We start from the raw sequence: 56,082 nt of genomic DNA on the forward strand, positions 1-56,082 counted from the left end.
AGACTAATGATTCATATGATTTTTAAATTGATCATTTAAAGCAGTGGTCATCAATCACGCACACTTGCACACAAGTTTTTCGAGACACTCTGAGGACCAGCAGCTCTCATGACACAAAATGAACATGGAAGACTGTTTCACATGTTTATTTTCTGCTTGGCTTCAGTATGATAAATATAGACATAACCTTGGTACACGTTTATCAAGGAACAAATGATAAGCTTTTCGTTAAAGTCGAGATGGCCTGCTTGGGCATGTGTAGGGGCCAGATGAAGGCTTTGAGGGGGACTGGTTCAACCCCTGGACCACCCATTGGCGATGACCGATTTAGCAACATCTTTTCATCAAAACCAACCAAACTTACTGTCCTTGTGAGACTGCCGAGTTTCCCCCCCTTGAAATGTGTGTATGTTGGTAATGGACTTCACATCAGTGCACTATATCATTTGGACATATACGCATTGTCGCTGAATGCGGTATATACTATGAGGTAGCGTGTTTCTCAGAGGGTTGAACGGGCGAACAGTTTGGGGGGCCTTTCCCATGGGCTGACCAAACAAAAGCCGGGCCAGGCCTTCGCTTCTGTATGACTGCACAGGAACAGAAACACAGGCATTTAACCAGTGTGAGCGCGGCTGCCGAGGAGGCCAGTCCATTTTCACTACGAGGGCGCAATGCAGTCAATTGTACTATAGAATGTGTGGGAAATTAATGATATGAAGATCTTTTTATTGCCATGATTGTAGGTTAGAATTAGACACATCTGATTGATCTTCATGGGGAACTGCTTGGTCACTAATGTCCACAATATAATAATAATCCAATAACACTAACACTTAGTGAATACAGAAAGAATGTCAAATACAAATACAGCATAATTGGCACCACCAGATTAGTCATTGAACAGCTACAATACAAAGTAATGAAGCGTGTCGATAGAGGCTAAATCTACACAAAGACAAATGCAAAAATGTTTTATCAAGCAGGCATAATGCATACAGATCCAGCACTTTGGGGTCTGGAAACAATACTTTTGAGACCAGCTCCCAACATGTAGTTAATGTAGCTTTAAAGATTCAGCCTCTCCATGATTTTCCTAAAACAATGTCAACCCAAGTGTTGTGTACAAACTCCACTGACCTTAGTATGGCTTTTGCCTGCATAATCTTTGGCTCCTATAGGCTCCACCGTGACAGACAGGTCACAGAAAAAAGCATAGTTCCACTGGGGAGATAACCTTCTTTGTGACTGATAAGGGCAGGCATGGGGGGGAATGATTCTGTTATACCCAGGTCCATGGGTCCTCAACAAGTAAATAGTGATATGTGCAACATAAATCATACAAAGAATGGATAGAGTTGACAGGAACAGTCTGTTCAGCTCCACCTTCCTGTATCATCTGTGGATTATAAATCCATAGAGCAGTCTCACTTATTAAACCTCAAAAAAACGTCTGGACACAGCCCATATACTCTTTTCCTGTGGTTCCTGTCCGTGATAGAAAAACAGTGCCGAACCACAGGCAGGCCACTGCCCGGTTAGACATGTGTGAACTTGCCTGGCCTGCCAAACGACATGCTTTTTCATAGATATTTCAAAGACATATAGTCTGGGAGTCTGGGAGCAAGCATGATCTCAACAATTTCCCAGTGGGCGTGATTGACAGACGGCATCAACCAATTAGAGCAATGCTACATACGTCACAGTAATGCAGGAAGCCTTTCCAAAAACGTCCTGTTTTACGAGGAACGCTTCAAACACTATTTCTTGCTCCCGTTTTAGGGATTTAATATTTTCCAAATGATTTGAAACAGATGAAAGAGCAGAAGACAACAGTGTATCGGTCGACGCGCCGCCATCTTTAATGTTTTGGAAGAGTGTGTGGTGGTGACAGGTGACGGCTCTTGGTGCGTGATTGGACCAATGTGGGTAAAATCGTGAAATGATTGGCTGCTTGCAGCCGCCCAGACGGTTCTTCTTTTGAACAGAAAGGAGGAGTGTCTGGCAGGCCAGGCAACTGTATATCCCTGTGGAAACACACTTTCTGAAATGAATGTGTGTTCATTATCAAAATGATAATCATGTCCAAGGATGTCGCCCAAGTTAATGCACTGCAATGTCAAGGGGTTTTGTAAAGTTCATAGTTGAAATGATCCATATCCATGTCCTGGCAAGTATTGTCTGAGTAACAGAGCCTTTTGACAAATAAGCGAAACACTCTCAGTAAAAAGTTACTGTGAGGAAAAAGTTTAAATATTAGACATTTTACATGGTTGCATTCAATTGCACAGGAAACCTTTTCTTTTGAGGCATTTTTTGGTCAGATAACACAAGTCAGACCTCAAATCAAAGTACAGTAGGTCACACTCTCACCTATATACTTGTAAGTGAACTAAAGTTTACATAGAATGGGTTGGGCAAGCATGTCACATGTTCTTGTACTGATTTGAACATGTATACAACTTGTTTTGCAAGCTACAGACATTAGGATTCTTAAAAAGTGAATTCATTATTTATTTTGCACACTTCCCATTTCACATTGTCCAACATTTTACTTTAATTGTATCATATTTACTGTAGCAGGATCCATAGTATGTTCTTGCTGATAACAGCATATTCCATATCCTTATCACAGCCCCCTTGTGCCCCTCTGTTACCACCCACAGCACACTGGCACCTGCTCCATTGGAATTCAGGTCAGCGGGGGATTCAGGGAAGATGCCCGTCCTCTCGCTGAACAATCTGTCTATTGTACAACCACAAAGCGTTCCTAATTAAAGCATATGAAGGGAATCACTCACAAACAAATGCAAGAGCTGCTCCGAACAATGGCTTCAAGACCCATCGTGACAGAAACATGATGGTGGTCCCATGAAGACTCTTATGACTCCTGCCACAGCAACGTATTAACAAAGATGTATGCAATTTCAAAAGGCAAATAATCATTTTAAAATTAAATGATAGAAGAGCACACATAAAACACAGCTACTCGCTTTCAGGCAGGGTTCCAGATATTAGCTTTAAATAATGAAACGCAGCGTAACCATGTTGAATCCTGACTCTGGGCCCAGCAGGAGACCACTCCCTGAGGTTTTCACAGTTTGAAACTTATGGCACACGTCAGAGATGTACTTCGGTGCTATGCCATAGAGAGACTTTTTGTCCCACAGGCAAGTTTCAAAAGCAAGTTGAGCAACAAGACAATAGAAATAGATGAATGAAGCACGGTAAGTGCTCGTGCTTCACAGCTATTAGGCTTGTCTGCGTAGGTTTCCTCCAGGTGCTTCGGTTTCCCCAACCACTAAAAAAATCCCGTACATTAGGGTGCATGTGTGTATAAGAGAGGAGTGAATGTAAAGAGCGTTGTGACCATGTCTGTGAAAGGCGCTGTACACATACAGTATTTTCCTTTCCTTCCTTAGTGTATGGTGCTGGAGAGTTTGAGGGAAGAGCTTAAAATACAGTGTGAACCACTACATGAACACAAGAATCACACATTTTGGAACATATTTGTAGAGATCTATAGGTTTAGCTTTCATACATACAACCACAGAGGCATTTCGTTATTTACAATGCCTTTATTATCTCCGATTTGCGAGATTGTCAGAAATTTGCCCCCTTGTCTCATCCACAATCAGCCATTAGTGCCATTAAAATCCAATTGTGATTAAACACTGAAGTGGCTATGCTAACTTTCCCCATGCGACTGCAATTACTTATTTATACTTGCGAAATGAATCCCATCCGTCAGCTGTCTGTCTATAGCTCCTGATTATCGTCTCGCAGCAGAGCTTTTATGGTTGCGGCATAATGATAATAATGGCGGCTCAGTCAGTAAGAGGATGAATAAAACATAAAGGATTTGATGAAGCCTAGAGTTTCCATATGGTTAGAAATGGGTTAATCTGAATTCTATTAGTCGACATGTGCGTAAGTGGTAGAAACGCATATATGCCTTGTTGAGAGTTGACAATAAACATTTAGAAAGTTTGAAAGTCCTTAAAGGCCTTATACGGAGTTTAAAAATGTTAAAATTACATATTTTCATCCCCCTACATGTTCCAGCAATGTCCTAATGTGTAGAATGCACATCCTGCCCTGTTGCTCAAAAAGGGGTTCATTCGGGTCCGAAGTCTCGTCATGCACGAGCTTAATATAGAAGGTGCAGTTACACACATAACCTGAGGTGGCAGTAGTGAGTATAAAATAGCAAACTTGCATCTAGCCCCTTTAAAGTACAATATGCATTATTCTAAAAATGTAAACACTCATTTTAGACCATAGGGATGAGATTTATACATGGGTCTCTGGGATCCATTTATTTCATCTATTTTTTTCATGACACCGCTGGCACACCTTTTGATTCAACTTTACAACAGGACTGATTTTTACCCTTTGAAATGCATTTGTATGTAAAACCTTGTGCCACGATTAATGAAAAGCCACAGTGTCTGCCAAATATTTTTTCAGAGCAACACTTGCGTTGACTTGAGCTGCTTCTTGTCCCAATGAAACTGTGTTAAAAAAAAAAAGAGCAGATTCCGTCGTGAACTTCACACCACCAGTCGACTTGTGGACAAAGACTTTCACGCTGTCATCTCACCTTCATCAGCAACTAATGATTATTTAGCACCAGGCTGTATTCATACCGGATTCAGCTAAATGATGATAAAAAATAATAATTATCAATACCTCAGTGCGAAAATCACTTAAAAATCATATTGTTGGCAGCAGAGTGTGCCTGGACTGTAGGGAGGCCGATTAAATTAGGCTAAATGCACCGTTTTTTAGCAATTAGCATGACATTCTTTGTTAAGCGAAAAGTGCTGTGTCTGTTTTCAAAATGAGACAAATGGACGTAATTTAGTTCGAAACAGTCAAGCCTAAACCTTTTCCTCAGTTTCGCCTCACAAACGTCCCGATTTCGCATGGGGATGAGTTTAGAAGCACATTTCGCCAGTTAGCGGGCTAGCTCGGCTCCCGCTGTCACGGTTTGAAAACAGGAACCGATCTGTCGAATAGAGCACTGAAATAATCAGATGGCAAATGAAAACACTGGAGAAGGGCACTTTCTGGAAAAGGAGTGCATCTAACCTCACGATCATCAGCTGCTTGAATAGTTTTTTTGAGTTCTCGATGAGCTGGATATTCAAGTGCGAATGAATAAAAGCATTATAATGGTAAAATAAAGTGAATTCAGTGCAGTGTGTTCTCTGTAAACAATTCCTTTGAACTCCCACCTTCCCAGCGCGCCGTCTTCCTTTTCCTTTTGAGTCCCCCCCTTTTTTTTTTGGTAACCATTCCACAAATCTTCCATTAAGTGCGTAATGGTTGTGTGAGGCGCTCTTTGTTCATCTCTGGGTCGGAATAGGCCGCTGTTAATGCCCCTCTTGAGCATGTAAATGGGCCGAGCTGTGGGAGCGCGGGGCTGAGCTGCCACTTGTCCGCTTAATCGTGGAGAGCTCCATCACTTTCGGACACTTTCGGGGGGCCGCCAGGGAAAGAGGCATGCATGAGAAAGACACATTAGAAGGGGTAACCCTAGTTGCATGCCGTTACCCCGAGTTCTTCCGGAATAAGCGTGCGCGCTACCCCTAGAACCCTCACAATGCCCTTTACCCTCGTGGCCTTAATACCTCCCCAGGTCCCGTATACCCTTCCATCTCCTCAGGACTTCGAGCTGATATGCCACACAGCGTCACTTTATTTACACGTACCTCGCCCACTTGTCTAGCGAACACACAACAATCCCCTTCATCGGTTGTTTGTCGTGGGCCCTTTTCAGAACGAAACACTAGAGGAAAAGGAGGGGGGAGTTACAAAGACAAAACAAAAACTTAGGAAACAATTAAAGCCCCCCCCCCCCTCCTCTCCATGAACCCTGCACTAGCGGGTTCCCAGCTCGAGATGCTGTGAACTCACTTGGAGGCCTGTACAGCGGACCATTATTCTTGTCAGGGTGGCGTGTTCCAAGAGCGGCTCCCCTCAATGGGCCCTGAACACAGAGAGGGGTTTGTTAGCGAGTTTTGGCTCACTGCGTTATGCACTGTTTAATTAGTATCTATCTATCTATCTATCTATCTATCTATCTATCTATCTATCTATCTATCTATCTATCTATCTATCTATCTATCTATCTATCTATCTATCTATCTATCTATCTATCTATCTATCTATCTATCTATCTATCTATCTATCTATCTATCTATCTATCTATCTATCTATCTATCTATCTATCTATCTATTTTTCTGGCATTTCAATTGGAAGGACATGGATTTTTACGTAGACTAAAGACTAAATCGTAAATCAGACATTTTACGCTCAAACAGTTACTCACCATACTCATTTTCCTCTTTTTTTTTCACTTTTCCTTAAGTAACTTGTTAACCTTAATAAATCCTTTCCGTTGTCCCTCTGGGGGTAATACAAGTGTTAATTGGATGATTGGGGGGCCTTTCATCTCCCCCTGGTGTCTCTGACCAGAAAACCACAATTGCAACTTTCCTGCCTCCGAGTCGGAGCCATATACCAATACACACTAATGGAATCATTAAAAAATGAGCTAACAGGCGAACGGGCAAAGCTAACTGTGTGCTAGCGCCACTTAAACAGTATTTACAGCCACGTTTGAGTGAAAAAAATGATCTCCATTGTGTAATTGGATGTACAATGTCATGTCAGTGTAGTATTTACTCTCACGGGCAATTAATGAGTAAAAAAAAAACGCAGCATGCTACGACACCTGCAGTGGCGCTTATGGCCTCTGGGGGCATGAGTTACGGTTCTTTGTTCTGCTTTGAGTCATTATTTTGGTCGCTTCTTTTTACCTCTACTTGAATAAACATTATTTCAAAGTAAAGTTAATTTTACTTGAGAAAATATTTTGGCGACTCTGCAAATAATGGAATGTTTTAATAAACTTTACCACCAAATCTCATTTTTTAAGTGGTTAATGGGTAATAGATTAGTGTTTCTGTTGATAAGATTAAGATTCTATCGGTCAAGAATATTCATTTCTGCATGTGGCTAGAAAAAGTCCATTCATTTATTTAGCCCTTGTGAGTATGAGTTAAGTTACTTCCACGCCTAATGCAGTAGGTCCATGAGCGTATGGTTTGCTTGCTGTGCAGATTCCTTTTGTGGGGACTACATTGTTACTGTGAATGTAATAGTGACTGATATCAACAGTACCCTTTTGTTTCTAGTTATTGGTCGGTTGATATTCCTCAAATAATTCATACTAGCGATGATATAATATTGCGCTGCTGACATTTCTGAAAAATGCCTGTTGTGCCACTTACCCAGGAGCCTATGTGAAACTGTCACAACAATAAAACAAATGTAGCCTAAATGTGTTTTCAGGCGTGTCCCTTGAGCTATGTTCCAGTTTTATGAGATCTACAAATTACTGCACAGTTGTGGTTATTCTCGCCTGCTTTATTTAGGGCATATGTGTGGGATTTTGATTGACAGGAATAATGGTTGCCTTTCAGCTCCATTGTTTATATTAATGTTTGATTAGAGAGGACATTTTCTCTCCATGGTGCTAATTTTGCTTTCATTTTCAGTCATGTACTGATTACTGCGCACGGTTTTGGCGAAACAAACTGACTGACTTCATGGCAGGGACTTTTTTTCTTCTAACCTTCAAATGTATAAAAGATCTTGCATAAATCGTTGAATAGTCCTTTAAAAGGGAAGAGGCCTAAAGGCTGAATCCACTGTAGTATTGAGGCTTTCACTGATCCCTTTTCTTTGACGATCATAGTAGACTTTAGCAAACCCGTTTCTCTTACAAATCCATTTTGACATAAGTGGGGATCCCCTTTGCTTCTGCAGCAACATAAAGCGGGATTTCAGGGAATTTGTGTCGTATGCGTCATGCGCCGTGCCTGTAAGGGTTTCTCAGAAGCTGTGAGCGAATATCCCCGAAGGGTTTGTCAAGGACTGGGTGCTGTTGAGCGATGTTTTTGCCCAGAGGTTGTGATGCAGACGTGATTGGCTGGGACTTACAGGCGTGCTGTCAAAAGCTTAAGCGAGCACATAAGCTCTCAATGGCATTCCACCGGTGCCAGACAGGGGAAATATTTACATAGTTTGACAAAGTGTGTAGTGTGTAATGATGGAGGAAGAAGAAAAACAAGTGGAAGTTTGGGGGAAACAGAGGTGCCCCCCAGTGATGTTTGGATACAAGCTGCAGACAGTAATAGGGTATGAAATGTTCATGCTTTGTAGCTTTTAAGTCAGATATGGGAAGAGGCATGATAGGGAAATGGGATGTTGTAGTAATTCAAAGATGTAAAAGCAAAGGCCCTTTTACCACATGTAAGTGTAAATAGTAAAATACTGCAAATACTCCTACTCCTAGTACTGTACATTGTTAGATTATTGTAGGGATGCACCGATCTGATAGTGGTATCAGATATCGGAGCCATTACTGGAAAAAATGCGATATCGGGTATTGGCTGCAAATATCCGATACTGAACCGATACTAGTTTTGGCTCTCAACCCCTTAAAAACACAACTTTTACCACCTAAATCTAAGCGAATATGGGCATGTTGTACATCATTGTAAAGCTAAGAACATGGAGAATTCAATCGCAAATGTATTTTTGATTTGCGCACAAAATTCTGCGGTTAGCAATAGCATGCTAAAGCTAGCGGGAGTATGCTAAAGATAGCAAAAACGAATGAAGGCTTGGTCAGAAACTATGAGAGAAATACCTAAAGTAGCCAGATAAAATAAAATCGGTCACAGTTGAAGCCGAGTGTTTGTATTTTAGTTAAAGAAATATCTGGAGATATTTGTAATGATCAGATCACTTAAAGCCTGTCAAGGATATTTAGTGTAGAAAAGACATTCTTGTTAAATGTTTATCCAAGAGTTTATCAATAGGTATAATTGATAATTGATCTGTAACATGACAATAAAATGACTTTATTGATCTTACAATGAAGAAGAGTCAATACAATTTTTCACTCGGAGAATGCACTTTTAAGAAAGTCTCTTGGTATCAGTAAATATCGTATATCGGCAGATACTCAAACCCCAGTATCGGTATCGGTAGCCTATCGGTAGCATTAAAGCTGGACTGGTGCATCTCTAAAATATTATAGGGGAACAACCGCTGGGACAAACTCTCACTACTTCTATTGCGATTGTTCTCATTGCTTGCTCGTTTTTATGGCTGTGCAATAATAATACTGCTGAAAAACAATACTCAAAACTACCACTACTACCACCATCACAAATATTTCTAGTCTAGTGCTTTCGTTCTATGATAATTGAGGATTATTTTTTCTTCTTCCCACTCACGTAATTGGAACTATTCTTGCATGTGTCTCCTGTTAAGTGCCATTGGTTGAAAATAAATGCATAAAATGAATACACTCACTTCTGTTACTTCCACCACATGCAGTAGCCTACCACTTTAATACAACTGTTAATAATAATAATGATGATGACACTATGCTACTACTCTGTTGCTGCTTCCACCCCTGCCACTGCGCATTTGTTACAACTGCATCTCAGCCACGCGTTCAGTAAAAGTTGTCACACCCCACCTCTAAAAGTAAGCGATTGCACAACCTCAAACGGTCTCTGCACAAAAGCATCAAGCTAAACAAGTCTCTATGGAATGTGTCCGTTAAACAGTTGGCGGAGAAACACAAGAGCAGCAGAGGAGGAGGAGGAGTGGAACGAGTCAAGATGCTTAAAATATCAGCCCCCTCGCAAAACACAAAACACGGGGACTGTTGGTACTGTCATGCTTCCATAGTTCTGCCGTCACCCTTCAGATGTTTGCTCTAGAAAAGGATGAGCGTAGAGAGAGGGAGAGAGAGGAGTCCAAATGGATAAAGAAGTGCTTCTTTGTGCAGTAGTTTGAGAACTAGCAGTGGATCATTGGGATTATTGGGACATTACTGTATGTGTAATTTACCACTTCATCCTGCATCCCTATATGTGCATTGTACTTCAGAGGTCTGGATCCTGGAAGTCAGTTGTGGACATATCATGAATTTATTCACTTTAACTGGAAGCGGTGTGTCATCGTCACGTTCCCAGAATATCCACAAGCTCCAGTAAAACACACAGTCTTTCCAGTTTAATTGTGCATATGTTTCCCTAATAGCGAGCCGCATGTGATGGAATGGCCTTGCCGTCAGCACTGAGGGGTGGTGTGAGGAGACTGGGTCATAGTCACTGCTGCTGGCTGAGTTGAGTTTCTTCCTTTAATTAGTTGGAGAGCATCAGTCATCTTATTGGACTACCCTTAGCAAGAAGCTCTCCTTTCCTTTGCTTTAGCTCGATTATGGACACAAACAGCTATGCATTTTCCATTGAAAAAGCTGTTCTGTAGAGTGTCACATTTCCTCTTTATGAAGTCGAATAACTCATGTTGTCTAAGAGCTAATTTGATGTTTGACGAACATTTAAAATTAAACCATCTAAGCTTTGAATAAGACTATTTTCCTCCTTTTAACAACCGCTCAGCTGGACATTTGTGTGTGCAAGAAACCTATGTTGTCTGCTCCGTGTTTATGTCTTGTGCGTGTGTTCTCGGTTTATCTGGATGCAATTGAATAACAAAACGGAAAGAAAAAGGTCGAGGCGTTTTTCCACAACTGAGATGTGCTTCAGGAAACCGTCTACCATCACGTCACTAGTGTTTGGTTATTTGGGCCACTATGAGGGGATGCACGATAGACCTATATTTGCGTTGGTGATTGTGGCAGGTGAGTCTAGCCATGTATGAAATGTGATTTGCTCAGTAATCCCATTTCCGGGCCCAGCAGCTGCCTCGACACAGATGTCAGCTTTTCATGTAGCCAATACCTGATAGTAAAGCCTTTATATAGTGTTTGCACATGCACCATCTCATCGCTTTGATCTGACCTTGCTCCTCTAGCGCCGCTATTATACCCACTGCTCACCATTCAAGAGCCCTTTGTCTTCATCCAATCTTTATTGGCCACACCTCACACCGTTTTTTACAGTTTGATGCCCTTCCCCCCTCAACCAATGTCACACATCTGTCTTTATGTAAGGTGCTGCACAACCCCTCCCATGCACCTTATCGGTGACTATCAGGCTTTCCCTGGCGCTGGGAGTACTATGAGGAAGTGATTGTAGTGGGGGGTGGGGTGGTCCTGCCTTACTGCCTGATTTAATGAGCTCCTGTGGGGATTGGACAGAAGTCATCAAAAGATGCATGCCGTTGGATCGGCGGCTCTGTTAAGCAGATGTGGTCGTAGCGGCACGTTACATCCATTAAAGATGGATAAAATGCAAAACACTGAACTGAGAATGGAGGTTTTGAAATCTGTGTTATTACTATGAGATAAGGGTTTTTGGTTCCTTTGCAGTACTTTAATGTATGTATTTATGTATCTAAATGTGGAAATGTTTGTTTAAAGTACATGAAAGTAAGACAAGCTTTAATTGGCACAGGTTAAACTCAGGTTTCCTTGTGTAACATCTTTCTGTTTAACTTCTATAGACATGTAGGTATCCAAACTTTTTGTTTTATATCTATTAAGGCAGGGCAGCATACTGACTTTACATATACTGTTTGTAAAGTATATAGTTCCAATATTACAGTTTGGACCAAGTCAGCAAGAAATTTGAGGGTCAACAAAAATCACTTGTTTTAATTGTTTTAATTTGGAGATTGGGTTGAATGGGCAAACAAACTGGTTGATCCTAAGATATGATCTTGTATTTAGAAGTGATCCAGTTGCAAACAGTGTAGTTACCTCAGCCTCAGTGTTGAAATACTACTCGCAGTGCTGCGGGTGGTTCCTGCACTCACACCAGTCACTGGTGACTGGATTCCATTCAGTTCAGCGCCATGTCAACAACTCCCTGGCATAATAGGCTGTTAGCACGCAATTACAGTGGGACTGGTCACATCTGAGAGACCTATGCAAACTACAGTAAAAGCCGAGGATTCCTCCCCTAATGACTGCCTCATTAAAGCACGAGCAGTTTTTCCTAACAATAGGACAGCCCTAGAGAATGCTGGGATAGGAGATAGGAATCTTGTATTGACATGATACAGGCAAACAATAGATGTACAACATAATAGGGATAATAGATGTAGCCTTGATAATCTGTGCTCACACTGGACAATCAACATGGGCAGCAATGATAATATATTGCTATGAATATGTCATATTTGTTTCTTAATAAATATATGTATGTGCCAGTGCTTTGTTGATTAATTTGTAATTAGATTGTGAATAACCAATGTAAATGATATGTTTGCAAGACACATACAAGGCACAACGGCTCAGCAAATGTAATTCTTACATCTGTAAGAAGAGTTTGTCTGATATAAAAGAGCACATAACAGTGAAGTAAGTAGACGACAAAATGAACAGGATTCTAGTGGTGGGTATAGAGCATTTGTAGACCAGGTGGCTTGAACTTTGCTGCCTGAATACTGTTATTCGTCCCTTTGTGCAAGACACTTCACTCACCTTGAATGTGTAAATGTGTTGGTTAATTCAAATAAGTCTGTGTCAAATGAGTGTTATTTAAGGCAATTCTGAGGCTACAGGTTTGGACGTCAATCATGCCAAGAAAGATGACCTTGGTGATGGTCTGTTCTTGAGTGTCTTTTTGACACGGAACACGAGCAGCAGGTCCTTACAATGAGCGGTTGTAGTGGTTTCCTCACTTCTGTAGGTGTAGTGTAGTGTAGTGTAGTAGAGAGAGAGAAAAAAAGGTCTAGACTGATAGTGCTGCTGCTACGGTGGTGTTACGTAAGTCTTGTGTGGGCCCCTTTGAGCTCAGATTTACAGTGCAGCTGGCGGAAATGTGGAAACAGTGGCACAAACTGAGGCCAGTGGCTGTGGCTCTGGCCGTGGTCCTGAAATATCCCTGAGCCAATACGCTGCTGCATACTTACTTTCCAGCACCCTATAGCGACGGATATTTGAAATGCAAACATAGATCACATTTGCTAGTACCTTTATCAGTTCTGCAGCTAGACCTGTTCCCGCGGGGGTAAATATTGTCAGTGTAGATTATATAATGAGGGTGTACGGAATGGGCCTGAGGGCTGGGACAAACTCTATCTTTCCACAAATTCAAAACATGTTGTAACATATGGGGAGCATTTCTTCAGGCCCTGATATCTCTTAAACTTAAACTAAAGAGTCCATATCCATAGTTCAAATTCAGGGTGACCACACAACCAGCATAAAGATTGCTTTCCTCCGCTGCCAGGCATTATTCTGTATAGATTTCCAATTACCTAAGTTTAATCAATCAAAATGTTATCGTTTCAAACAGACTTTATTTGCCCTTTGACTGACTGGTTAGTGCTCTTACCTCACAGCAAGAATGTCCTGTTCCTGGACAGCCTTTTGTGTGGCGCTTTCTTATTCTCCCTGTGTCTGGGTGGGTTTCCTCCTGGTGCTATGTTTCTCCCATCAAGCTGAGCTGGAGGACAACCGGCAGTAACTATGGTAACTGTGGTAACTGTTGAACTGCTGATTTTTTTTGTCTTAGTTTTTGGTTAATATCTCAGTCATTACTGGACGAATCCGCATGGAACAAAAAACGTTTCAAAGTTCACTGTCTCAGAACTCATGAACTAATTGTGGAGACAATATTCGAAAACATGAGTGTGATGCCGGCCAATAGGAAGGACTTTCAGACACATTAATAATATGTCAGGTTTGTGAATTCAATAACTGTCAAATACTGATGAGGAAAATCATTTGTTATTTTTCATTTTGGAGATTTCTTACAAAAACTGTATTTCTCCCATAGAGTCGTATTGGCCCCTGCCCTCCACCTGACATTATGACACAAAATTATGAACGCTATGTATTAGGTTATCCTCCAGGCAGGGTCAGCAATGTCCTCAGGTATAGAATGAGCTCAGACCTGTTCACCACGACTGACTCTGAAATCCTGCACTGTCACTCAAATAGGTGTTACTTCGGGTCCGAAGTGCCGTCATGCATGAGTTTGAAATAGAAGATGCAGTTACACGTATGACCTGAAGGTGGCAGTAGTGAGTATAAAATGGCCAACTTGCATCTTGCCCCTGTAAGTTAAAAGTGTAAAATGATAGCAATTATGCAAAGTCTCCCCTCCTCAGTTGCCAGGCATTGTTCTGTAAGGACTCCCAAGAGGCAAGTTTGATTCAAAAGTTGGATACATTTTTGTTGTGTTGATTTTGAACCAGTCAAATATTTCTGTACCCTTGTTTTCTTGACGTAACAGCTTCGATGCAGTGAGTCACATGGTTTGATATGATGCTCACTCTATTTATGCCTGTTTGGAACAATCAAGTTGTTTTATTAAAAATCAGTAGAATGTTTTTGCATCCGATGGGGAAAATGTTTCAGGCTCTAGTCAAAGAACCTTCTGAAAAAGAGGCCATACTTGCAACAGGGCTCTTTATCTTTTGTTGTGCCGTACGGTTGAACTGCAGGTTAAACTGCCGTTGGAATCTTGCACATTTGCATGATAGTCGGCGCATCTCTGTATCACTATCTGTCTCCATTCATCCCGACAACTTTTCCTGGGATACGAAAAGGAGAGGCGTCCAGTGACAAAGCTGCTCTTTCTTCCGACGGTGGAATTTATCTCTCGCTTCCTATGCACGGCACAACCTGGAGTGTTTGCTGAACGCTGCATTTGGGGGGGGGACTTTTTTTACCGCAGTTCCTAGGCAGCCGAGAAGTGTGAGCGCGATTCTTCCCACTGCATGGTAAGTGGGTTGCTGAGGCCCTGGGAGGCGCAGATATATCCGGAGCCTGGCCCGGATCCAGTTTGTCTTTACCTCAGAGTAGATTGTGATGCTCCAGTCATGAGAACGGCCAGTGTGGGCCCCTCCGCAGAGCAGTGGGAAACTGGTCTGCTCATTTACATCACGGACTCCAGTGAGGAACCTATAGTACTCACAGTGAGGCATGAGAACATTAGTTTGACTGTACCACTGCAGGTTGTTACTGTTTTGTCAGGATTCATATTTCCTATGCACTGAAGCATTAGGAAGAATACAATCTGTCAAATCAGTGGATCTCAAACAGTTCCCACCAAGTAGCACCTTATATATATATAAAAAAAAAGACATTCCAAGTACCATGGATCAAGATCAAATAGGGACTGAACCAAACCAAATGGTCTCGCTATGGCCTAATTTTGTCTAAACCGTAGTAAAACCAATCCATTAAAAAAATATCTAACTTAAAGAGACTAGATTCAAGTTGGTAATTTTATACTCAATACTGCCATCTCAGGTCTTACACGTAACTGCAATCTCTATATTAAATTCGTGCATGACGGCAATTCGGACCCGAACAACTTTTTGAGTGACAGTGCAGGATTTTAGAGGCAGTTGTGGTGAAAAGGTCTGAGCTCATTCTACGTAGGACATGGCTGGAACATGTATGGGGAGGAAAATACTTAGTTTTAACATTTTTAAATTAAATTAAATCTAGGTTCAAATCATCTTTAACACCCGTGTTATAGAGATAATAGATGATATATTAAATAATGGATAATTTGGGGTTGGCCTTCAGGCTTCCTACACATCTCCCGAGATGGTACTTTTTACTGCACATTTTTTATTTAACTTTTATTTATCCAGGAAAGTCCCACAGAGATTAGGAATCTCATTTCCAGGGGAGTCCTGACCCCAGAGGTGAACCTACTGTACATGTTTTAGTGGTAGGGGTAACCGGAGTATCTGGAGGAAACCTGCAAAGACCCAGGGAGAACAAACGCCACACAGAAATGACCCAGTCCATGTGGGAATCGAACCCGGGACCTTGCTGTGAGGCATGAGCCCTAACCACTGCACCACCACAATAAAAACCTTAAAATCGAATACTTTGTTGTGAGACAGAGCTGGCATTATGGTTCCAAGTCTGGGGCATGGTTTGAACCTCTCTTAAATACAAGGGTCATCTTTGGCCCTCCACGTTATATACACTTCAATATGTGGCCCCTAATGAAAGAAGTTTGGACACCCCAGGTCAATAACCTTGTACTGCCTTCACCTGAATGTTTATTATAAAAGTAAGGCTTACAGCAGGGCAATAGCACAGCACTTGGAAGTGTAATAACATGGCAATTTACATGGAAACAGGACATGGACCTAATTTATTTATTAACATGACAAATCCTAATCATATCCCTTACCCTACCTAAAATAAAGACCTTCAATCCAGGATATATTTATTATTTGTCTTCCAAAGGAGAACTGAGTTGTAAAGTTAATTGCAACTAGATCATTTACTTGATTTGAGGCTGCTCGGACAGTTCTCCCGCTTCGATTTCCTCATTCAGTGTCATATAATGTGCAAATGAAGGTAACAGCATATAATGGTGTCCATCCATTTACTCCTTGAACATCTTTAAAGAGTGTTTAGTGTGGGGTGTGTGGCTCTGAGCTTCCTCTTCATCCCCTTCTTCTCCTTCTCTAAGAGGCTAACTGTTGCTACGACAACCCCTGGCGCTCCGCGGTACATCACGGCCGCCCTCAATACCGCCGCTCCGGGAACCTCCTCGCACTGGGAAAGCGGCATAAAATTGGGATAATCGCTGTCGTTTATTAGACACAATGGGCTGCCGCTTGTGAAAGATTCATTCATCCTGGAAAAAGGGGTTTGGTGGTGGAGGCGGGAGGGGTCTTTTGGGGGCCCACTGCTCTCCCACGGTGGGCACAGGCATGACATCAGTGGCCTGAAAGGACTGGCATTCTGGACACTGCCTCTTGCTCCCCCTCTGCTCACTACAGCCCTCGTACCCACAGTCCGGACCCCGTTACCCCTCCCCTCTGCCTTTCACTCATGCCAGTTTGGATGTGGCGCTTGGCCGGCTGAGTTGGGGCCACTGCCACTGTTTGCGTGTGGAACAAAGCGGCTCTGAAGGAGCGAGAGGAAGCAGAGAGCTTCACATGGAGCCAGCCAAGAGGAGGGACAGAAGCCTCAGTGGCTCTCCCCTCTCGGGGCCCTCTTTTGGCTCTGGGGGACCGCTGTGACCCCAGTACCCCTTCTCCTCTCATCCCCCTGCTGTAACCCCTTCTTCTCCAAATCTAACTTTTCTCTTAAAAAGCCCTTTTGAGTGATGTGGGATTTAGGATGAGTGATTTCTCATGACACCACCTCTGCGGTCTGCTGTGGCATTCCTCTGGCTTTTGTTGAGGAGGTGGCTCTTTGTGGAGAGGAGGAAATAGCTTTCCAACACATTTGCTTAATTGGAATAATGTGATGTAGTTGAATGAGACGTAGAGTTCCATGCTGCTGGGAGTCTACAGCAAAATCGGCGTGACACCATGGTCAATCACAGGCCATTTGGGTTTGATGGCATTCACTACCTATAGGTCGGAGCTTATTCAGGATTTAGAGTTATGTAACCTGACCTTTGTCCTTATGTGACATGTGTCATCTCTGATGGTATTATTGCAATACAAAAGCTCAGGGACACGTTTAAAAGATCACATGATGCAACCTATTATAATCAAGAAATTCATATACAAAAACAATCTTGTTTAGGCAATTGGCAAGTTGAGTTTATGTCCATCAATGTAGTCAGAAGGCAGTGGCTTGTTCATTGTTTTCCACTTTATGTTTGGTACTTGAATCTTCTAAATGGCCAACAGGGTGTTTGGGATCTATTTCTAATTTTTAATTTTTGAGTGGATATGTTTCCAGAGTGTAAATCAGAGCAATACAACTAGTTATTGTGGTGGTCATTTGTTTCGCTTGTAATGTTCTCCATATTTTGTAGGATAAAATCCCACTCATGAAGCTTCAGTTTAGTGTCGTACTGCTCCTCGATAAAAGCTCTCTTCACCAGTGACATAACACGCACTGTACAATGCATCTGCTGCTGTCCACGCTGTAAATCTGCTCCGCCAAAGGGTCACTCCTAAAGCTGTATTGTAGTGCCATTAGCATCATTCTCATCCTTATACCAGCCCTACTGTACAGCATGGATGGGGGATTACTGCACAGCTGCACACGCCCCTCCCTCGCTTTCCTGAATTTATGTATTTATTTGAAGGATGGAGGATGTCTGGTGGGCTTGGGGTGGGGGCAGAGGAGGATGGGGAGGGGGGTGGACTCTAGACCAGGGCAATTCAGGTTGTAGTGGCTGCGACCGGCTGGACTGGCATTGCTTGCACTGCTGTGGATACTTGGGCAAAGCTGGATGGTTGGCAACGTCCCCTGGATTTAGGATATATGGTCCGGGATCTTATCTGCATGACATCTGCTATTTTCCTGAATGGAGTAATTGTGTTCCTGATAGTTTTGCGCTGATTCCTGAATACCAAAGGCTGGTGACGGGGGACAGTTCATGTATATTGCACTTACCTCAACTCCACCAGAAATGAAGTAAGTGAATAAATATCAGATACATCAATAATAATGAGGACTTATTTTCAAAACTTTGTACTATCAGAAATAGAGAAACTAAATGCCATCTTTACAATCCATACTTTCCCAATTTTACTTCTATTCCTTCTTTGGATTTGTTTGAAGTTCTACTTTGGAGGTACATTAGGTTTTTGCCTGTATGGCCAGGTTGCAAATATATATATATTTTAGAACTGTCACAGTTAATTCTTTCACTAATCAATGATGTGATCATACGCTATACTGTATGTATCTCAAGCACATGTTACCTGAAAGACAAAGCACTTGTGTTACACATCACATACTGTTCACATAGATTTATGAAATGGTTATTAGTTTGTAAATAAAATGTCAGCAAATGCTTTCGATTTTTTCGAAGTCCACAAACTTTACCATCATAACTTTCCGCATGTAAAAATGTGCAAAACATTAGCACAGGTTGACAATTTACATATGAGCTGATCAAAGAATCAAAAAATCTGCATTTCAATTGAATGTGCTCTTTATATTCTTCATTTAGTAGTATATCCCACCAGATATTAAGTATATTGAGATGATGAAAAGGATTTGGGGTCCGAAATATATCCTCTGGAGGACCAGATCTGGACCCAGGAGCATTTTATGTATTGGTGGTAATGTTTCATGTATTGTAGTATTTATAATGACTATAATAATTACATTGAAATGAATGTGATTAATTGTGATTAATGAAATACTGATTCTAACAATTAACCGATTGACTCCAATAGATTATATATTTTATTTTAGAAAAGTGCAAATTTCCTTTAGCTTATTTATTTAGTTGTTTAAATCTCACAGAACATCCATGAATGGATGTGCTTTTAGTGGTTTTACTCCTATATTTCTTAACTGAATCTTATTCTTCCAGTTGTTTATGTTTCTACATTTTCCTTCTCTTTATAGCATTACCATTTCTATGGGTTATAGTCTGCTGTGCGGCGAATCTGCTAATCATCAGAAATCCTATTAGACACTATTATAGGATTATGTAGTGTGAGGATTTTCCATTGCAGAATTAAGTCTGAGGAAATTGCTTTTTCAGATTTAACAGCAGCTTTAGGTAATTAACCACTTTTTATTTGTATTTCCATTTCCACCACTACCCTTCACTAAATGCACCGTCCCTCCCTCTCATCCGTCTCTGCCGCGTTTCCAAGCAGAAGATCATGACAGTGTAATATCCGACCTGCGTGACGTCCACTGTCTGCTCCATCTTCTTCCCGAGCTAAAAATAATGAAACGGGAGCTAAGAATTAATTAACACCACCACCATCACTCTTCTTCTTCTGGGCCTTGGAATATATTGTGAGGGTGAAAAAAAAGTCTGGCTTATATTTAGCGCTGAATCCCAATGCAATGAAAACTGCTCTGTTTTTCACACTTCACTTTGAAATTAATAAGAGGCCTGGCACACGCCTCCATCTGTGCGCCTGGAAGCTGACCAGGTGGTCTTCCTCCTATAGCCATGCCAGCGTGTGTTCGGGGTCGCTCATGTGGAATGTGGAAAAGAGAAAAAAAAAGCACACAAAAACAACATCAAAAAGCCTTTACTGTTATCGGAGGCTCAGTTAGACCACAGTCTATTGATGCTGAAGAGTTTGTGGATGCCTGGACTTCATCATAAACTTTAGGGGGGAGTGGACAGGGACAAATGCCTGGGTGACATCAGAGTTCCTTTCAAATAGATGAATACCTAAGATACCAAACATGGTGAAGTGATCTGAAAATCCGCCACAGGTTGTTCATGTGTGAGTTTTTCCATTTATGATTCACTAAGAAGTTTTACTAAAGCAGGCACAGCTGGTTTCTCTCTGCCCGATAACAATCTCATTGACACCTCCAAGTGACAGCAGGAAACCGTGCCGCGTGGCTCGTACAGGAAGTGCTTTACTGTAGTAATTAATTAGGCAGCATGACTGAGTTCTCCTCTGTGTGCGTTTCAGTGTGTCATGAGAAAATAGAGTATGAATGGAGTAAATATGCAAGGGAAAGTAGTGGCACGGACGATCATAACACAGTAAATTTGGAAAATGAGTCATGTGGGGAGCTCTTATGGGGAGCTCTTTAGATTTATATTCATTGACTTTTCACAAAAGTCCAGCCCAGTCAAATAGTGGTGGTATGGCACTGTAATTTATTTATTTGAGCACACAAAGCTAACTACAAAGGGGAAAAAAATACATTGTTGAAATTCAACCCAAATATGGGTTGAAATTCCAATTGATTTGTGTTATATTAAAGGTACACTGTGTAACATTTTCGACTATATTGTTGCGGCAAAACAAAACACGCTCCTAATGACACAGAAAATGCTGTTACTGCAGTGCGTAATAAAAGAATGGACTTGGATGAGAAACTGACCTGTTTAAATCTCAAATTTTACTGCCTTTCGTCACATCTCCATGGAGACGAGCTGGAGACGTACCCACTCCCAGTAAAGGTTACAGTAATATCTTAGCAAGGGCGAGCCTCATAAATGTTTGTTTGTACATTTATGAGGTATTTTTCAATGATGAAAATATCTGTCATAAAATAAATGCTTGTATTTCAATTTTATTTACTGGGTAAAATTCTACGCGGTGTGGCTTTAAGTACTGGGTCTGGAAAGAATGAATATGTTCTTTTAAGGATTTTCATACAAAAACAGTTGGTTGATCAAAGCACAACAGCTGCCATAGAAAGTGACTTTTAACTTTATTTTCTGGCATGTCTTCACTTGGCAGAAACTGTATGAGCTCATCCTCTCAGCCAATAAATCCCACAGGACATTCAACACTTCTGTTAGTAGATTGTTTAGTTGGTCTGAAAATTAAACTTTCTGAAGAAAAAAGTAGAATCCATGGATGGCAGGGTAGTAAGATGTGCAGTGTTTTTGCATGTGACTCAGTGTTGACGCAAATGTGGTACCTTTCGGCGCATACATGCAAATATGAATCATTATTTATATGTTTGCAAGTTGTTTTCTCATGGGTGCGGACGTCCTCATTAAGCCCTGAGCATCTATAGCATGTTTGCTGTGTTTTCCCTGAAGACTGTGTTCACTTCTTCGAGCACCATCTTGTCATCAGCCCCCACTTGTTGGCAGCTATAATCAGCACAGACAGTCAGAGACAGCCTGACAACCCACAGAAACACTTCGCTGATAAAAAAAAAAAAAAAAAAAAAAAATCCAAAATGTTCCAACCTAACATTTTAAAACGCTGTTACTAAATTTAATCCAATCACGGTTTTACAGTTTTACGATATTTCCAAGTCTAAACAGTTGCCATTCCGATCATCTGAACTGGACAGAAATGTGACTTTGTTGTCTTCTTTTGCAGTGCCAACAGTATGCCTAAACAAGTGGAGGTGAGGATGCACGAGAGCCACCTGGAGCCCATCGAGGCCAGGCCGCAGTCCAAATGTGGCCAGCTATGTTCCAAGTTGGCCAAGAACCTTTTGCTCACTCTCACAGTGCTCGGTAAGTGCCTTAGCTTCTTTTTTTTTTTCATTCAGTACTATTGCAGGATAGAGTCATGATCAAATTCGGTCACGGAATTCGCAATGGGCTTTAAAGGAAATAAAATATCAAGGTTCATGTTGAATTAAAGCATCTTAAGACACACAAATCTCTGTAGAATTTGGTGCGTTTATTCAATTTAGTTACTGTACATTCAGTAATCATCACGGCAAAGAGCAAACTGACAGAAATGCCAATCTTCCATCAAACACACAAAGAAGAGAAGCGGTAGGCAAGGCTGCATGATGGCAATACAATTCTAGTCAACAGGGGGCGGACCGGGCTTCTCTATGGTGCCCCAAACTCAGGGCCCATGTTGACAAAGACTAGTGTTGTAACTATAAGGGTCCGGGGAACCTCCCACAGGGAAAATGTTATTGACAGTTCCTGTAGTATTTTTCAAATACTTTGACAGGTTTGTTTGTTGTTTGTTCTCTGTTGTGTGAAATCATACTTGGACTTGGACCCTGGGCCTGACAGTGAAGACACTTCTGAACAATGCTTATGCTTATTTTACCTGACAGAAATCATTGGAAGGAAGGAGAGAACATTATTGCGGCGTTTCCAGTTATGCACATAGGTGGTACTGTATTAGCTCCGAAGGGATAGGGTGCACGAGAGAGCCACCCTGCACCACAGGAAGGGACTTTAATGACAAGCAGAAAAGGCTGGATATTGAGTTTATATCAAACAGCATTAATTATATATATGGAGACGGTTCTGGCAGCTTCAGCATATGGTGTACAGAATCGTACCAGCCAATGAGCAGTCCAATCCAGTCTGTCTATAATTGTGTGCGAAGCGTCTCTCCCCAATTGGCAGTCCAAACCGGCACCATAATTGATCATCTGTCGCTTGGCAAATTGGGATCTGAATTGCTAATAAGCCAAAATCAAGCCTGGGAAGGGGTCTGAAATTGTGGGATGTGAAAATTGCTTGAAGACAAGAGGAGAGATCGAGCCCCATAGGACAATTCAGACAGTAATTTCACTGTAAGTTGTTTCACATTGATTTGCAGGCTGTGTGGTATTTGGCTGGCGTGAGCAGTAGCAAAGGAAGTTCAGCCCTCGGGGGGGGGGGGGGGACAAAATGGAGTTTGATCTGGCATCTTATTGGCAATGTCATAGAAGCTGACCACTGGGACTTGAGCAAAAAGGGATAGACCACAAAGAGGCCAACGCTTCCTTTGGAGACTATAAAGGAGTGATCTTCACTGTCAGATTTCAGACGAGGATAAGAGGGGCAGACAGTGCTTCAGAGATGGACAAAGTGTGGCCTTGATCACAGCTGAGAGGGACTGTGAAGAAAAAATACTATTAGAAGCTGTTTCAAATGACACAAACGCAACCACGTGGAATTGTGACATGCCGCCACCCCACCGCTTCAAAAGATCATCCTAATCCCTCATCAGATTTACTCTGTCGCAGCAGGTTGTTCTCCTTTTATCTCTCCGATCTCTCCACACTCCTCCAGTGTGCAACAGACTGCTCCTTTATAGGTATGGTGGAGAGAATTCAATGAGGAGACAATGCAAGCAAATATAAGCCATTTTAAATTGTGTAGGTTTTGGGCCATTTCGCTCTCCCTTAACATATAACTTGAAAATGTTATAATCTACACAAGAAGGAATTTGAGTTTTGATCTGATTAAATGTTTCTCAGAAGAGTTCTTTTTTTTTGTAAATTCAAAGGCCATTTCCTCGAAACATTTAACTTTTCCCATTGTGATAACATCAACTTGCAGAATTTAAACCACAATTAGGAAATTAAGGGACCAATATGTGCCAATAGACAGACTCTAATTATCCAGGTCACATGGGGTTTAGAAAATATCTAAACACCAAACATCAAAATGACCAGGGGATCCTTCATTACATCACATCTCAGCCAAGTTTGTGGATATTTAACAAAATGTCTTCTGTCATTTCTCCTCTCCATTCTAGGTGTGATTTTGGGAGCTGTATCAGGGATGATGCTCCGAGTTGCCTCCCCTATTCACCCGGACATCATCATGGTGATTTCGTTTCCCGGTGACATCCTGATGAGGATGCTGAAGATGTTGATCCTACCCCTTATCATTTCTAGTTTAATCACAGGTACAGAGCGGCTGTTTTATTCACATGATTACTCAAGACAGGTTGCTTTCTTCTTTTATGTTTTGAGAAAGAGATTAAATGTCATGTTGTCACGTTGAAGTTTGGTTTGAGTTTCATCTTCGACAATATTTGCGGACTGTAAGTGCCATTGGATATTCCACCACCATTTACTGGAGAATAGAGACAAACAACTTGATTTGAAGGATTGATAACTTGAGAAATTAAACTGAAATTAGGTATTGCTAAACATTTTCAGCCTTAGCTTCTGCCTGGCACAACAGCGTTGCTCAAGATGAGGCTGGTGTCTTGCGTACGAATAACAGTGCGACAGTGCTTGCGGCTGAAGCGCGGTGCCCCTTCGCACTCAGCCTTGTCCTCATCCTCCTTAAGCTCTCACAGGACAAACTACAAACTATTTCTGCCACTGTGAGTAAAACACAGTCCCTGTCCCAAGAGAAAGAGAAAATATCAATGGTCCTGCTCTTCCGATAGTATCGAAGAGCGCGGGGCTATCTTCCGCCTCAAAAACGTGCTCCAGACACCAGCACATGCGCCCACCACCAGCCACAGTAGCTGGTATGAGAGAAAAGCTTGGGGAGAGACCACACTATTCTACAACTTAAGTTTAGATACGCAAGATCGGGCCCTCTGTCGTTTCCCAAAATATATATATTCATTGATTGTGATAAAATGGAGAAGGCATAGGATAAAATGGCCTCTTTAAATCATATAATAGTTTTCCAAAGTTGTCAGACTGGACTGGCTGGTTTGAGTTGAGGACTTTTTTGCCTCTCTTTCAGTGGCTGAGGGAAAAAGAAACCTCTGAGAAGAGACGTTAAACATCCTCAAGTCATACAAAACAGTCCAGTTGATGACCTTGAAAACCTCTAATACGATGAGCAGATTGAGAGCTTCCACAAACAAATCCAATAATGTTTTACTAGATTTTTGACATTCCGCAGCCTTAAACTCTCTCTCTTATTCCTTCAGATTTACAAAGATAGCGGTGCACCGTAGATACTTATTGTTCATCACATCAAATATAAAATGGCTTATCTTTGGTCACAGGTCTGGCTGGTCTGGATGCCAAATCTAGCGGTCGCCTTGGCACACGAGCTATGGTGTACTACATGTCCACCACTATCATTGCTGCTATCCTGGGTGTCATCCTCGTGCTGGTGATCCACCCCGGTAACCCCAAACTCAAGGAGGGCCTGGGTGAGGGCGAGAAGAACGACGACGTGTCAAGTTTGGACGCCTTCTTTGACCTCATCAGAAACTTGTTCCCTGAAAATCTCGTGCAGGCTTGCTTCGAGCAGGTAATTGCAAAGGGCGACTGATGCAATTTCGTCGCAAGGAACGTGAATTATATTGACTCCTCTGGTACTTTTTGTCCCATCACAGGTCCAGACAGTCACCAAGAAGATAGAGGTTGTGGCAGAGGAGGTCAATGCAACCACAATGGACTCAATGTTGGCAAATGTCACTAAAGAACCGCAGTTCATTGTCAAAAAGTCGCTGCAGTTCAAGAGAGGAATGAACGTCCTTGGTACATACTATTACATTTAGATTTTTTTGGCAAACACAACTGTTCCAGATGTGAGCTTGCCATTTTACCCAATAGTAAAACCTCCCATGCTCGGCTTGGCTTGGTTCATTCCACGACTTATTCACCTATTTCATTCTATGTCACAGGGCTGATTGGTTTCTTTATTGCATTTGGCATCTGCATGGGCAAGATGGGAGAGAAGGCCAGACTCATGATTGAGTTCTTCAACATCCTCAATGAGATTGTGATGAAAATTGTCATCATGATCATGTGGTTAGTATCACAAAGCTAAATCTCATTGATGCCATTTCTTGAAACTCATTCAGGTGGAAATAACTATTAAGCTAAGTTATTTCTGTAAGAAATCATGAGTAAATAATGTGTGAAACTTTTATCGCGTTCACAAGGGGCATGACCAAATAGGATCAAGATTCTGAGCTTGTTCTGAATGTTTTGATTGATTGAATAATGAGTCTTCTGGTGTGTCTGAGATTACTAAAGTATGTTTTATTAAAATTACTTATTTTTTATCTAATGTGCATTTTCTGTTTTAATTTTCAAAAACTTATTTTTTGAGGAAATCACAACTCAAATTTCAACATCCTGATCTAATGATAAAGTTTTCCTCCTTGTTGTCACATTCCTTATCCTCGGTTGTTGAATAAGACTGGCAGTACCTAAACTTGACCAACTCTTTTGCCAGGTATTCTCCATTCGGTATCGCCTGCCTGATCTGTGGTAAGATCATCTCCATCAAAGACTTGGAGGTGGTGGCCAGACAGCTGGGCATGTACATGATCACTGTCATCATCGGACTCATCATCCACGGAGCCATCTTCCTGCCCAGCATCTACTTTGTTATTGTCAGGAAAAACCCCTTCACCTTTTTCCTGGGAATCTTCCAAGCCTGGATCACTGCTCTGGGCACAGCTTCCAGGTCAGCATGAGGATAATTAAGTACTAATGAGAATTGCCTCCTCCAAAATTTTCACGGGTAATCAGGTGATGTCATACTACTGTGGTCCTCAAAATGTCCAAAGCTTTGCTGTTTTCTTCTTCAGAAAAACATTGCAGAACAAAACACCATTTTCAGTGTCCATTGCTGTTTAGAAATGCTTGAGGCTCTGATATTCATTTATTATTGAGTGGTTGCTATGGCTAATGCTAACTCCTCAGTTGGACATACATTGGGGCCAATCTTCCACATAGAAAGCTGTAACTGTCTTTCTTGTGTCGCCTGTAGTGCTGGTACGCTACCTGTGACCTTCCGTTGCCTGGAGGAGAACCTGGGCATCGACAAAAGAGTAACGCGATTCGTGTTGCCTGTGGGCGCTACCATCAACATGGACGGCACTGCTCTGTATGAAGCTGTGGCAGCCATCTTCATTGCTCAGATGAATGGAATTCACCTGGATCCGGGTCAGATTGTAACTGTCAGGTAAAATAAGCCCTTTGGACGTGTTTGCTCTTGATTTGTCACATCCCACACACTGGAAGGAGGGTGTGTCAAACGTCTCACCCAAACACACAGTATGATTTTGGCAAATCAGGGGGTTAGCTCCCAGATCTCTGTGACCTAAGGTTTCCATAGGGGTGGTAGGGACCGAGCAGTTTGGGGGTGTTTCCACTATCTGGCTCTCTGCTGTTATGGCAGTCCTGTTCCCTCCTTAAATAGGTCTCTAGCACTTGTGTGTAATGGGTCTTACTCCTTAGAGGCCCTATAACTGATTTTTTTTTATTTTATTTTTTTTGCAAACAATGCAATAAGCCACTATCTTAAAATGTAAGTGTTGGTCCAAACTCATTCCTAACATTCCTATATTTGTAGCATCTACATTTGTCACAAGAGCGAGAAGAAGTTTATAAGGCACATTTCACAAGTTGCAGGGTTACTTTTCAGAGTCACTTTCAGACAAAATGCAAGAAAAGTCACCTGAAAGTTCATGAAATTGATTAAAAAAAAAAAAAAAAAAAAAAAAAGGTTTTAGAATTTGATGCACAGTGTTTTTTCCCAAATGTTTGACTTGTGTTTGACTCAACTCAATGCTCCAGAGCCTCATGAGTCATCCACAATCAATGACGGTGTCAAGTGGTCACTTTCAGCTGAAGCATGGGGGTGTGCAGTGTAGTGGCTGATTGCTTGTGTATCTCCACAGTCTGACAGCTACGTTGGCCAGTGTGGGAGCTGCCAGTATCCCCAGTGCCGGCCTGGTGACTATGCTGCTGATCCTGACTGCTGTGGGACTGCCAACTCAGGACATCAGTCTCCTCGTGGCTGTCGACTGGCTGCTGTAAGTTCAATCATTATCGTCACGCTTTCTGTCCCATATACAGTATTTTTAGTGTCTTCGGGGGTCTTTATAGTGACAGTGGTGATAACAAGGAGAGGCTAAGGTGGGAGATGATTCTGCTGCTGCAGTGGATATAGAGAGTGCATTTAAATGAATAGCTTGAGATGATGATTTAGACTGAGGAGAAGGCAGCAGACGGTGATTTAGATGACAGCAAATGAGAGGAATACTTTAGAACTTAATTTTGGACATCATAATTGAATTTTTGAATTTGCATTTATTCTTTATTCTCCTTACGTCCAATCTCGTAGGGATCGGTTTAGGACCTCGGTGAACGTGGTGGGCGACTCCTACGGTGCAGGCATCGTGTACCACATGTCCAAGGCCGAGCTGGAGGAACTGGATGCGCACACGGCCAAATCGGACGACATCGAGATGATGACAAAGACCCAGTCCTACTACGACGACATGAAGAACCATCATGAAAACAATTCCAACCAGTGCGTCTTAACCGCTACCACTAGCACAACTGCACAATCTTCTGCTGCTAACAATGCCGTAGTAGTAGATGAATGCAAGGTACAATTAACGCTTTCGGACATAGAGACTTCTATGTAACACCCTTTTTCTACCACTGCATGCTCACTCTGCACCTTTGCTTCATTGTCTTAATATTTTACAGTTTTGATGCATCACTTTCGTTCAGTGACATGAGAATCTGTGCAACACCAGACGCATGTACTGTATGTATATTTGGAAAAGCAGCTTTTGTGTCAAGTTAATGTTAATAAGGTAAAGCCGATACCAAAATCAATTGCTATGTATTAGGAAGAATTGAACTTCACAGGCTTAGGCAAAGCTAATCTGCATCCTGTTGGGAATTGGCTTTTGACTAAAAGGCAAAGCGCGATAATCCCCTTTATGACTGTGAGGAATTATTTAGCAGCGCACCATTCATGTGGAGTCTGCAACAATATGGAAATAGTTGTTTATATTCATATCAGCTACTAAATTTTCTTACCTAGGGGTCTCAGAGTACCACCAGAACTGTACCAGGGCTGAATCCGATCTGTACTAGGGATGAAGCAGGTCTAAAATAGGACTAACTTAAACAGTTCTAAACACGGACTTACCCAAAGGAGAATAAAAGCATAACAAAGTCTTTCAGATCGTTCAAAAAGAGGATTGTTCCTTGAGGTTTAATGACAAAGCTCTGGATCTTCGATCTACTCGAGCTGGTAGTTTATCCAGAGTTCTGTCATGAAACTTCTGAATAGTTTTCTGTGTCTTTGCCTTCTTTTTTAACAATGATCTCAAAGTCCTAACAGCAGCTAACAAAGGCAAGAACTAAAAAGGAGCATAAGTAACACCTGAACTACGTATGTGAAGTTGAAGACAGATATAGCAGCGTGTGACCAGTCGTTAGCAGTTTATTATGCGTCCCACAAGCACAGTCCCGTCCTATCAGTGCTTTGACGTTTCCACACCAGCTATTTATGCACATTGTGTGAAGCCGCTTGTGAAATGGAAAGCCGTGAAATACGGGGGCTTCCGTAATGTAAAAACATCATGCTCTTTGAATCCAAACCCTTTGACTGTCTTCAGCACTATACAGGCCTGAGTGCTTCAAAGTCTTAGTGCCCTCTCTTACATCCCACTAGAAATGTCTAACGATGAGCCTTTTCACTTATTAAAGGGTGAAAGGTGTCTCCATGGCAACAGCGGCAAACCTGTCACCCAGGCGGGAAAAAGTTATATCCCTCTTTTCTTCTTGCGTTTATTAATGGAATGGTATTTCCATATAAATGCGACACAAAGGCTTGCTATTTCCATTCTGAGCATGACTAATGAACTTTTGCCTGTAAATAGGACATTTCTAACCCCCTGCATGCAAAGTAGACCATACGATGTATTCATCTTTTTTTTGTTTAAATATGTGCATGATAATAAGTTGTTGTATATTATGGATTTTTATTTTTATACTTTCTGCATTTTGTACATTGTATTCATGCCACTGTTTGTGATTTGCTACCTAAATTGATGTAGGCTTGAATAGGTTTCCTAAGTTTGCCAGACCAAAAAAGTGTTTAGACTGGATGAAGGTGAAGTTTCTCTCCAACATTTTTATGTTTTATTTCCGTTGCCAGTGAACATTTTGCAATGCAATGTGTAGCCAACAGAAAAACATCAGTGTAGAATGAACAAAACCCTTATCCTAACCCTAATGAAAGATGTTAGCAGCATTAAAGCAGTACTAAGTAACTTATGCCCCTAGAGGCCATAAGCGCCACTGTAGGTGTCGTAGCATGTTGCGGGTTTTTACTCATTAATTGTCTGTGAGAGTAAATACTACACTGATAGAAAAGACAAAGGGAGAGAGGGATATTGTACATCCAATTACACAATCGAGATCAAATTTTCACTCAAACTTGGCTGTAAATACTGCTCGCTTTGCTCGTTAGCCTGTTAGCTTCTTATTGGTGATTCCATTAGTGTGTATTGGGGCCTCCGACCCGGAGGCAGCAAAGTTGCAATTGTGGTTTTCTGGGAGAGACCCCCCAATCATCCCATTAACACTAGTATTATCCCAGAGGGGCTACGGAAACGTAAAGAAGTTACTAAGTACTGTTTTAACAGCTCCAAATAGACTGCAGTGCAGGAGCTGCACAACAATGTAGGTAAGAATAGGCCATATTTTCAAGGAAACCAGCTTGTTAAGTGGCAGAACAATTACATAAAAGGTAACTAAGTTTTTTAATGTAATTTTGTAATGTGCTTAGTTTAGCAAAGCTAGTTTAGAAACAAATGGGAGTTATCTTCTGTGGTAAAAATGGTGCTCTCTTTTCCTTGGCTGCGATGTTCAGCTGTAAATGCTAACTGCTTGCAGGTAACCTCAGCCACAAACGGCTCTGCTGCGGAGTGCACGATCATCGAGGAGGAACCATGGAAACATGAATAATGGCAGCACAGAGATCCCCTGCTCCCGCTGGGCCCCACGACTTTTCTTAACTGGTGAAAAATTGCAAGTGAATGACAAAAGTCACATGAACAGAACTACTACTAATTATGTTTTTTATGTAGCAATGTTTACCTTCTTTTGTATTAGTCCCTTTAAAGGATATTTTGTAACTGTCTTTCTGACTGATGATACTAACTTGCACCAGAGGTTACCTGTTTTAGCACACCTGTCATTCATATAGTTGACACTTGCACAGCAGACTTCCTGGTAAGGCAGACAGGATCAGATGGATAAGCTAGACCTAGCAATACATTCCGCTTTGGCATGTGCACGTTGAGAGAGTAGTCGTTGAGCATGTCAGACACTTTATAGATATGATTCATTTTCTTTTGGCAGATGATAAGTGGGAGGCAAAGAATTAATCATGGCAAGTTGTTGCAGATTGTCTGTCAAAATCTACGCCACTGCCTCCAGCTTCTAACACCTCAATGCATGACTAACTGCCATAATAATGTTGTTTACACAGATGACTGCTATCTATAAAGAAAAGGGAGCACATAATGAAGTAAATAATATGAAGTTCATATAGCACAAATGGTGGCATGGGGCCCATCCACGTTAGATGATTTGCTTTAGTTTTCCAAAAGGGACAATGTGTTTTTTTTGTATAAAATAAGTGGCATGCTGTTTAAGAGCTTGGCTAATATTATTGTAAGGACCAAACAATGGAAGGAAGGAATTTACTTATACTTTTGCAATGCCTGCATTACATTTTATAGAAAAGAACACTGAATTTGTCTAATTGTTGGCATTGCACTGAATCAAAAGTAAGCCTCAAACCTCAAAAGAAAAGAATCGCCCAAAAGCAAAGTCACAAAATGCACAATAATTTCAAGTACAAATTTAAACCAATGATTTTGGAATTGGATGTTTGTGCACATATTCATGTGTAAGTACAATACTGAGCACAAAAAAGCCACTGAGCTAATTTCCAACTCAATGGCACAATCACCCTCATGCAAACCATGTTTCCCATGATAGGAACGCATTGACATTCCCAGCAGGAGATACTCAGGCTTCTACATGTTTACTCCAATACAGTGTATTCCTCGAGTGTTTACTGGCTCGGCTGAGCAAAAATACCTATATGAGCACAAGTAATTCAGACTAGTGACAATAGTTTACAAGGAACATGGAAAATGTGCCAATTGTCTGGCAATAAACTCTTCTATCAGCCAGTAACTGATACATTCCAGTGGTTGAATGACCAACTTTTGAATCTAAAGCACAAAACGAACAATAATGGAAGAGCACCCAAGCAGAAAGCACAGGGGAGATTGTTTCAGACAGATCACAAACAAAACAATTTGCCACAAGAGCTCTGTGCTAAGAAGCTAGAAACCTATATGAGATGTATCATGAAGCTGGTTACATACTTGTGCAGCTGTAAATGCAAATGACCAAGCACAGCTATGTGAACATATGGCAATCACTGATGGCTCTGCAGTAATGTTGTTTATGGGCATTCTATGGCATCATTACTTGTGCAAACCAGAAATGACGTGGCTTTAATGATAAAAATCATTCCATTTTGTAGCCATTAATCGGAAAGCCATTTATCCAGTTTCATCATTTTGCTTGTGTGTTCAGCTGATTGATCAGTCTCGATTCTAGACTCTAGAACATCCCTGTAGTTATAAATGGAGATCTACCTCGATAGAAAGTAAACCAGCTTCAAGATACTGAAAACCAGTGTTAATCCTAAAGTTACCTCACTAGCCCCTTAGCTCTGTAGTGCAGGGCCCAGAGCTCCAGACTGTTTGACCAACCCTAGATGCTGCACTTTTGTGTCCATTTTAACACACACCAAGGGGCACTACCATTCTGCCAGAATGTTGCCAACTGTTTATCAGGTAATGCTCCTCATCTCTCGCCACCAAACGGCTCGAACAGATCTGCAAACACACTGGACTAATGCTGTTTTTGTTTTATCTTGTGTGAGTGGATTACAGTGTACTCTGTCCTCTTTGGTCATGTGTTGTTTCTTCTTTTGCCTAATGACAGGCCTGCCTTGAATATGTTCAGACTACGCACTCAGATTGCCAATTACAATAACACTAGATGACTTACAGTAACGCACACAAACACTTAGTAAAGCACTGTATTGTGTTGCCCTTTTTATACAGACCTGAATTATGGCTCTGGCAGTCAATTCTAAAATCACAAGAAGATCAATATTTTCACCAGCTGCAGAGCACAGAAATGTCATCATCATAAGACATCTTCAGGATGAAGATCTCCCGAAGGAGGCTGGCCCCAGTGTTTCTGATGGGGATTAAGTGTTGAACCACTATTATGTTCAAACACAAAGTTTTAGAAGCATGAAAAAGTTATTTTTTTGCACCACTATCTTAAAAGCATGATATTTTGAAGTGCCTCCTTGCACTTTGTGTATATATTGTAGGTAACATTTTTTGTTTATTTTGTTCTTTTTTTTTCTTTGGAGGGAGGTGAAATTATATTAGACAAACTTTAGTTTCACTGATGTGACATTTCATGTAATCCTCTAGAGAACATTCATCTCAAGTAAGTCCTGAGTAAAGCTAGAGTAGATGCAATGTATAGAGATGAAAGTGTGAAATAAATTGCTTGTTTTTTATTCTTTAATAGCTGTTGACTAGTCGTTTTACTTACCTGTCACACATCAATATATAAATATATACTTTTTTGTATCTAATGTATGCGTTTGAATGTTTGTTCCATGGAGATATAATCAGTGTGCAATGTGCATTCATTTTCATTGTACATACATAAATATATAAATGTTCTGTTCAGTGGTTGCAGAGTTTACTGGAGGCGTTACAGTGAAGCAAACTATGTTTGCATGATGCTATATTGTCTGAACGTGTGGAGAACGAGGGGAAGGTTTACAAAAAGGGGAGGTTTATGTCTTGACAAAGAGGGCCTTGAGTGAAAAGATCAGAGGAGGCAAACACAGCTTATCAAAGAGCCATTTCATTCACAAATTAGACTTCCTCAGGTGATTCATCTGATCATCGTTTCACCAATGAACCCAGGCTTTAGTCTCAGGCAGCATTGTGCCATTGATGTGTCTGACGCGTATCCCGTAATATCAAACTGCCTTCCTCCTCTTGCCTTTGACTCACTAGAAATATGCACAAAGCCTGGGCTAAATGCTAACGCTTCACTGAAATCTCAGAGGGAGGCAGTCTCTCCTTAGACCAGGCAGAAGCTGCCATGTGTGTGTCTTCTAGGCCTCTTTGTGAAGCTGGTGTCGTCATTTAGATGTTGATGCGCAGCGTATGTTGGGGGTGAAAAAAGAAATAAAAAAGACAAAAAAATCATGAATCTTTCCTCTGTCTATGTTATACATAAATCTGTTTCTACATATCAATATGTGCTGTACCTTTGGTGTACATATATACAAATAAAACTAATAAATGTCAATTCATAACAAAATTTTGGCTTTGTGACCAATTTTGTGGCTGTTTTTTTATTTATTATACATAAAAAACAACTTTGGTATCGAACTCGGGAAGTAAATTGGCTCTCACTATGTATGTAACTTTATGTATGTAGGCTATTTTGACTTCTTGGATCCTTCGTTCAGTGCCACTGGGAGAACTAATCAGGAACAATGTATGACCGCGATGTCGTAGAATGACTGGGATCTTGGAAAAGGCCACCCATAAGTCACATGACATTGGGAGAGCGCAGCACTTATTCACTGCAACATGTCTCCTATGACTGAAAGATTTCATGTAATGGCAAGTTTGTTAGTCTCAGTTTCTTCCAACAACCTGAAACATGCGCCGTCACTGTCAGTCGATACCCTAAGATTGGACTTGAAATCGGGAAAATGGCCACCGGCACTATGTATCGCCGAACAGGCTGTCCAAGCACTGAATGATATTTATATGATATTTATTTATTTAAAAGGAACAGTACTCCCCAAACCCTGGGCTGATGACTGAACTGAAAACCTTGCTGAATCAAGATCTTTAATAAAAAATTATCTAGTTTGATGTTGATGATCATGTAGTAGGATAACTTTGCCTGAGCAGTGGGTGAGGTGGTTTTTGGATGAGGAATCTGGTAAGAATTTGGACGTGACACATCTTTAACACAAAGAGGGGCTTTGGTATTAACACGCCTCTGCAAAGTGACATAATGTATTCAAATGGGGCATTAGTTCTGGGAATCGCATGCACGCAGTCAAAGAAAGACAGCTCGACTGAAGTCTCGGTTAAATATTGCATGGAAGAGTGCCATTTTTTATCTTTCAAAATGGCCGCCTTTACATACTCTTGCATCACCAATCGAGCTCCATGGTAACCCCACTTCCGCCAGTGTGTGCCAAGTGCATCCATCCACAATACCCCCACGTCCCCTCCTCGCCATTCACACCACTGTCCACCCTTTGTGCCCAAATGATCCACAACCCGGCAATGTCCATTAAACATTTATTTCATGGGAATCTTTACAAATCTTTTTTTTTGTTGTTGTTTCTTTTTTCAGCGACACATCCTTAGTATTAGCGACCTATAAAAGCTGCCCGCGCTAAAACATCTGCTACTTCATCATTATGGTCAAATGCAAAAGCTTTAACAAACAAACTGATGGGATATTCATATGACACAATGTATGGCAAAGTCAGTAGAAATGTTTTGTGTTCGCAAAGTGATTGGCACATCGTCGGGCGAGCGAGTATACAAGCTTTTCATGAGAGAGAGAGAGAGAGAGAGAGAATCTGCGGGGAGGGAGCACACATAGACACGATCAGTCTTTCTTTTGAAGCAGCCCATTGCTCACATGGGTACAATGTAGGGGCCCCTCATTATCATTGGGGCCGGTTACTTGCATCCAAAGCCAGCAACTACTGTCACTCGCTGCTGTAGAAATACCTTAAAGGGATAGTCCAGTGTTTGGGGCAAGTGTAACTATAGTAGAAAACAAGTCAGAAAGAGATTGATTTGGAGAGGCAGACAGGAGGTGTGACACATGATTAAGTTAGAGGGGAGGGGTGAAGAAGTGACCGCGATAAGGTGGTCTGAACACAAGCAACAGGGGGAAGCATTTCAGCATAACCAACTGCATCTTACTCCAAGGTTTAGAGGGTGGTTATGTTAAAGCAGAACTAAGCAAGTAACTCATCCCCCTACAGGCCATAAGCGCCACTGCAAGTGACGTAGCATGTTGCAGTTTTTTTTTACCCATTAATTGTCCATGAGAGTAAATACTACGCTGACAGAAAATACGAACCCAATTACACAATGGAGATAATTGTTGTCATTCAAACGTGGCTGTAAACACTGCTAAAGTGGGGCTAGCCCACAGTTAGCCTGATAGCTTCTTCTTCGTGATTCCATCAGTGTGCATTGCGCCTCCGGGTCGGAGCAGGGAAAGTTGCAAGTGTGGTTTTCTAGCCTGAGACACTAGGGGGAGATGAAAGACCCCCCAATCACCCCATTAACACTTGTAGTACCCCCAGAGGAACTACGAAAATAATTTAATTACATTTTATTAGAGGGGCTAGTTGGAGCAAGCTGGTCATTTTATACTCACTACTGCCACCTCAGGTCTTACGCATGACTGCAGCTTTTATATTAAGCTCATGCATGACGGCACTGCGGACCCGAAGTAACAACTTTTGAGTGACAGTGCAGGGTTTTAGAGGCAGTTGTGGTGAACAGGTCTGGGCTCATTCTACACATTAGGACATTGCTGGAACATGTAGGGGGAAGAAAATGCTTACATTAATTATTTTTTTTAACTCTTTAACCTTTAAGGTAAACAAGTTACTTAGTTCTGCTTTAAGTTTTCGGTACAATATTTCTATGGGTGAAGAGGGTGACAATAAATAGTGAAAGAGCTCAAAATAACACTGCTGCCCAATTTATGGTCGTCTCACTTGGAACAACATTCTCTTCATCTTTCAAAAATGAATTTCACATTCAGGTTCTGAAGGCCACATTTAGATGATTGTACTCTGATTGACCTAATATTTTAAAAAGATCAAATAGAAAATGAGTCCTATCATCTGCTCCTCCAAACCAAAGAATTCCTGACCACTGCATGGAATAAAGTATGGACACTACCTATCTTTACATTATGTTACCCCTCCAAAATACAAGACTAGGCCATTTACATATGATAAGTTAACAATAAAACGATTCTAACATGCTTTCTTTTGACTTTGTACAGACGGATTGTTCTACCGTGATCATCACCATCGGATCACATTTGGGGACGACGGCAAATCTTTGTTTTAAATAATACTACATTTTCATGCCACGGACTGGACTTTTGAAGGTGCTTCAGTTGCACATATTTGGATGCTATACAAAACATGATTGCTATTCACTTCAACTATTGCAGAATCCGACCTCCGCTTCTACTTCTAATTAAATAAGTTTACCAAAGTGACACATTCCTTTGTTTGAAAGGGATTCTCTACCAAACAAAAGCACAGCTGGCGGTTATTGCTAAGGCATTTTTCTCATTTACATTTCACTTTATATACAAACAAAATGGGGGAAAAAGGGGTGGGGGATCAGAAGACTGCATAAATTAAGATATAGAGGGTTCAAATCCACAGGTCAAGTCAGGGCACACAAGCTACAAAATATGCACACACAAAAAAAAAAAAAAAATGTTAAAAGTCTGATTATTTGGTCCCATATTAGATTTTTCTTCCCCGAATAATCCTAATTCGCGATCCTTTTTTTTTACATTATAGCATTCATTGTAACAACACATAGAAACACACTACACATTCATTGTCCACCTTGCCACAGATTCATAAGATTAAAAAAACAAAAAAAACAAGGCATGACACGTTTTTCATATCCCCACTCCGATCAGCCGTTCCAAAAAAAAGCCAGGCTTTTGAAACAATGTACACACACCATCTTGTCATTCAGTCATTCGGTGCGGATCACCAAACGCCACCCTTTACAGTGTAATCCCCCCCACCCCCCCACCCCCCCATCAAACTACCCCCCTTCCTGGTATCCGGTTTAGTTGAAGTTGCGGGACATTTCTTTTTCAGGCGGTTTGGTCCTTGTCAGGAGACTCCTCTAGCGTGATGACGGTGAATTCCTCCGTGTTGCCGTTCTCCTGGATCTTCTCCTTGTTCATGAGCGTGACCATCTCCTGCTCTCGCTCCTGGGCCTGCGAGCTGGAGGCGGACATGGCCATGCCGTTGCCCTCGCCGCCGTCTTTGGGGGTGATCATGAGGGTCTGCTGTTTCCCGCACAAGCTGGGGGAGGGGGGGGATATAGCAGAAGATAAGGCTGTGCTCAGAAATACATATGTTTGCTTTTTTTCCCCCATTGACTGATCTCCGTCTTGCATACTGCTTACACTTGTATTTTTATCAGGCTTAAAGGTGCAAAATGCAACTTTTTTGCGGAAAAAAAAAAGTTTATATTTTTGCGTACTTACCTTGCAGCTGCCTTGCGTGCTGTATGAGTGGTCAGCATGGTGCCTTTACTTTCCATCAAAGTGGTTTCTTGTACACTCCAGGATCATTTGTCTTGGTCCGTCAGCAGTGAAACAATTGATCCTGGAGCGTTCCTAAAGACCACTGTGATGGAAAGTAAAGGCGGCATGCTTGACCACTCATTCAGCCACTGGGTCACTACAAGGTCAAATACGCACAGATATCAACTTTTGTTTGCCACATTAAAAGTTGCATAATGCACCTTTAACAAGCTCTAGTCATTATTTACTCATGTGTACACTCCAAAAAAAAAAAGGCTATATAGATATGTTTAAATGTCTTAAATTGGGCATAATATTTAAATTTGAGTAGTTCTGACTAATTTGACCTGGATGTTTTCACTTAATTAAGATGCTTCAGACTCATTTCAATACATTTTGTCTTTATTTCAGGTTATTTTATTGGCCAATGGAGTACGGAAATTGGATTTGTTCCATCGGCAGGTACACTGTGACCTCAGAACTAGAGAGAAATGTCTTGAAACTATCAAAATTAACTTGGTCCAATCCGGAACAAAGTCTTAATGAGTGAAATCCGCTCAAAACAAGATTCATTTTCAAACCCATTCATTTTTTAATGTAGCAGTGTCGCGAGCGGGGCTGCTAAGCTCACACACAGGCAAAGCAGGTGACTACTATAATACTGTAATGAGTAGAAATACATTTGTGAGTGCGTTATTCATTTTGTTGATTCTCGGTTGACAGAGACGAGGCGGCTATTTTGTTCCCTCTCTTTCAAAACTTTATCAATAGCCCATTTTGCTCCTTCTCTTAAAGATGTATCCTATTGACCAACCCTGTCCTGAGCCCTGGATTTAGTGTCTTCACATTGATTTGTTAATAACACACACGGCCCGGTCCGGATGAGCGTCTATGACAGCTAACAATGGAAGGTGACAGCACAGTTCGCTCTTACGTGTTTCGCTTGGCCACGGCTGCGCACACAAGAAGAATGGCAGCAACGGCGACAACCACGCACAATATGACCAGCCAGTCTGTAGAGAAAACAAACTCAGAGTTAGCTGTGACCAGTGTGGGGGAGCGCAGGGAGGTGGTCGTCATGATGCGGAGCACTTACTGGATGAACCTCCGCTCTCCGCTGAGTCAGACTGGAGACCGTCGTCCTGCACCGAGTTCCTTGTGTCTTTCCCAGGATGGGGAACAACTGAAATGGAAATAGTAAATGTTTGTCGGATATCCACACCTGTTATTGAGCACCCCTGCTGTGACCCTATGCAAGACTTGACCCCGACTTGACAAGCTTACTGCCTCTGATGTGCCGGGTTGCTTAGTTGACCTGGACTTTATCTGATAAATACATTTAATCTCATATATTAATGCCCCTCTGTTTAATAGAAAGCCCATTATTTCTAAATCCTAGCATTTTTTTTTTTTTAAATGAGGTCAGATAAACCTCACAGTGTTCATCTAATCACTATTTCCTCTTTCCTAAAATGTGTGCCTCCGAGACCAACACAAGAGGGCGTCTTCTGTCCTCCCAAAACCTGTTGCGTCGCCGTCCAGCTGCGTTATACAGCTTTGTTTTTTTATAAGCCAAGCAAACTCACCAGCTTGACATCTTTTGCATTCCTGTTCAACCACAGCCCCTGTCTTTTAGTCTCTGTAAGTCTATGGGTTGTTTGGAATCACCATGATGTGTGCCTTAATGCTCATCCAATTCTATTTCACTTTTAATGGAATATTTACAGAAAGAAAACTAGTTTACACAATAATTGTTGCTACAAGAGGAAATAAGCTGACCACCACCAATACATTACAAGTGGGTTTACATAGGTATTGGTTCCACTTATCTTTATTCTAAAAAAGACCTTATGTGTGTCTTAGACGTTTAGTTCCTCCACACCTCTCTCAATCCATCTCAGCTAAAGGTTTTGAGTGTGTACTATATTAGCGTCTTACTCTCAGTCGTCTCCCCTATGGCCTCTGCCTGGGTCTCCCCCTCCTTGTCATGTGTGTCCACGCTCCCCTGCTCCTCCTTCTCCTCCACATGGGCGGTGGTGAAGGCCTCCCCCTCCTCCGTGGGCAGCATCCCGGAGCCCCCGTCCGGAGTCAGCGTGGCATTCTCCGTCGGGAACACCTCCGTGGCCTCTCCCGAATGAGCCGGTGCCGACGTGTGGACCTCCTCATCTTCCTCCCCTGCCCCAGCCGTGGGGTCTTTGCCGTCAGTAGAAACGTCTAGCTGGGGCATGGTTGTGCTTTCCAAGGCGTCTTCCGCAGGAGTTGGCATTTCTGTCTCGGGAAGAGTGGCTAGTTCTCCTGCGTGGGAAGATAATAAAACTTAATTGCATTCATTATATTGAATTAAATTGTTAAAAGAGCAATTTTCTTTCATACAGGGATGTGTTAGAGACCATTGTTAGTCAGAAAATGATGGGAATAGTGAGTCATAAAAACTGCACAGAATCAGTTATTTTCTGTCTTCAGGGGGTGAGAGTGAGTTCATGTTTGAATGGCTTTTTATTTTATTATTGAAATGAAAGTATGATTGCAACAAGAGTAATGTATGTACTTTATGCTCTGTAAAGGGGCTTTGTAAAGATTGTTCACATGACATTAAGAGCCTGTGATTTAGAAATCTGAATTCATGTTTCACCCCGGGAATAAACAAAGGTGGCATGATTGAAAAACAAAAGCAAAATGTAAGACTTAAATCATGAATTATTATCATTATTATTATTGTTATGATTATTATTCCAAAGATCTGGATGGTGCACTGGCCCCTCAGTAGAGCTTTGATGAAATAATACAGCGACATTGTGCATTTTAGAATTATATGATCAATTCTCACAGCATGGACTGTTTCTCCTTCAACATCCTTAAGTTGTCTAAAAAAAAATGTATCTGCACTCAGGCTCTGTACATGGGAAGTTACAGTTATTTTTCTGTTTCCGGTTCCTGTTTTAACATAGGCGCCAGATTGTTTTCAAGCAAATTAGTTCAGATTGTGGTGCATTGTTTTTCTTTTTTCCACATTTTACTTATTTTAACGGAAGAGACAATACTCTAAAGCTGAAATTAGGGCTGGAGTGTGCATTTTTAATAGTATCTATTACCTCACACGGACCAAATGCTATCTTATCAGAAAAAAATACTTTAAAAGTGCTTGAATTATTGGATTTTTTTTGTTTGTTTTTTTGAGAATGTTATTGTCTTATTGCCAATGGAATGATTTTTTTTTGTTTTGACATTTTTGGGTCTAATTTTAAAGGTGCATTATGCGACTTTTTATGCGAGAGAAAAAAGTTGATATTTGACCTTGTAGTGACCCAGCGGCTGTATTTGTGGTCAACACGCTCCTGGATCAATTGTTTTGTAGGTTTTCTGTTGAGAGGCTCCGTCAGCAGTGAAAACCTTCCAAACAATTGATCCTGGAGAGTTTTTGAGACCACTGTGATGGAAAGTAAAGGTGCCATTTTGAGCACTCATACAGCTGCTGGGTTGCTACAAGGTCAAATACGCACAAATATCAACCTTTTTTCCCCACACAAAAGTTACGTAATGCACCTTTAAGTAATCAAGTTAATTTCTTTGATTTTAAGCAAGTTAATGCTAGTTCCATTGGCAATCTTATTTCAAGACAGTCGGGACATGCTCAAATGTCTTAATTTAAGCACTTTTCAGATCAGATTGCCGTATTTTTCCAGTACAAGATACAAGATTGATATAGATTGTTTTTCAAAGCCAATGAGATATGTATGGCCTTGCTCTCCAGTTAAAATGACAACATATAGCACGGAAAACATACTGACCTGGTTCACTAGGGTTTTCAATTCCCGCAAATTGTTGTGAACAGTCCCGTTCTGGACCAGCTGCACAGTAAAGCACAATATAATGCATGGGATCATACAGAGATTCAAACAATTGTACAAATCACCTGTTAAAGATGTCATACCTGTTTGGTTGTAGCAGTAGGTGTCATACTGCTCATCTGTGCTGACATGTGAGTTTATTATTAGTCCTGTCAGGTTCTTGGCACAGTTTCCATGAGATGTGTGCCTGAGGATGGCCACTGTCTCATTGTTCATCCAGCCGTTTCTAAACACACACATTTATTCTTGGTCAGTAACACATGAAGTTGCTCTGTGAAGGATGAAATTATCTCAAACTATGGAGAAATGTATCGTTTACAGTTTGCATTTGAATATACAGTGATTTGGCTTTTTGTACAGCTGACCTCAGAACATAATGTGCTCAGTCATTTTCCCAAGAATGAAACAAATATGACACTAAGGAAAAAGAATGTTATCTGATGATTACAAATGTTTTTCACGTCATCCATATTGGTCTGTGTGTGCGTGTTTTACATAACTCACCTGCATGTTTCCATGTTTTTGTTGTAGGCCTCATCCACCTGCTCTGGGCTGGCCATGACTGCGCCCAGCTGCTCGCAGACCGCCACAGCTGTCTCAAAGTTGAGAGAGTGACGGCTCTCGCCCTCGATCAAGAACACCCCGGCATAACTGCAGCTGCGAGAGTTCACTGTGGGAGAGGGAAACACGGGCTATCAGTTGTGCAAATGACAACGTAGCAGCGAAGTTAAGCACAGAAGGATCACACGAATTAACTGGTCCGGTGGCATCACTGCGGTGTGTCAGCATGAACCCATGTACATCCAGCCTAAATCATACTTCAGGAAAACAGCAACAACAAAAAAACACTTCGGATTTAGACAGATGATGCCTTTTGGCCTTGAACTGTATAAATCGTCCGTTTTGCAAAAGCTCTCACCATTGCTGTTGAAGTCCATAGACATTTTAAGGGGGTGACCTTTCTGTTTGTGACAGTATGAATGTTTTAGCAGGGTTTAGTATCTCTTACCCACACAGTGCTCGTTTTTTAGCCACTTGCACTCCTTGTTTTTTGTCCTATGAGTGGTGCTATGAGAGCTGCTAAAGATACCCCTCTGTTCATCAGTTCTGATCAAAGCTATCCCTTGTAGGATTGCTTGTTAGTTCAGGATATCTTCAGAATTCTGTATGAAGTTCATTGCATTCTATCCCTGTAGCGGTTATAGTATTGGCAATCAAATGTCACAAATTACACTGAAGTGATGTTAAAACCTGATGAAAAATAAGGAATGAGTGATGATGATGTTTTTAATGACCTCGCCTTCATAAACATCAGTAATGTGCAGTGTACAGTAATCTGTATCTGGACTTTATTATAGATCTCTGGTCTAAGCAAACAGTTCTGCTCTATGTACAGCTCACACTTGACTGCTCGCATGTGCCGAAAATAGCGGAAGTAAAAAACAGTGATTGACTACATAGTGTTTGAAAAGTGTAAACACCAATTTGACTATCCCCCGCAAAAAAAGAAAAAGTAAAAAAGATTTGGTAATTATGCCAGGAGGCTATACAACTGCATTGCTTGAAGCCACTGTAAACAACAAAGGTACGGGGGAGGAAAATGTATGCAAACACTTTGGAATTTCTCACATTTCTGCCTAAATTGGTCATAAACTGTGGTTTGATCTTCATCAAAATCATAAGAATGAGTAAACAGTGTCTGTTTAATACCACCCAAACAATTGCATGTTATAGTTGAAAAAACTAGGAGGCTGGAGTGCTACTTGGATATAAAAAAGTGTTATAAAACTTGGTCTTTTGGGTGCTCTTCAGTGCAGGGATCAGTTTCAGCAAAAAAAATCAAACTGAGGCACTCCAAAAGTAGAGATACTAAAAAGCCTTTACTTGCATGTTATCATATTTTTATGTAAACATTCACAGGACAGTGAGGAAAAAGTAAGTGAACCCAGGAATCTCGATGAACTGCAACAAGTCCAATTTTATGATCAATTTAGGCAAAAATATCAGAAATTCCAAAGTGTTCACATACATTGTATATATAATTATATATAAGTATAGAGTTCAGGAATGTGTCGTCATATCGCTAAGCATTATGGGCTTAGCAGCAATTGTAAACTAATGGAGATTTTAAAAGTTAAAGTACTGGAGTTATTGTTCACATTAAAACACTTGGACACCACAGTGTGTCAGATGTATTTACCTGAAGTAACTGGGAGTTGTTCCACGGCGATTTTCTCCACTTTTTATACTGCTTTTAGCTAATGTCAGTCAATGGAAATGTATGCTAACAGCTGCAAAGATGGCGGATCTCCATGAATTTCCCGAACTCTTTCGCTCCATTTAGAGCTGGATTTCATTTTAAGACAAATATTATCATAAACCACACTCAGGAATCCACGAGATATAAATAGATTTTGAAGAGAAGGTGGTCAACTACAATTTGTCCCCCGGCAAAAGACAAGCTGTCATTCTCACTGTAGGCTGAACACATCATTTCTGCCCACTCACTGGCCACGTTATACAGTCATTTGGATGTTGCAGTCTTTGATCAAAATCAAGAAACAAGAACAAGTGAAACCCATGAGTTTGGACCCATAAGTAAGAACCTAGAAAAAAAATCTTGAGCGAAAAAGTACTCCAAACATTATTACATCACTACCATGGCTCGGATCAGTTCAGACGCATCATGTAATCTTTGTTTGACGTTAGTGCTTGTCATCAAGACAAGCACAGCTATATTTCATTATTTAATGCCTCCCACTTTTATTTCCAATGATACAAAAGTTCTTTCTAATGAATTATAAGTCCATGACCACATAAAAGGGAACGCTGTTGATGGCTGAACGTACATGAGTCATGGGGTTAGCTGTTTGTTTGGATGAGCTCTGAAGAAGCATCATGAGACACTGTTAATCCCTTAGGCTCTGCTATAGTCTTATGTTTGTTAATACATCAAAGACATTAGTTTCATGGATTTCCAAACACATAATAAAAAATCTTGTCTGTGTTAGTATCAACAAGGAATTCCAGAGAGCTTGCCAGACATAGATTTGTGATTAAGGGTCAAGAGAGTGTTTTTTTGAGTCTTAAAAACCTCAAATAAAAATAAATAAAGCAAATACAGAAAGTATTTAGTTTATTCAGAGTAGTTCCCTGCGCGACTACCATAGATGGAGTGAGAGATGTGGAATGTGAACCTGAAATTTCCATACGCGGTGCTGCCAAAATCTACACTTTGAGACGTAAATTCGACCTGGCAGTTAAAACTTGCATTGCATTGCCAATCACAACTTTTCAAGAAAAAACAAAAAGTTATGATTTTGCAGTTAGGATAAAGTGACACTCCAGATTTCTACTTCTTTGTCAAGAACTTGAAAACAGTTAAAAAAAATAAAAATAAATAAATCATGATATACTTTAAAATGTATGTTCCAGGACAGCATGCAGGTCTTTTATGCATGGGTATGTACAACATTGTGTATAATTTTTGTTTATTTCCTTTCGAGGAAAAAACTGGTCATATATAACTAAGATAAGGTCAGCGATGTGTTTCTCCCGCAGTTTGCAGAACAGATAAAAGCCCAAAGCTGGTGCGCCGCAACATTTCGAGCAGCCGATAACAGGAGCAGCGTCACTTGACTGTGGTAAACATTCTCATATCCTGCCACGGTCAAACCCACCAACCTCCTGCGACGAGGCGGGCCACTTCACCACAACCGCACACGTGTCATATAAGTGTCTGTTTGTGCGTGTTTACTCCTGTTGCCATGGGAACGTGATGAGGTATTATGGGTTTCGAAGAGATATGAAAGAGAGGATGTAGATGGGCAAGTAAGCCTATGTATTAACGGAGAAGTTTACAAACAAAATTGACCTTGTGTTACTGAAAATGGATCATGATTTTGCCAAAGGGATTCCAATTATACACTCAGGTGTTCGATGAATGTGACTTTGTTTCTTTTTTAGCGATTATTTTTTTGTTACTGTGAACCTCAGCACATTACAAGATCACATTACTTTGTTCCAGCTTAGTCCCATTAGGTCTCACGTTATAGTAAATAAAAAAGGCAAGAATAACCATATCATTTTTTATTTCATTTTCAATGGGCAGACCCAGCTCTCCTGACAAATTTTGTGTTCGCATCACATTTTTGTTTTCTTTTGTTTTTTCTTTGGTAAAAAAAAATGTTGAAATTTGTCCTCTGCATTTAACCCATCCTTTGATGCCACTGAGGCAACCCGTAAGGAGCAGTGATCGACGGCAGTGCCGCACCCGGGGACCCATCTCCATGATGTGGAGCCAGGCTGGAGGTCAGAATCACCTGGTTGGAGGATTCACCTATCGCACATGTTTTTAGTTGTAGAGGAAACCGGAGTACCTGGAGGAAACCTACGCAGACACGGGGAGAACATGCAAACTCCACACAGAAAGACCCTGGGACCTTCTAGCTGGGGTTAGGGTTAGAGTTATAGTAGTAGTAATATCTTCAGAATTCTTTAGGAGTGAAGATATTACTGCGCGGACGTTGAAGTGCTCCTAAAGTGTTATTACAATATAGCACCCCTTTTTATCTCCTTAGAAAATCGACGTGTTTAATGTCGTGTAACTATACTTGGAACGTGTAACTACTCACGTAATCGTATTTAAAAAGGAAAACGTGGAAGAGCTTGGTCGCTTCTAACTCCGCCCCCGTTTGGCCCCATAGAGGAGAGAAGGAGAGGCTAAATGCTAATAACATCTTTGGTCTTTTTGCGTGACTGAGCGCAAGACCAGACAGGTACGCATCAACTCGTCTAAGCTCAGGTAAGAACATATCTCAGGATGGAAAAACGGTGGCCTGTTCCTTTAAGTGTCCTGCAAATGGAGTGTAGGCTTATGTGATGGGAAGCAGAAGTTCTCCAGACCTGAGGAGAACATACATGTAGTCCACACTGACAGGCCCTCTGTTTTGGCAACATCTTCCCTTTCATATGATATTTTCTTCTCATACTAAACTTGCAACACATTCAATAGGTTAGTTTCTGTATGCTCTTACATAAGTGTAGCCTGGATGTGGTTAGTAAATGTGAAGAGGAAGCTAAGCAAGCATGTAAAGAGATTTTGAGATTTCTCTGTGACATTTTGACCTGGAATGTTCTCAAAACTGACCTAACCGCATCAGATGAAAACAACATTATATGCCTTTATCTTAATCTCTGCAAGCCTGATACAAATAGCATTAATACACGAACATCAAAACTCCCCATTTCCACAGGCTCTAATGAGTAAACATTGAGGTTGCAGCAACAGGAAGTGAATCTCTGGGTTGTTGAGTAACCAGGGTGGTTGCCAGTTCTTGTTTAGACTTTCTCCATTTTAATCACACAAACCCGCACCTTTAGGCCGACACCTGAAAGCCTCATGGCGTGTCCCCCTGAATGCAACACGGTGGGCAAAAAAAAAAACAGCAGTGGTCCTTCCAAAGCAGGAGAGATCAAAGCCAGTCCCAGCTCAGCATCAATAAGCGCCACGTCGGAGCGCTGACATGCATCTGAGGCTTCTTCATTAGTATGCACAGGAAACGCCATGTCTTTATACAGTCCCACAGAGGAGCTATGAGCCAGGCTAGTGACTCCACAAAAGCCCCCTTTGTCACCTGAATGGAGATGAAACCAAGGAGACTGTGCTGCACGGACTGTGACCAAAATGCAAACGAGCGCGGATTCAATACGTAATTCTTGTGAAAGTTATGACTGCTTCACAGGGAACAACAGGACAAGTCCAAATGATCTACGCTTGAAATGCTCGAAACTTTGTCAACAGAATACCATCTCAGAAGTTTTTTTGTTCTTCAACCACGGCCACAGCAACTCTGAAGAGTCCGTGTTTAAGAATGTATTCTCCTACTGTACACTTTGTTCGGTGTGCACTGCAAGAAAAGTCAAAGCTAGTCCATACAACAACGGTCTGCAAAACACACCAGTGGTCACCAAATATTCACCCTTATTGTAGAGCTGTATGAAGAATGAATGACTATTAATATATGTAGAGAAATAAAACATAATGACCACATGACCATCATTAGATAAGAATAAACATGCAGCTTCATTTTATGTCTAGTTACTCCTTGAGTCATTCATTCATACTCCGAGTACCCCCTGAATAGAGGATGCTTCCGATATTTTTTACTAAAGTGATCAACTAAGCATAGATTAGTCAGTATAAAAAATTATGCTAAAAATCGGAGGTAATTCCAAGTGCGCCCTGGTTGGGAAGCACTGAAGTACACATGCTACAGCCATGAAATATCTCAAAAGCACAAATTAAATAGAGCTAGTGTTTAATAACTTGCATGCTTCTGGAAGAGCATCAGATATAAAAAGAATAAAGTATAATTCCAGGGCAGAGAATGTGATCCTTCAGTAACTGAGAAGATGAACGCAGTTATATGTACTGTATGCTTGTGTCATTATAGTGAACTCTCTCCATACAGTTTCATGGTTTATGATCAACCTGCAGAAATAAGACTGACAGATTTACCTACAGAAACTCCTGAACTGAAAGCATTTTTGGTGCAGCCGAGTTATGGTTTCCTGTGTTGTCGTTTTTTTGTTTCAGATTTCAAGTGAACCGCCATTATATAGTACAGTTTGACAACAACCTCAGAATAACCCTGTAGATCCGTGTCAGTCTTGCCAAAAACATCTGGTTGACAAGCATCGAACTATTTAAACGTATAAATACAAGATTAAGCCAGTAACATGAAATCAGTTTATTTAATAAAATAGTAACTTTGCATGTAACTTTGGTTCTGTGAGTCAACGTTCTAGCAAGCAATCTTCACCTTGGTCCTGACACACATCCAAAAGCCTTGCACACAAACAACTTCAGATGAGTCTTTAGAGAGGTTTCAGACCTCCATGTGATTACTTTCTGAAGCCACTGCACGTTCTCTTTCCAATTCATTGTCAATGTTGGATGAATCACAAACCAGTTGGACATCCGTTGACATACTAAACAAAATAAAGCTTTGGGACAAACCTAGAGACTGAAACATCAGCCGTTTGATTCGTTGAAGCCCGATTTTGCGTCTACCTGGATGTTAGGGCAATGCAATTAAAATGACATAACTTCTTATCCATTGCGGCATACTGTATTAGTTTTTCTCATGCACATGACTAAAAATATTCCCATGTTTTCCCCCCTACATTAGGAATGCAGGACCCAGGTCTGAACAGAGTGTGCATTGTGAGTGTTCCCATGGCCCTTGACGACTGTAACATCCTCTTAGCCACAGCACATCAGCTGCCCAAGCATAATACAGTACTTCCCTCATGCTGTGGAGGTGCCATGTCAGCAGCAGCAGCGGCTTCTCCAAAACAATGGTGGGTCAGACTGGTAAGACAGGTGAAACTGGAGATCACGTGACCACACAACATTTACCTGAAGGTCAGAGGAAGGATTGCCTTTGTGTACTACCATACTTTCTATAGGGTCCGTTCTTTGTGGAGAGGTGCACCTGGGCGAGATTCTGCGGGTGCACTGCGGGTTCAGCAAATGTTCATACCGCTCTGTATATTCCTTTTTTATTGCATTATTTAGCTGTTTGTAAGAAAGCACTAGCTATACTTTTTGCACCTTTCTGTAACATGAGCAATACATTAAATTACAAGAACATACCTCAACAAAAATGAATGTTCAAAGACTGCATAGCCATGAATGAGAGCAATGGTCTGAATATTCTCTAGTGTGCAGAATTTGTACCAACAGAAGATGGGTCTGAAGACTTTCTGAACCCACTGTAACTATAAGTGTGAATGTTGAAAGAAACATTTTCGTGAACTGAGCTCCTATAATATCCTCTGGTCAAGAGCACGCACATTTGTGTTTTGCATCCTTCACAAATCTTCAGCTTCAAAACCTCAACTCTCCTAAAACAACATGCATACCTGAAAATTGTTTGTTGCTTTATTTGTCATTAGACGTGAACTGTACAATGAATTTTGTCCTCTGCATTTAACCCATCCCTCGACGCCACTGGACGTCCCATAGGGAGCAGTGGGCAGTGGCAGAAGCTGTGCCCGGCGACCCATCTCCAGGCTGCTGGTCAGAAACACCTGGCTGGAGGATTCACCTATTGCACATGTTTTTAGTGGTAAAGGAAACCGGAGTTCCTGGAGGAAACCTACGCAGACACGGGGAGAACATTCAAACTTCACACAAGAAGACCCCGTCCTGGATTGGGAATCGAACCCGGGACCTTCTAGGGGCAGTTCTCGGGAGGCTAGTGACAGAGTTCAGTTTGGAGAGGCAAAGTGTTTTTTTTAACATTTTGTTGTAATACGGAAAATTTATGGGATAAAACTAATGCGGCGGGAAAAAGGGGAAAAACACTGTAGTTTCTCGGCCAAACCGGGACACTTGACAGCTATGAACCTGCCAATTTCAAGACGTGCTGACGAGTTTCGCATCTGCTCCTAAACCTTTATCCAAAAAACATGTTTTGATAGATTCCTCACAACTTAATTCCATCCTGGTAAATCTCCATCTCTTCTGACCCAGTGCAAACTGCTGTTGGGTCCTTAGGCAAAGCACTTCACTCACATAAAGCAATGTTACTAAAGACATCTCGATCTCTTTTGAAGGATGAGTGATGCATATTGAGACAGGTGAGCTAGTGGTTTACTCCTCATTTGACCCGGTTCATACATTTGTTCTACCACTGTACCCAATGCAATCTTGCACAAAAAAGAGGATCCAGTAAAGAAACCTGGTGTAGTCATACTAGTTCAAAAGCTTTGGTTCCTATATTTATAATGCATACCTGACAAAAACTTCCAAACCTCACTTTTAACACTCTAACATAGCCTAAATCTGTCTATAATCCTCACAAAACAAGCCTGCGGGTACAAAGGGCTAACACACTATTTGAGTTAAGCTAATGACTAATCCACTTGTCTGTTCCTCCATAATTAATGTCCAATGATATCATCTATTTGCCCTAAATTGCGCATGTGTGTAGCTGCAGGAGAGCTGATCTGATCTAATTCTCGCTAATGGAAGAGTGTGCGCTGCTCATGTCTCACAACAGGTCTGTCCTCAACACAAAGATTTCACTGAATGGACCAGGAGAAGAGAGAGAAAACCACAAGATGCACAATACAGCAGAACTTTTGTGGTGACAAATACAGGCAGACAGTGAGTAATCATTTTTTTCTTTTACTTCCACTTCTCTTAGAGCGTGGTAGAGTGAATAAACATTTACTGTAATGAAACTGTGAATGGACTTCAGTTGTTAGAGATGTTCCCACAGTGACATACAGCCCTTTTGTCCAATGGCAGAAGTTCCCAACCATTTTTCTTTGAAGCCCACCCAGCTTGTGCCAAAGACCTTGAATTTGAATTCATGAGTTAAACATTTTACAGCTCAGCCCTATATATATATCTAATAACAGAGAATCACAGCAAATCAACATCTTTTTGGGGAATGTCCCATGTCCCACTGAAAATGGTTTTGCGACCCAGATTAGGGCCCGGGCCCCTCGTAAAAGTACTTCAAAAAGTTACTTGGGCAGTTACTTTCCACCTCTTGCCCACAGGTTGGTTGATAGGAGTGCAGAGACTTGAACACGTGTCTGGTAGCGACTCCAGTGGCACAGGCCCAGTGCAGCACAAGCGCTCTTTGTGAGGGCCCATGTGTACGTCTGAGGGGCCCTCCGGAGCAGGCTCACCTTGAAACCTGAGTCCCGGGACACACAGGAGGGGTGTAGTCCCAACAAGGAGCCGAATGTCAGAGCGCTATAGCAGGAAGTGCAGCGGTCTGACTTCATGAGCGTGTACACAAGAAGGGAAAGGGGATCACCATTCGAAAGTCCATTCAAGTGTCCCAAAAGGTTGCGTTCAGGTGACACTGTAGCATTTTTAAGAGCCGATATGGGTTTCAGTGGGCTTTTTCCCCATTCAGAAGACAGTATATTTATATACTGCATAAGCTTAACCTTTAAGCTATTCAAATGTATTTGTTTTGACCTGCCTTATGGTCAATATCTCTCAAAACTGAACTAAGGTGACCCCTCCCCCCATTGTTGAAACACAGTCATTGCTAATACAATACAATAAACAAAACTTCAAAACATATATCCTTGCCCAATTGTCATTTCTTATTGCCATTGCTTATCTTTGGATAGTAATAACATGTCAGTGGTTGCAGTTTCCTCTTATCAGTTGAGCGATATGTGTTCTAATCTTAATAGTCGGCATTTGCTTTAAACTAGAGTCTTAAAGAGCTTTTGTGACAGTTTGGTGGAGTAAAATTCATTCATACAAGGGTGAGGTGGCAACTGGGAGAATGTCTACCAACTGAGCGAATGACTCCACATTTATCTGGAGACGCTTAAGTCAATATTGGTAATCAGGGGAGTGTATATTTTGAGCTGGGCCCAAGCAATTTTTATAAATAGCACATTTCCAAAATGGATGCTCACATGCCATAGTAAAAGAAGCTGCACCAATGCTCTCTTAAGGTAAACTTGTCGACATTTACCGGATTACAATGAGAGGATTATCTCATACTTTTGTTCCAAGCTAGTAAAAGGGAAAGTAAACTGCAGGACTCATAAAAGCTGTGCAATGCTTAGTTTAAATGATTAACAGCTTAGCAAGCAATTTATGGATGTCTGATGTTTTCTTTCTTTCTTTCTTTCTTTCTTTCTTTCTTTCTTTCTTTCTTTCTTTCTTTCTTTCTTTCTTTCTTTCTTTCTTTCTTTCTTTCTTTCTTTCTTTCTTTCTTTCTTTCTTTCTTTCTTTCTTTCTTTTCCTCCTCAAAATGGTGTCCATAACAGGAATAAGTCATTTTGTTACCAATACCAATCTTTGTTACTGAAAGGGGCACATAAAAACCAAAGAAAGCTCCATCTTTTCCGGGTTTATTTACTTCTCCAAACTACATAAACCTACATGATCAGAGAATAGCAAACCACACACATTTACCAGGCATAGACTGCTACTCTGTTTAGTCTCTGTACCCTGTCTGCTTCACTGAATTTATAACAACAGCAGTCTAGTGCATGGTCTAATATTGCTGTATCCAAATTTTGAAATCCCACAATTTTTTAATGAATTCTAGCCGAAACTTCACAGGTTTTGTAACCCCAGTCTGCCACCGTACAGTAGCCAGCAGCACATATCGCCCTTCTCCCCAGCAGACACCAATTACTCCCAGCCATAAACAAGCAAACAGACAGTGGCACAAAGCTATCCAACTCCTCCATGCCAAGTGCGCCTTTGGGGAGAAACACATGCCAAATCACTGGGGGGTTATACTGTAGATCCACCCTTTCCTTAGCCCCCAATGGACTCACTTTCAGTCTCCCTCTAAATGAAGGTCACATTTTAATTGTTCTTTTAAACAGCGCCTCTGGGTATCTTTCTTTGTTTTTTTTTCCTTTTACCCTTTTAGGAACCTGTTTGATTCTGTTCCGAGCTTATTGGCGGAACACTTCAGAGGAACAAAGGGAAAAAAAATGGAAATTGGATATATTGTGGATGCCGTAGACCGCGCAATCCAGCTTCCCACTCCTGCAAAACGTGTATGAATAAGCCCGCGTGCTCCGAAGCGTGAGACAGCCAGTGAGTAAGAGCCGCTACTCCTTTGTGTCTATGAGCTGTCTGCCAGACGTCTGAGCCAGAGAGCATGGTATACCGGCATCCGCGCGAGTAGCCACCCCCCCCTTCCAACCCCATTCAATCACTAAGAACGTAAATCTTATATCTTACCATGAAATTCTGCCAGGGATGAACCCAGGAATCCAAAAAAGGTGACCCCAAGTATAAGATTCCACATCCTTGCGAGGGAAAAAAGAAGAGTTGATTCGCTCTGGTCTGGAGGGAAGTGCGTTGGTAGACAGTCAAAGGAAGGAAGAGCAACCTGTGGGAAGTGAGTTGCCCTGACGGCTGCGAGAACTGACTGACTGACTTTTTAAGAAATTAATTTCAAGGCTAACTTTACTATCCTCTGCTTCCCTCGCCTAGCAATGGCACAGCGCATGGCAGTTTACAGAAGCGGACACACACTCCTGTGCACACACTCACCCATAGACATGCCACACCCCCACCACCCATAGCCCCACCTCACAACTGTGCCTTTCCCCCCCCCTCTATGCACACTTGAAATACACGGATAAGAAGGTGATCTCTCCCTTTTTTTTTTTTTCTTTTTTTTTTAATGTTGCCTGCAGTTACCGAGAGCCCATCTGGTGCCTTTGTTTGCTTCACATTTCCAATTCAGACTTTTTTTTCTTTCTTGTGTTTTTTTTTATTCGCTCACCCCCTTTCTAGGGCTCTTGTCTTGTGTCTGGAGGAGTGCTTGCTGCAGAAGTGTGTCAGCGTGATCCGCCCGGCACCAATTCACTGGGGTCACATTCATTTCACACCGACAAGGCTTTGAGTCGGCGGAGAACACAATGACAAAAAAAAGAGTGAAAGCGCTTTTCTTTTCCATTACATTATGGAGGCGGCATAAATACAAGCTTGAGCCATATTATGCGGTCCATAAAAGAGACAGTGCGGCGCTTTGAAGTTTTGGAGGAACTAGTGAGAAAGGATTGCTAAGGCAAGGAGAGATGATGATGCATGCGAATTAGCAAACTCGGATTAGAAACTTAGTTAACGTTTATCTCCGACACTGCAGCAGAACCTTGAGCCTCCCCAGCCTCTCCTCTTTGGCTCCATCGAGAGATATCTACTGTAGAAAATACTTTTCTACAGTATTTTCTACAGTAGAAAATACTGTAGAAAATACTAGCATAGCTGATTTCAGCATAGCAATGAAATCAGCTATGCTGATTTCATTGCATAGCTGAAATCAGTACCTATTATGGTCTAAACCAATTCTCCCTAAAAAATAGAATACTAGGTTCTTATTCAGAAAGAGCCTTAACAATTTTGATTGGTTTACAGTGAAAATGAGGATTAAACCAGAACAAAACACAGATTAATAAGGACTAAATGAGTAATGACAACAGATTACACCATGTCCAAACCAGGACTAAGCAGTAACTGTTCAGATATGTTATTGTTTTTGTTAGGTTGATTCTTATATTCGTCAAAACACAATGGTTCCATCCAATTCCTTTGGATGTGTTCTTGCAAAGTTTTCACTTGGAGACAAACAATCCTGATGGACATTTGCAATTAAGTTACACAAAACAAACGTGATTCAAATGCCCTTTGTCTGTGTGAGATATACAAGGATTCATTTAGCATTTTTATTTTGCCTCATGGCAATGTGTAAACAAGCAGCAACCTCCTCTCTCTTGGTACAGCTGTTTTTGTGGGTTCGGCTGATTTTTTTGCAGAGAGTCCATAATGGCCCTGAAGAAAGCAGCTTTTTAAAAGTAAACAAACAGCTAGCTTTTCAGCTAAACACATGACCTACAAATGTCTTCGGAGGGAGCTGCGCAGGAGGAAGGGGAAGGAGGAGGTGGAAGAGCTGACCAGTGCAGGACACCACGCTCTGAAACAGGGACAACCGCAGGAGGCAGTGCATTCAGAGGATCAAACCAACCAAGCCCAACCTGGGACATGAGCTGCAAATTAGCACTAGCTAAAAAGCACTTCATGCCTCACATCCGCTGCAAACATTAATAACTATGTTCATTGTATTGTACCTGATAGATAGATAAATAAAATAAATCAATGAGCACTGAAGGCAGGCAGTCAGGTTTCCTCTACCTCCAAAAACATGCTGCTCAGGTTGGCCCACAATGGTGGCGCCGCTCACTCAGTCGCAGCGGCTCAGGACTAACACCTGAACACAATTTTGTTGTACGGTTGTAAAATGACACAAAAAAAGCACATACTTACTCAGCATCGAAAGATTTTCTGTGTTTCTTCGAAATTTCGAATTTCTTGTCACTTGCTAGAACCACTCTTTGTTTGTGGCATA

General features: G+C 41.4%; 2 protein-coding genes across 3 annotated transcripts; one reads left to right on the forward strand and one right to left on the reverse strand.

Moving 5' to 3' along the window:
- Positions 1-18,122: 18,122 nt before the first annotated feature.
- Positions 18,123-34,283, forward strand: LOC306972066 (excitatory amino acid transporter 2-like). Of its 2 annotated transcripts, none has more exons than XM_079568522.1 (11): positions 18,123-18,368; positions 21,731-21,870; positions 23,852-24,004; positions 25,073-25,323; positions 25,409-25,553; positions 25,700-25,826; positions 26,257-26,490; positions 26,797-26,991; positions 27,710-27,844; positions 28,156-28,423; positions 30,732-34,283. In XM_079568522.1, the coding sequence occupies exons 1-11, from the start codon at positions 18,331-18,333 to the stop codon at positions 30,801-30,803; spliced, it is 1,758 nt and encodes a 585-aa protein (XP_079424648.1). In that variant the 5' UTR covers positions 18,123-18,330; the 3' UTR covers positions 30,804-34,283. The 2 variants fall into 2 exon arrangements, with proteins under 2 accessions (XP_079424648.1, XP_079424647.1); XM_079568521.1 differs by having other exon boundaries at positions 18,127-18,368; positions 28,156-28,344.
- A 3,579-nt stretch (positions 34,284-37,862) lies between these two features.
- On the reverse strand, positions 37,863-54,223 carry cd44b (CD44 molecule (IN blood group) b). The gene is made up of 8 exons (XM_079568529.1): positions 53,913-54,223; positions 42,662-42,827; positions 42,241-42,383; positions 42,098-42,157; positions 40,248-40,604; positions 39,406-39,492; positions 39,244-39,322; positions 37,863-38,085 (listed from the first exon to the last, which is right to left on the reverse strand). The coding sequence occupies exons 1-8, from the start codon at positions 53,977-53,979 to the stop codon at positions 37,872-37,874; spliced, it is 1,173 nt and encodes a 390-aa protein (XP_079424655.1). The 5' UTR covers positions 53,980-54,223; the 3' UTR covers positions 37,863-37,871.
- Positions 54,224-56,082: the final 1,859 nt, after the last annotated feature.

Source organism: Gobius niger (assembly GCF_951799975.1).
Source record: "Gobius niger genome assembly, chromosome: 12".
Classification (NCBI taxonomy): domain Eukaryota; kingdom Metazoa; phylum Chordata; class Actinopteri; order Gobiiformes; family Gobiidae; genus Gobius; species Gobius niger.

What these genes read in the sequence shown, in the direction of transcription:
- LOC306972066 (XM_079568522.1), top strand. Translation starts at nt 18,331, where the DNA reads ATGTATATTGCACTTACCTCAACTCCACCAGAAATGAA. An exon ending in TCAACTCCACCAGAAATGAA is followed by an intron (nt 18,369 to 21,730) that starts GTAAGTGAATAA and finishes CTTCTTTTGCAG; the next exon opens with TGCCAACAGTATGCCTAAAC. An exon ending in GGTCAGATTGTAACTGTCAG is followed by an intron (nt 26,992 to 27,709) that starts GTAAAATAAGCC and finishes GTATCTCCACAG; the next exon opens with TCTGACAGCTACGTTGGCCA.
- cd44b (XM_079568529.1), bottom strand. Translation starts at nt 53,979, where the DNA reads ATGTGGAATCTTATACTTGGGGTCACCTTTTTTGGATTCCTGGGTTCA. An exon ending in ATCCCTGGCAGAATTTCATG is followed by an intron (nt 42,828 to 53,912) that starts GTAAGATATAAG and finishes CCTCTCCCACAG; the next exon opens with TGAACTCTCGCAGCTGCAGT. An exon ending in AAAAACATGGAAACATGCAG is followed by an intron (nt 42,384 to 42,661) that starts GTGAGTTATGTA and finishes GTGTGTGTTTAG; the next exon opens with AAACGGCTGGATGAACAATG.